The sequence below is a fragment of the Pelophylax lessonae genome (genome assembly GCF_965119305.1).
Source record: "Pelophylax lessonae genome assembly, contig: HAP1_SCAFFOLD_242, whole genome shotgun sequence".
In the NCBI taxonomy this organism is placed as follows: domain Eukaryota; kingdom Metazoa; phylum Chordata; class Amphibia; order Anura; family Ranidae; genus Pelophylax; species Pelophylax lessonae.
Genome location: NW_028120092.1, coordinates 135,364 through 207,452, shown reverse-complemented (window position 1 = coordinate 207,452; position 72,089 = coordinate 135,364). Strand labels below are relative to the sequence as shown.

Here is a 72,089-nt window from a genome sequence, read left to right as displayed (position 1 = left end):
TGTTTTCTCTCCTCCCTTCTAGTTGGAGGGAAGAGAAATCACTTTTTCACACTCAGGATCAGAGCTGCCATTAGAAATCACAGGGGCCCAGAACAGCCTCCTGACAGGGGCCCCAAACAGATTACCTGACAGGGCCCCCCCCCCCCCCCTCACAGTTCAAATCTTTTCCCAACTCACTTCCCACCCCAATTCCCCTCCTAGCAGAAATCTTGGCAGTGAAAGGTTTAATGGTTTTCTTTAACTTTTTAGGTTTATTAACCACTTAAGCCCCGGAAGATTTTACCCCCTTCCTGACCAGGGGGTATTTTGCGATTCGGCACTGCGTGACTTTAACGGACAATTGCGCGGTCGTGCGACGCTGTACCTAAACAAATTTGATGTCCTTTTTTTCCCACAAACAGAGCTTTCTTTTGGTGGTATTTGATCACCTGTGCGATTTTTTTGATCATGCGCTATAAACAAAAAAAGAGCGACAATTTTGCAAAAATAATATTTTTCACATTTTTTTATATGAAATTCCCCCCAAAAAAATGTAAAAATCTAAATTTTTTAACATTTTCGGCCAATTTGTTTTATGCTACATATGTGTGGTAAAGAAAATCGCAAAAAGCGTATTTTGATTGGTTTGCGCAAAAGTTATCGCGTTTACTAACAAAGGGAAAGATTTTTGTCATTTTTGGTGTTTTTTTTTTTAACGCATAATGGCGGTGATCTGCGATTTTTTTTTTGCGGGACTGCGACATTGCGGCGGACAGATCGGACCCTTGACTGACATTTTTGACACTTTTGGGGTTACCAGTGACATTTCTATAGTAATCAGTGCTATAAATATGCACTGTTACTGTAAAAATGACACTGGCAGGGAAGGGGTTAACTGTATTGGAGAGAGAGGGGTTAAGTGTGTCCTAGGGGCGTGCTTCTAACTGTGCAGGGACATGGCTACTACTGTAAAAACAGAGATCAACGGTCCTACATAGTAGAACCGTCTGATCTCCATTTTTACACAGGGGAGAATGACAGGCGGCTTGTTTACATAAGCCGCCTGCCTTTCTCCCTCTCTACCGACCATTGCAGTGTGACCTGCGGACATCGGGTCCGCCGGTCACACGCACGGACTCCTCAGTGAACGAGCCGGGGGGGGGGGGGGGCGCGTGCTCGCCCGATATTGGCTCACAAGCCGGTCACAGGCTAATGACGTATATATACGTCACTTTGCCTGGCCAGGGCTGACTGCTGCAGTATATTTACTTGCGGCGGCCGGCAAGCGGTTAAGCACAAACAGTTACTGTGATTTTTAATCTTGCACAGTATTATTTCTGAGGGGAGCGCAGCCCCTGGTGGAGTCTTTTTTCTTTAGTACATAACTGTTAGAGCCGTAATTTGGGGAAACAATTGTGCTAGTAGCAGCTTCCAAGGTCAGCTATACCAGTAATAAGAGCCTAAACACAGGATTCTCATTGTATGGAAAAAGAAGAGCACAGGTAATACTGGTAAATGCTCCTTTCACCTCTGCCTGGCCGATTTTGGGAAGACCTTTCAGAGTTCAGTTCCTCCTTAAATGATGGCGTTACTGTTTCACTGTTCAGGGTTTGTATATAAAGTACGTTTCTGCTCTAGTATGATGGGGAATCGCTCACATATATAAATAGGGAAAGGGGAGTTGTAAGTTTCAGGACAAGGTGTCACATGCTTGTGATGAATACAACCTACTCAGGAAAAGCCATTTCTCTTTTTGGTAACTGAGGATCAACTATGTAATTCATGACATAACTATCATATACTTAAAGGGATCAATCCACTAAAAAGTCAAATTTACCTTCTAGGTGTATCCTGGTGGGTTGGGTCATTTTGCCTTCTTATATGGCTACTCCAAGATCTTCTTATAATAAATTTCAAATGACATTCCACTAGAAAGGTGAGAATCAATGGGTCAGATGAGGAGCACTGATTTTCTAAGCCAAGCCTTACACAGAGCGAACTTCTTTCCTGAGACCATGGGTTGCAATAAAGAAAATCAATTGATTTCCCCATCAACACCGACTTTCACAGAGCCATTGTGTTCTCCTGGCGGGGGAAGCTGTCCGCACTGAGAGAACACAGTGATTTTTGCTAGCAGCTATAACAGCCACTAGCAATAATCGCCTATAAACTCGGACAGGCTGGTTGTACCCAGGTTGATCGATCAACTAGGATACATTCAGCCTGCCCATACATGGTTCCGATCTCGGCCGGTTCCTGCTAGTTACTTAGCTGTCCAGTTGGTTCTCTGACTTCTATACAATGGGAGTCACAGCCTTAGAGCAACAAGTGACATCAGAAAATCTTTGCATGTGTTTCTGGGTCAGTGGCTCAGAAAGTGCTAAAGCCCAAAAAATGAATTTCTGTACACAGGCTCCAAACAACTCTGTTTTGAGGTGGGGGAGGGGGGGGGTAAAAAAAAATGCATACTTCCAGATCGGTGGTCTTTAGGAGTTATGAATGCCATTATGTCAGTGGAAGGAATGGGGTCCTTGTGTTAATAGGAAAAGGTGGCCCAGCATTGGTGTTCTATGAGACTCAACTTGCAGACTTCATCCCCTGTGCTTTCCCTCATAGGGAGGTCACAACCAGGCCTATAAGCACCATTGGAAAGGAGTTCATGCCACCTGAGGGTGTCTGATATAATGCCAGGTGCTGGAACGATCTGCCTTCCACCCTCAGACTTTCTGAATACAGTAGCTTGCAATGAGAAAGCTCTGCATGTAGGGCCTTCTCACAGGGGCTGGTCTATGGCAACCACCTTGCCATAGTTTGGGGACCTTTGGCTTAAGCCTTGTTCCCACAGGCATTAGCTTGAGTAAGATCAGTATATGCTGCAAACTTCTTCCCAACTTCTAGCAAAGCACTCCAGTTTAGAGAGGTGATACACACATCACAGAGAGCTGACTGTCACATTAACCTCCCTGGGGGTATTCCCGAGTGTGGCTCGGGGTTAACTTTCAGTACCAAAAGCAGTAACCCAGAGCCACACTTGGGATTACCACAGAATGTTATTCACCTTCCCTGCGATCCCCCGCCGTCCCCCCTGCCATCCTCCCCGTCGTCCTCATACTCTCTCCCCGCTCTGTGCTCGGCCGATTGCTGGCACTTGCCTTCCGGTTCTCTTCCCTGCGAGCGTTGCGATGCAGGGGGGTGGAACCCGCGGCAAATTCAAGTGTAAATACACCAAATGACATGATACAAAGCTGTGATCCTAACGGATTACACTGTATCATCCCATTTAACCACAGAATTTCACCGGGTGACTTTTCCAGTGCCCTGCCTGTGCTTTTCCAGTGCTTTGTGCCCAGAAAATAGAGAACGACCATGGCGTCCAAAAAGCGTTCTTTTTGCGCAAAAGCACTTTTAGACGAACTGGAAAACAGCGACAGCGAAACGGAGTTACTTGAAGAACTGAGCGATAGCGATTTGTGGGAAAATTCGTCATCGGGTACGGAAAGTGACGATAGCGACGATTCTGATGTCTCTTTCTAGCACATAGCTTGTGGAATTTGGGAAGTATATCAAATGATTCTTCAGAATTTTCAACAGAGTTTTGTGCCAGAAAGAGACATCGGAATCATCGCCGTCGTCACTTTCCGTACCTGATGACGAATTTTCCCACGAATCGCTATCGCTCAGTTCTTCAAGTAACTCCGTTTCGCTGTTGCTGTTTTCCAGTTCGTCTAAAAGTGCTTTTGCGCAAAAAGAAAACTTTTTGGACGCCATGGTCGTTCTCCATTTTCCAGGCACAAAGAACTGGAAAAGCACAGGCAGGGCACTGGAAAAGTCACCAGGTGAAATCCTGTGGTGAAATGGCATGATACAGTGTAATCCGTTAGGATCACAACTTTGTATCATTTCATTTGGTGTATTTAAATTTTTGAATTTGCCGCCGGTTCCACCCCCCTGCGTCGCAACGCTCGCAGGGAAGGGAACCGAAAGACAGGTGTCAGCATCGGCCGAGCACACAGCGGGAGGACAGCGGGGGGAGGACGGCAGGGGAGGACAGCAGGGGATGGCAGGGGAAGGTGAGTTTTAAAATATAAAAGAACAGATTTGCATGCAAAACAATGTAGCGCTTTTAGCACAGTAATCTGTACATAATTAGACCGCCAGAGAGGTTAAACATGCTTCTAGTAGAATTGGGGGAGCTTCAGCACTTATTGCTGTGTAGGAAAATGGTGGTTGCTTGCTGAAGCTTGCTAGCAGCTTGTTTAAATGACATTTTCATTAGGATTTAGGTTTGCCCTGCCCAAAGCTTAACCACTTGCCCACCGCCCATCGCATATATACTGCGGCAGGCTGGCTCAGCTGCGCCAATCGCCGTACCTGTACAGCGGTTTGCGGGAGCACTCCTGGGGGGAGAGCCCATGCCGCCGCTGGCACGCACCCACCCCCACTAGGCAGCAGGGATGCCGATCCACAGGGCCGGTGGCCGTGATTGCCGCTGTGCACCCGTGATGGCTCCCCGCTGATAGAGAACACCAGTCAGCTGTTGTAAAGACAGTAGACCGTTCTTCTCTCTGAAATTTTCACAGAGTGCCTGTGATTCTCCCATATAGGATCAAATGTCTCTGAGTTCATTTAACAAGCCCATCCCCCATACAGTTAGAAAACACTCCCCTAGGCTCACACTTAACCCTTTGATTACCCCTGGGTTAACCCCTTCCCTGCTCGTGTCATTATTAAAGTAACAGTGCATATTTTTAGCACTGATTACTGTAGTAATGTCACTGGTCCCCTCAAAAGTGTCAAAAATGTCAGTTAGGGGTCCAATCTGTCCACCGCAATGTTGCAGTCCCGCTAAAAATCGCAGATCACCGCCATTGCTAGTAGAAAAAAAAAATGACATAAATCTTTCCCCTAGTTTGTAGACGCAATAACTTTTGCGCAAAGCAATCAAAATGCACTTATTGGGATTTTTTTTTTACCAAGAATATGTAACAGAATACAAATTGATGCTAAAATGATGAAAACAATTGATATTTTATTCTTTTTTTGGAAATGTTATATAGAAGAAAATGAAAAATATTGTTTTTTTTTTTTTTAAGTGCCGGTGTTCCGTGAGAATTACCTACCCGTGAGAAAAACCTACCCCCGTCACTTCTGGTTCACGGCAGTCTGTGTAACGCGAGCAGTTACATTAAAACAGCTGTGCTGCACTATGAGTCATCTCCGCTCCTGTCCCGGTCACTTCCCTGCTCGCGGCTACTAAATATAAAAGCGGCGGCGGCTGTATGAAAAGATAAATCACGGAGCCGCCAGCCGCTTTTATATTTACTAGCCAAGATCAGGGAAGTGACCGGGACAGGAGCGGAGATGACTCATAGTGCAGCACAGCTATTTTATGTCATCGCCGCGTCGGTAGGTTTTTTTAACGGACACCGAGATCGTTTCAGACTAGTGCGCATGCGCACTAGTCTGATCCTCAGCTCTTCCATTAGGTATCCGGGGCTGTGAGCATGCGCACTGCTGCGCTGCTCAGCTGTTCCTGGCCGGAAGTGACGAGGGGTAGGTTTTTCTCACGGGGTAGGTAATTCTCATGTTACACCGGTTCACATTTGTGTGATCACAGAGATCACATGTAATTCGGAGCGCACTGCTCCTAAAATTACATGCGATCTCTGTGCGGTACAGTTTGTATGGCTGAATTTGCACCGCAATCGCACCTAACCCGCACAGGACCCTTTTTTTGGTCTGCAGCAGAATCGGATCGCATGGTGGTTCACACTAGTGCGATCCGATTCTGTGCGAACTTTCAGATCGCACTGCGATATGCAATCTGATCTGGGGGTGTTGTTAACGGTTAATTGACACCCCAGCGTGTCGCATATGGCAGTGTGAACTGCCAGGGGTGCGGATGCGATGCGGGATCACGCTGTATATTCGCAGCGTTCCCACATCGCAGAAATGTGAACCGGCACTTAAAGGCTTTTAAAGCATTGCCTATGGACAATTGTAGGTAGCGCAGTTTGTCACCATTTCACAAGCATGCACATGACAAGTTTGGTATCTATTTACCTGATGCAACATTATCTATTATATTTTAGCAAACAAAAAAAAAAAATGTGTATTAAAAAAAAAAATCAGACCTCTGTCTGATCAGCTGTCTTGTAGGGCAGAGGAGGGATCGACGATCTAACAGACCCTTGATTTCTCCACGAGGAGTGCCTGTCACCGGCCAAAGCTATCACAGGGGGTCTTGTCCACCCCTTGTAATAGCAATAAAGTTCAATGAAAAAATATATTTTAACCACTTCCATACCAGGCCATTTCTGGCACTCCGCTCCTACATGTAAAATTCATCATTTTTTTGCTAGAAAATTACTCGTAACCCGCAAACTTTATATATATATTTTTTTTAGCAGAGACCCTAGGGAATAAAATGGTGGTCATTGCAACTTTTTTATGTCACACGGTATTCGCGCAGAAATTTTTCAGATGCGCTTTTATGGGAAAAAAAAACTTTCATAAATAAAAAAAAAAAAAAACACTACAGTTAGCCCAATTTTGTTGTATAATGTGAAAGATTATGTTATGTCGAGTAAATAAATACCTAACATGTCAGGCTTTAACCACCTCAATACTGGGCACTTAAACCCCCTTCCTTCCCAGACCAATTTTCAGCTTTTAGCGCTGTTGCATTTTGAATGACAATTGCTCGGTCATGCAACACTGTACCTAAACCAAATTTATGTCATTTTTTCCCCACAAATAGAGCTTTCTTTTGGTGGTATTTGATCACCGCCAGGTTTTTTCTTTTTTGGTGCACAAATAAAAAAAGACCCAAAAGTTTGAAAAAAAAAAAAGTTTTTTTGTTTAGGTTATAAAATTTTGTAAATAGATACGTTTTTTCCTGCACTGATGAGCACTGATGACGCCGCACTGACAGGCACTGATGAGGAGACACTGATGGGGTGGCACTGATGGGATGGCACTGATATGCAGCACTGATGGGCACTGATAGGTAGCACTGATATGCAGCACTGATGGGCACTGATATGTGGCACTGATAGATAGCACTGATATGCAGCATTGGTGGGTACTGATAGGCATCCCTGATGGGCACTGATAGGCAGCACTGATGGGGACTGATCGGCGGCACTGATGGGCACTGATAGGCGGCACTGATGGGTGGCACTGATCGGCACTGATGGGGGGCACTGATGGGCACTGATAGGCAGCACTGGTGGGCAATAATGGGCACTGGTGGGCAGCACTGATAGATGGCAATAACGGGCACTGGTGGGCAGCACTGATAGATGGCATTGGTGGGCAGCACTGATAGGGGGGCACCACTGGCAGGCTCTCTGAGCCCTGTTTGCCATCCCTGGTGGCCATGGTGGGCATCCCTGGTGGTCATGGGTGGGCATCCCTGGTGGCTCTAGTGGCACCCCCTCCCCCCAGGGCTGCACTGGTAATCAATCATCTGATTACCAGCACAGACCCCCCCTGTGATCAGTGAGTAATTAGAAATACTCACTGATCACCCCGGCTGCAGAATCGATCCTCTTCTCCTCACTGACAGGATCTGTCAGGAGGAGAAGAGATCGAAGCCGTTACAACGGCTGTATTGACATTACATGACGGCTGTGATTGGAAACAGCCGTCATGTGATCAGGAGGGCCAATCACAGGGCCCTCCTGCCGAGTCTTGTTGCTCTGTGTCCTAGGGACACAGGCACATCGAGATCGCGCCGCTGCGTGTGCCCACGGCGGCGCGATCTCTCTCCTTCAAAAGGACGTTCCGGAACGTCCGATCAGAAGGACGAGACTCCCACCCGGCCATATATGTACAATGGCCCGGGTGGGAGGTGGTTAAAATTGCGCACACTCGTGGAATGACGCCAAACCTTGGTACCTAAAAATCTCTATAGGCAATGCTTTAAAAAAGTTTACAGGTTACCAGTTTAGAGTTACAGGGGAGGTCTTGTGCTATAATTGTTGCTCTCACTCTAACGTTTGCGGCGATACCTCACATGTATGGATTGAACGCCATTTACATATTACATATGTGGCCATGACGAACGCATACGTTCTCTTCTGCATGTAAGCAGGCGGGGATAAGGGCACTTTAATTTTTTTATTTTATTTTTTATATTTTATTTTTTTTATCACTTTTATTCCTATTACAAGGACTGTAAACATCCCTTGTAATAGGAATAGTGCATGACAGGTCCTCTTTATGGAGAGATCTGGCGTCAATAAGACCTCAGATCTCTCCTACAGGCTGGAAAGCCTGAAATAAAAAAAAAAATAAATAAAAAAAAAACGATCTTGGCTATCCAGCCGAGCTCACAGTGGTATTAACAACTGCCAGGCCAGGCATGACGTCATCACCTCATGCCCTGACCTTCAAGAGTCAAACAGACTGCAGGGGACCATCTGGTCCTCAGCAGTCTATATGGTGTACTTCCGCCGGTGGCCGATTCCTTCCCCAGCATGCCGATCGCACGGGAGAGTCAATAGAAGCACCGGAGGGCGGCGGGAGGGGGAGATGTCCTCTCCCGCCACCTATAAGAACAATGAAACGGCTGAACAGCCACTATGATTGTTCTCATGGTGAAGGGAATCGCAGGCTGAAAAAAATATTATCTGAATGATGCCTGCATCTGCACCCATCATTCAATATTCAGATATCCCCACCTAAACCCCTGGATGTCATATGACGCCCAGCGGTAAGGAAGTGGTTAAAAGAGTGTAACAAAAAAAATGCAAATAAAAAAAAATATTATTCAAAATGAACAATTTAAATGACTCCCGCCTGCCCCCATGATCATGCCAAATGCAATTGTGTGCTTAGGTCTGGCATGCATATGTAAAGAATGATTGCATCACACATGTAAGGTATCGCTATGAACCTCATAGTGAGAGAAAACATTCTAGTGCCAGAGCCCACGGATAACCTATAAAGGCTTTTAAAGTGTTGCCAATGGACAATCTCAGGTACCGTAGTTGTTGCCATTTCACAGGAGTGCGCAATTTTCAGTCTTGGTGTTGGTGACGTATTACCGGACACAGCGTCATCTTTTATATTTTACCAGAAAAACTGGGTCTAATTTTGTGCACTAAAATTAGTTTGAGTGTAGTTTTCAAGAAAATATACAGTATGATGTATTATAGCATAACCCAATGGTCAAGAATTATATGGAGCTGCGTCTGTCAATGGATGATAGAGAAATATATATAAAATGTTTGGGGGTTCTAGGTAATTTTCTAGCAAAAGATATTGGCTTTAACTTGTAAGCAACAAGTGTCAGAAAAAGGCTTAGGAATGAAGAGGTTAAGATGCCCAGAGGGGGGGCATAGCTTAAGATCACATGACCACCGTAGTTGGCTGTCATGTCATCCAAAAATCCGTTGTCTACAAAGCGCTAATGACTGCAATTCACGCAAATATGCGGCCTCTCTGCGCTAAGGCCCAGGGGCCGAGAGGCCGCTAAATTTTACACAAGAAAAAAAAACAACCAATAGAGAAACTGCATATCACAAAGAATGCACTTTTCACCACAGGTACATTACAGGAGATACAAAGAGAATGCTGGTGCATTTAGTAAAAAAAGAAAAAGGACATAAGCACTCTTTAGACCGTAGCAACTTGGTTTCCAGGCCTGTGGCCTGATGTGGGTCTGCCATTAGTACCGGAATCCTCTCCAGCCCATGTGAGCTGAGTCCCTGGGTGTGACAACTGAAGCAGCGACAACTCCAGCCTCTTTGTTTTTGGGTTTTTATTATAAATTAAAGGGGATGGGAGAAGGGAATGAGTGGCATACTTCTTTAGGCTCAAACTAATTACAATTGGGACTTTGATCCTGAAAATGCCCGTTGGCGCTTCCTTGACGCCAGCCGGCGCCAGCCAACACTCACTGACTCTGAGAACACTCTGTATAGCAGAAGAAGTGTTGAATCCCTGACTTATAGTCCAGTAGATCCAAGACTGAGAACCATAGAACTCCTGACACTGTTGTGCAGTAAAAGTCACTGAATACTTTCCCCCGCCTGGCACAGCTTGAGGTAGTATATTGTAGAACTCTGTATAACTGTCACTGTAACTGGCACGCACTGTACAATTCAGGGCCCAGACTGCAGGTGCCCCCTTTGACCTTGAACTCTTCAGGGTCCACTGACTATGTACCCCCTTTGCAACTTCAGGGTCCTCTACCTAGGTACCCCCTTTACAGCTAGCTGACACTGGATCCCAGAACCTCTCCTGGAGTGGTCCCCTCTGACTCTAGGCAGACCCCCAGGGGCAATCCGCAGTACTCACAACCTGTGTAGGCTTTCCTGGGACTGGACCCCCCTCTCTCTCTCTCCGTAGGTTCTCGGCACACCGGATCCCCTCAGCTCAACTCAGCACTCTCTGGATACTCGGGCGACATCCTCCTTCCTCAGACAGGAGGAGAGACAGCCGCACTCTCCTTCCTGGGACTCTGCTCCCGCCAAAGACACCCTGTCATGCACTTCCCCCAAACTTATACCCACTCAGAGAATCATTTGCAGCCTAATCTGCCTTCTGGGGTAGTTACAAGCTGGGATTTGTCCCCTGATTGGGCTTCCCACACTGCCCTATGAGAAGCCTCTCACAGAAGCCAGTGGGGATACTTCCCCTTCAGCAGGCACATCTGAAAGCCCTGACACCCTACCTAACAAATCACAGCCCTGCTGTTAGGCAGACAAGGCCCACTATATACTTACCTAGCACCTACCTGTAGGGTGCTACAAGACAAATAGAGGGTGTGTACCAAGTTAATGTAATCACCCGTAAAGGCGGGCACATAGGCGTAAACACAATACTTTAATTGCTCTAAAAAATACAATATAGAAACATAATCAAGTATATAAAGAGCCTCTGCCAATATCTTGAATGGCACGAGTATCAATTCTGCCATCTATGTAGTCATAACTATGTAGTAATTTATAAAGTCGCAGGTGCAAATATATAAAATCAGCATTTTTTGCTAGAAAATTACTTAGAACCCCAAAACATTTTTTTTAAAGCAGGGGCATGAGAGGATTAAATTGTGGGTGTTGCATTTTTTTTTATATCACACGGTATTTGCGCAGCTGTTTTTCATTTGCTAATCTATTTGGAGGGCAATAATATGTTTTAATGCACAAAAACACAGTAGAATACCTAATTCTTTGGTCAAATATATATGATGTTAAGCCACGTAAATAGACACCTAACATGTCAAGCTTTAAAATTGAGCAAACAAATGGAATGACACAATAAATTATCCATAGACGAGGCTTTAAAAGCCTTTACAGTTTACCAGTTTAGTGTTACACAGGACACTTAGCGCTATAATCATTGCATATAATATTCTTGCCACAACGTTTGAGGCAATAACTCATGTGTCATGTGCGGTGGGAACGCCATTGATATATGTGTGTGTGTGACCTACGTATGCATTTGCCTTTGCGCATGACCATGGGGGGACAGGGGGGATATCCATTTTTTTTATTTTAATAATTTTTTTTACAATTTTTTTTGTTTACTTTTATGGCTACTCAGAAGGGATGAACAATATCCCTTGTGATAGCTGGAGCAGTGCCAGGTCCTCTTTATAGAGATCTTGGGAAGTTCCAATCTTCAATCATCCCTATGGTTAGCTGGCGGAACTGCTGGATTCAGTCCCGGACTCCTCAGTGGAACAGGAGAATCCACATTGCCCCTTCCGCTGCCAGTAAACGCGATCCAGCGGCTAATTAGCTATCACTAAATTAGCCACTAGGATCACTTTTACATTAAAGAGCATTGCTGGTTAAAAAAATAGATACTGGAATGTTGCCGTTAGCTGCAGGTCCTATCCCGGTATAACCACTTCAATCTGGCTACGTACGGGTACATCACGGTGGCTGAAGTAGTTAAATTATCTCCTATTTTCAGGTTTACCTATGAGACAGCCACCTATCACACTTGAAATCTGTTAAAAATGAGACACTTGCACAAGTCATTTAAGGTTTAAAATTCTAATAGAAAAGGTTATATGACAGAAATACTAAAATCTATCCATTATTATTACAGGCATGGATTCACCAATTGCCCATCGCACACGGTCAAGAACTGCTCTACGACAGCAACGGGAGAACGCCAGGTCCAACAGGAGTCGATCTCCAAGGGAGCGCATCATTGCTGAGGACCAGCCAGCACCAGCCAGACCACCGGCCAGGGAGTATCAGGAGCTGCCCACATGTGCAATCTGCTTGAGTGAAATGGAAGCAGGAGAGGACACTACAACCCTACCATGCTCCCATGTATTTCATTCAAGCTGCATTGGAACATGGAGGGAGCAACGCAATTCATGTCCCCTTTGCAGAGCAGTGATTGATGTTGTTCCTTCACAGGATGGACCCAGAAGGGTGTACCGGAGGGTCGATTTCTTGGACATGCCCCATGGAGAAGACATCGACAACTTTCTTTTTCACTTTGAATATGATGAATTTGGAAATCCAGGTTTTATTTTTTACTTTGACACTCGAAATCCAAATGTTGTCTTCTATCTCTAACATCTTTTCTGTTTATTTAGATCCCTGAAATCAGAGGACATCTGGTGAGTTATTAATAAACAGGAAGACAGGACCGCCTACTTCCCTTCCTTTACAGGTCTGTGGTGTGGTATTGTAACAATCCTACAGGCTCACCTGAGTCAGAGGACTGCTGGCCGGAGGTAGGAGTGGAGCCCAGTTGCAAGGACCGCAGGCTGGTAGTAGGTGCAGAAATCTGGCAGAGGCGTGGTCAGACAATCCGGGTTGGCTACGGTGGTAGCTGTACTGGATACCGGATGGACACCAGGTAGTACTTTGATGAGATAAATATATAGTGTTGCGCAAATAAAACATTATTAAATTAATTAATTTTGTGCTTAAATAAATAAAAATCCAAAATATTCATATGTGACATAATATTAACCACTTAAGCCCCGGAAGATTTTACCCCCTTCCTGACCAGGGTTTTTTTTTGCGATTTTTTTGCTGCGTGACTTTAACGGACAAACTGAGCTTTCTTTTGGTGGTATTTAATCACCTGTGCGATTTTTTGATCATGCGCTATAAACAAAAAAAGAGCGTAAATTTTGCAAAAATAACAATATTTTTCACATTTTTTTTATATGAAATTCCCAAAAAAAGATGTAAAAATCAAAATTTTTTAACATTTTCGGCCAATTTGTTTTATGCTACATATGTTTGGTAAAAAAAATCGCAAAAAGCGTATTTTGATTGGTTTGCGCAAAAGTTATCGCGTTTACTAACAAAGGGAAAGATTTTTGTCATTTTTGGTGGGTTTTTTTTTAACGAGAAATGGCGGTGATCTGCGATTTTTTTTGCGGGACTGTGACATTGCGGCGGACAGATCGGACCCTTGACTGACATTTTTGACACTTTTGGGGTTACCAGTGACATTACTGCAGTAATCAGTGCTATACATATGCACTGTTACTGTAAAAATGACACTGGCAGGGAAGGGGTTAACTGTATTGGAGGGGGAGGGGTTAAGTGTGTCCTAGGGGCGTGCTTCTAACTGTGATGGGACATGGCTACTACTGTAAAAACAGAGATCAACGGTCCTACATAGTAGAACTGTCTGATCTCCATTTTTACACAGGGGAGAATGACAGACGGCTTGTTTACATAAGCCGCCTGCCTTTCTCCCTCTCTACCGACCATTGCAGTGTGACCGGCAGACATCGGGTCCGCCGGTCACACGCACGGACTCCTCAGTGAACAAGCCGGGGTGGGCGCGCACCTCAGTGGGTGCGCGCTCGCCCACTATTGGCTCACAAGCCGGTCACAGGCTAGTGACGTATATATACGTCACTTTGCCTGGCCGGGGCTGACCGCCGCAGTATATCTACTTGCGGCAAGTCGGCAAGTGGTTAAAGTGCCAATAGTGCTAATAAAGTAGTAAAATATAATATATAATATAATATTCATAGAAAAGAGAAAATATATAGATATAAAAGTCCAGTGTGCAAAGTGCAAAAAAGCCAATAAATAAAGTCCAAATATGGACACATATGTCACATATGAATATTTTGGATTTTTAATTATTTAAGCACAAAATTAATTAATTTAATACACAAATATATAGGAGAATAAACCTATGCGCTACCACTAGAAAAAAGAGCGGGGATAAGGAGGGGGCTGATAGCAAAATGGAGCACCCGGACTCCGCAGCTAATTCCTTAGTGTCACCACATACAAAGTAAGTCAAAGAGAAAAGGAAGAATCAGCGCAAGATGTCCCTACTGGACGAACCATAAATATAAGAGTAAAACTAATAGAAAGATACATACTTTTTAAAATCTTCTATGATCCTAAAAATGTAAATGATGTGCAGCCGTAAATAATCAAGTGCTTATTTGTGAAATAAAAGTTGATGATAAAAATACTTTTAAAATGATATACAAAAGTGCTCCTATAGATAAACAATTAAGATAAAAAAGAAAACGTCTTAATGAGATAATAGATGAAGTGATGTGAAAAACTCAAGTGAGTGCCCTCTGAAGAGTGAACCCCTACAACCAAAAGGTTGCACAATGGGTATGTGAAAGTGAAAAATCTTATTCAGATAATAGATGAAGTGATAAATGAAAATCGGGTAAGTGCCCTCTGAAGTGTGAACCCCTACAACCAAGCAGGCTGTACAACAGGTATATAAAATAAAGTTGATAATGTGCCAGTGAAAATAGCAAATGAATAACAATAAATGTGCCAGTGAAATAGCAAGTAAATAACAATATCTTTTTAAAAGTATTTTTATCATCAACTTTTATTTCACAAATAAGCACTTGATTTTTTACGGCTGCACATCATTTACATTTTTATGATTATAGAAGATTTTAAGAAGTATTTATCTTTCTATTAGTTTTAATCTTATATTTATGGTTCATCCAGTAGGGACATCTTGCGCTGATTCTTCCTTTTCTCTTTGTTTTAATTAATTTAATAATTTTTTATTTGCGCAACACTATATATTTATTTCAAATAAGCACACTATTATGAGAAGTGGAGCGTCTGATTTAGAGCCTCAGGGTCGCTCGCAGGATTTATTCCTAGTACTTTGATGAGGACACAGGTTCACCTGAAGTGCGGAAACTAAGTGCTAGCTGGTTTTCACTAGAGCCCCTGATGGTGGGGATAGACTGCGCTGCAAGCTAACACCAGCTCGCGGTCCCCAGGATCACCCAGCCAGGCAGAGTGCAGGTTCGGTCCGGAGGCGGAGGAGCAGACAAGGGATAACCAGAGAGAAGTCAGATGGGCCAAAGGTTGGGGTGGGCAGCAGTAAGCGTGGTCAGACAATAGGGATCGGCAACGGAGGTAGCAGTTCAGTAGGTAGGGATATGTAGCAGTGGATATGTGGTAATAGGCAAGAGCAGCAGGTGAGGAGAACTTGATCAAGGCTCAGGAGCTCAATAATCAGCAAGCTGGAGTGAAAGGGGCTGGACTTATATGGGAAGTACCAGCTGTGGGGAAACAAGGGTGATGAGCAAGGCTTGGCAAGACTAGGGTTGAATAATAGGCTTCAGGGAGGAATGCGTAGAGAGGACAGTAGCCTTGTAAGCAGGGCTACTGCATGGGATGTGGCTGGTCACGAGTTCGAATCCCGACAGGTATACTGAAGCTTACAATAAATATCTACATTCCTGCAAATATCAGGGCCGATGAGAGAGAACTGTGAGCCTGCTACGGCCACAGAGAGAGAGAGAGAGATGTAAGCCCAGCGGGGCTGCAGACAGAAAGAGAGAGCTGTGAGCCTGGCGAGGCAAAAGAGACAGAGAGAGAGCCATGAGCCTGGCGAGGCCAAAGAGACAGAGAGAGAGCCGTGAGCCCGGTGAGGCCAAAGAGACGGAGAGAGAGCTGTGAGCCCGGTGAGGCCAAAGAGACAGAGAGAGAGCCGTGAGCCCGGTGAGGCCAGAGACAGAGAGAGAGAGAGCCGTGAGCCTGGTGAGGCCAAAGAGACAGAGAGAGAGAGAGCTGTAAGCCCGGCTGGGCTGCAGACAGAAAGAGAGACAGAAAAGAGACAGAGAGAGAGCCATGAGCCTGGCGAGGCCAAAGAGACAGAGAGAGAGCCGTGAGCCCGGTGAGGCCAAAGAGACGGAGAGAGAGCTGTGAGCCCGGTGAGGCCAAAGAGACAGAGAGAGAGCCGTGAGCCCGGTGAGGCCAGAGACAGAGAGAGAGAGAGCCGTGAGCCTGGTGAGGCAAAAGAGACAGAGAGAGAGAGAGCTGTGAGCCCGGTGAGGCCAAAGAGACGGAGAGAGAGCTGTGAGCCCGGTGAGGCCAAAGAGACAGAGAGAGAGCCGTGAGCCCGGTGAGGCCAGAGACAGAGAGAGAGAGAGCCGTGAGCCTGGCGAGGCAAAAGAGACAGAGAGAGAGAGAGCTGTGAGCCCGGTGAGGCCAAAGAGACAGAGAGAGAGCTGTAAGCCCGGCTGGGCTGCAGACAGAAAGAGAGAGCTGTGAGCCTGGCGAGGCATAAGAGACAGAGAGAGAGCCGTGAGGCCAGAGACAGAGAGAGAGAGAGCCGTGAGCCTGGTGAGGCCAAAGAGACAGAGAGAGAGAGCTGTAAGCCCGGCTGGGCTGCAGACAGAAAGAGAGAGCTGTGAGCCTGGCGAGGCAAAAGAGACAGAGAGAGAGAGAGAGAGAGCGAGCTGTGAGCCCGGTGAGGCCAAAGAGACAGAGAGAGAGCCGTGAGCCCGGTGAGGCCAAAGAGACGGAGAGAGAGCTGTGAGCCTGGTGAGGCCAAAGAGACGGAGAGAGAGCAGTGGGCCCGGTGAGGCCAGAGACAGAGAGAGAGAGAGCCGTGAGCCTGGTGAGGCCAAAGAGACAGAGAAAGAGAGCTGTAAGCCCGGCTGGGCTGCAGACAGAAAGAGAGAGCTGTGAGCCTGGCGAGGCAAAAGAGACAGAGAGAGAGCCGTGAGCCCGGTGAGGCCAGAGACAGAGAGAGAGAGAGCCGTGAGCCCGGTGAGGCCAAAGAGACAGAGAGAGAGAGCTGTAAGCCCGGCTGGGCTGCAGACAGAAAGAGAGAGCCGTGAGCCTGGCGAGGCAAAAGAGACAGAGAGAGAGAGAGAGAGCTGTGAGCCCGGTGAGGCCAAAGAGACAGAGAGAGAGAGCCGTGGGCCCTGTGAGGCCAAAGAGACAGTGAGAGAGAGAGCCGTGAGCCTGGTGAGGCCGAAGAGACAGAGAGAGAGTTGCAAGCCCGTCGGGGCCGCACAGAGAGAGGGATTATGGCAGGGTGGAGGGGATTAGCTTATTGTAAAGTAGTGTAGTGTAGAGTAGTATAGTGTAGTGTAGGTCTGGCCAGAGAGGGATTACTTTGACGCAGTTGGCCAGCTTAAACATGTATTGCAATGCATTACAATTCATGTGAACTAAAAATCCCTGTTTTTATGTAAAGTTTTCTAGAAGGGTGTATAGCAGTGTGGAGAGGGTTCATTCAGTATTTTAAGCACCTTTAGCGAGAACTTGCTTTCACCTTAGAAAAGTAAAAAAAGGGAGACCTTTACCAATGCCGCATCCTAGTAGAGTGTATACTAACAAAATTAACAAGACATAATCCTGCTATGATGGACTTTATTGGCACTAACAGGAGACAGACAATGTATAAAGAATTGTCTTTATTTAAACATGTCAAAAATCACAATACACACCCAAAAGGGGCAACTATTAAAATTCATGTCAGACTTGATTTATATAGGAAATATCACCATGAACACCTATACACCTATAATTGCTGGTCAACCAGCTGGGATGTGGCTGGTCACTGGTTCGAATCCCGACATGTATACTGAAGATTACAATAAATATCTACATTCCCGCAAATATCAGGACCGATGAGAGAGAACTGCGAGCCTGGTGCCGCCACCGAGAGAGAGAGAGCTGTAAGCCTGACGGGGCCGCAGACAGAAAGAGAGAGCTGTGATCCTGGCGGGGCCACAGAATGAGAGAGGGAGAGCTGTGAGTCCGGCGAGGCAAAAGAGACAGAGAGAGAGCTGTGAGCCCCGGCGAGGCCAAAGAGACAGAGAGAGAGAGAGAGAGAGAGAGAGAGAGAGCTGTGAGCCCCGTGAGGCCAAAGAGACAGAGAGAGAGTTGCAAGCCCGTCGGGGCCGCACAGAGAGAGGGATTATGGCAGGGTGGAGGGGAGTAGGTAGGTGTAAAGTAGTGTAGTGTAGAGTAGTATAGTGTAGTGTAGGTCTGGCCAGAGAGGGATTACTTTGACGCAGTTGGCCAGCTTAAACATGTATTGCAATGCATTACAATCCATGTGAACTAAAAATCCCTGTTTTTATGTAAAGTTTTCTAGAAGGGTGTATAGCAGTGTGGAGAGGGTTCATTCAGTATTTTAAGCACCTTTAGCGAGAACTTGCTTTCACCTTAGAAAAGTAAAAAAGGGAGACCTTTACCAATGCTGCATCCTAGTAGAGTGTATACTAACAAAATTAACAAGACATAATCCTGCTATGATGGACTTTATTGGCACTAACATGAGACCGACAATATATAAAGAATTGTCTTTATTTAAACATGTCAAAAATCACAATACACACCCAAAAGGGGCAACTATTAAAATACATGTCAGACTTGATTTATTTAGGAAATATCACCATGAACACCTATACACCTATAATTGCTGGTCAACCAGCTGGTGACCAGCAATTAGGATAATATCTTTGTCAATTGCTACAAATGTATAAGTGTTCATAGTGATATTTTCTATAATATCACTCATGTGTGACATGTATTTTAATAGTTGCCCCTTTTGGGCGTGTATTGTGATTTTTTTTTACATGTTTAACCCCTTGCCTACAGTGCACTTTCACCCCCTTCCTGCCCAGACCGATTTTCAGCTTTCAGCGCTCTCACACTTTGAATGACAATTACTCAGTCATGCAACACTGTACCCATAAAAAATTTCACACAAATAGAGCTTTCTTTTGATGGTATTTAATCACTACTGGGTTTTTTATTTTTTGTGCTATAAATAAAAAAAGGCTGAAAATATTGTGAAAAAATGAATTTTTCTTTGTTTCTGTCATAAAATTTTGCAAATTAGTAATTTTTCTTCACAAATTTTGGCCAAAATTTATACTGCTACTTATCTTTGGTAAAAATAACCCAAATAAGTATATATTATTTGGTCTTTGTGAAAGTTATAGAGTCCACAAACTATGGTGCTATTCATTGAAAATTGATCACACTTGATCACACCTGATGTACTGAAGGCCTATCTCATTTCTTGAGACACTAAAAAGTCAGGAAAGTACAAATACCCCCAAAAGACCCCTTTTTGGAAAGTAGACATTCCAAGGTATTTAATAAGGGGCATGGTGAGTTTTTTGAAGTTGTAATTTTTTCCCACAATTCTTTGCAAAATTAAGATTTTTATTTTTACAAATTGACGTATTAACAGGTTATTTCTCTCACACAGCATATGTATACTTGGAACTACACCCCAAAACACATTCTACTACTCCTCCTGAGTATGGCGATACCACATGTGTGAGACTTTTTCACAGCCTGGCCACATACAGAGGTCTAACATCCAAGTAGCAACGTCGTGCATTCTAGGAGCATAAATTACACATATAATTTCCTGACAACCTATCGCACTTTTGAAGGCCCTGGAGCACCAGGACAATGGAAACCCCCATAAAATGACCCCATTTTGGAAAGCAAACACCCCAACGTATAATTTTTGAGGCATAATGAGTCTTTTGAACGTGTCATTTTTTTCCACAAGTTTTTGGAAACTGTGGAAAGAAAATGAAAATGCATTTTTTTTTTTACACAAAGTTGTCCATTTATTAAATATTTCCAACACATAGCATGTACATATCAAAAATTGCACCCCAAAATACATTCTGCTATTTCTCCTGAGTATGGCGATACCACATGTGTAACACTTTTACACAGCCTAACCACATACAGAGGCCTAACATCCAAGTAGCACTTTACACAAAGTTGTCCATTTATTCACTTTTAAGACTGGGCCTATTTTTTACACTTGGTGTTTAAAAGCTAAAATCATTTTTTTTGCTAGAAAACTACTTAAAACCCCCAAACGTTATATATTTTTTTTTAGCAGAGACACTAGTGAATAAAATGGAGATTGTTGCAATATTTTTTATCACACCATATTTGGTCTGACATCATAGTCTTCCAAATGCAATTTTTTTGAGAAATATTCACTTTTTTTAATTAAAATATAAGAAAACAGTAAATTTAGCCCAATTGTTTACCATAATGTGAAAGATAATGTTATGCCGAGTAATTAGATACCCAACATGTCATGCTTCAAAATTGCGCACGCTCACCGAATGGCGCCAAACATTGGTACTTAAAAATCCCCATAGGCAACATTTTAAAAATTTCTACAGGTTACTAGCTAAGAGTTACAGAGGAGGTCTAGGGCTCAAACTATTGCTCTCGCTCTAATGATCGCGGCGATACCTCACATGTGTGGTTTGAACACCGTTTACATATGTGGGCGGGACTTGGGTATGCATTCGCTTCTGCGGGCGAGCTAACGGGACAGGGCGCTTTCATTTTTTTTTCCTATTTATTTTATTTATTATTTTTTTATTTTTACACAGTTTTAAAAAAAAAATGTTTTGATCATTTTTATTCCTATTACAAGGAATGTAAACATCCCTTGTAATAGAAATAGGCATGACAGGTCCTCTTTATTGTGAGATCTGGGGTCAAAAAGACCTCACAACTACACTAAAAAAGAAAAAAAAAATTGTTGAAAAAAAAAAGGGCCTTTAAACCGGTTGCTAGGCAACGACTTTTGACGTAGCTCCGGTCCTCCAAGACCATAGAGTCGAGTGAGGGCCATCTTGCCCTCTCTCGACTTCCTGTTTCTGAGGATCCGGGTGCGGTAAGCTGGGAAAACCTCTGGGACGCGGCTGGAGGGGGGGGGGGCACCTCTTCCCCTGCACCGTAAGGGTAATTCCGCGGCGAATCTGCCATTGGGACCACCCTTATCTGAAAGCCAACCGCCCGCCGTTTAAAAAAATACCGGGGTTATGACAGCTATCTGCTGCCATAACCCCAGTATTTAGCTTTTAATGACCGATGTATATAGTCATTAGGCGGTCGGTAAGTGGTTGCATGTATATAGCAAAAATTGCACCCCAAAATACATTCTATAAAGGAAACTGTACAGGAATAGTCCGAGTCCATCTCCGCCCTGCTACTATTAGCGATTTCTAATTCTGAATCAGATTTGGATATGGATTCGGATAATGATGAGAGCTCCCCGGTGCTCTCATCAGTCATGGAGAGGACCTGAAGGGCCTCCTCGCTGCTGTACATCCTTTTTGACATGCTGGCTGTGATGGGCTGTTTGACGGGTGACGGTTGACTGCGGATGATCACTGATGGGTGGCAGGTGACTGATAGGTGGCAAGTGACGGTCACTGATGGGTTGACAGATGACGATGACTGATGGGTTGACAGGTGACAATGACTGATGGGGTGACATGTGACAATGACTGATGGGGTGACAGGTGACGATGACCGATGGGGTGACAGATGACGATGACTGATGGGGTGACAGGCAACGATGATTGATGGGTTGACAGATGACGATCACTGATGGGGTGACAGGTGACAATGATTGATGGGGTGAGAGATGACGATCACTGATGGGGTGACATATGACGATCACTGATGGGGTGACAAGTGACGATGATTGATGGGGTGACAGATGACGATCACTGATGGGGTGACAAGTGACGATGATTACGATGATTGATGGGGTGACAGGTGACGATGACTGATGGGGTGACAGGTGACGATGACTGATGGGGTGACAGGTGACGATGACTGATGGGGTGACAGGTGACGGTGATTGATGGGGTGACAGGTGACGGGCGATGGTCACCGATGGGTGACAGGTGACGGGCGATGGTGCACGGCGGTACTGATGGCAGTCTCTGGTGACAGGGGAAATTTAGGCTACGTTCACATGTGAGCGTAGCAATCACGGGCAGAATCACCGCGATCCGGAAATCATTGCAAATCGCGGGGCGCCAGTGCGTTGCCCATGATTTGCAATAGCACCCCAAACGCTGTGCGATGTTCCCGCGATTTCCGCCTGCTGAATCGCGTTAACATTGTGCAAACAACGCATGACGCCCCAAAGAAACTCTTGTACCTTTTTTGGGTGTCATGCGATGTTTGCGTGATGTTACCGCGACTCGGCAGGCGGAAATTGGACTGTGTGGGGACCTTTATTTTTGTGCTTTTACTTTTACAGGTGTACAGAGCAGTAACTCACTGTTTCTGGCTCCGCTCTCCACACACTGGAAACTGTGTGAGGGGAGAAGAGCTAGTAACAGTAAGTTACTGCTCTGTGTTTACATTTTGTGATCGGCTGTGAATGGATGGACTGCCGGTGACTAGCTGTGTTTCTAGGGAACACAGAGCCACCGACATGACCGCGCTGCGCGCTCTCGATCACGCGGTCATCTTCTGGGCTCCTCTATTGTGATCGACTGTGTGATTAGATGCTCATTGGCTGTTTCCCCCCTGCCGGTGACGGGCTGTGTCCCGGTGACACGCCGCCACCGACAGTGCAGGGCGGCGCGCATACGATCGCGCGCCTGCCCTGCCTGAATGGGCCGCCGTCATATGACGGCGGCCCAGAACAATGGTCGCACCGCTCCGCCGTGATATGACGGCGGCAGGCGGCAAGTGGTTAAAGTTATTTCAAATGAATACATAACAGGGTTAATGGGGGTACTTTACATATGATTACATTTTGCGTTCAACATTATAGCTATACTGTTGTAGAAGATTTTCACTAGGGATGGGTTCTGTGTTTCGACTCGAACATTAGCTGTTCGTGTGTTCGCAGAACGCATGAACAAACGGGGCGTTCGGCGGGAAGTTCGCCCGCCAATGAGCGCCCCATAATGCACTGCGATGTTGCAGTGCATTGATTGCTGATGATTGGCCAAAGCATGCACCTGACCTGTATGCTTTGGCCAATCACAGCACAATGTCCTGAGGGTGCCTTTGGCCAATCATGGCTGAGGGCCTAAGTCCACGTCCCACACTACATAAGGCTGCTGCTTACATGGCAGCCATGTATAGTGTGTGATAATGGAGATTAGGCAGGTAGTTAGTGGATAGTGAGTTGAGTTAGATTAGTGCAGTCAGCGTAGTGTACAGGCATACTCCACTTTAAAATGTATGAATATGTTGTAGTCCTGAGTCCCCTCTCGGTGCTCCCCAAGTTTTGTGTCCCTGTCACTTATGGTTTGGGAGCAGTGCAATGCCAGGCTGACCAATATTTCCCATAGATGCCAATGTTAAATACGGAGAGCAGTGCCACGTCATGCTGACCAAGATTTCCCATAAATGCCAATGAGCACTGAAAGCTGAAAATTGGTCAGGGCAGGAGGAGGGTGAAAAGTGCCCTGTATTTAAGTGGGGAACCCTATGACAGAATCTAAAAAAAAAAAAAATGGTGTGGGCTCCCCCCCAAAATCTATACCAAGCCCTTTGGGTCTGGTATAGATTTTAAGAGGAACTCCACATCAAAATAATTTTTTAAAAAAGGGCGTAGGGTCCCCCCCCCCATAATCCATACCAAGCCCTTTCGGTCTGGTACTGATTTTAAGATAAACTCCATACCAAAATTTAAAAAAAAAATGGCATGGGGCCCCCCTAAAATCCATACCAGATTCTTATCTGAGCATGCAGCCAGACAGGCCAGGAAAGGTGGGGGATGAGCGAGTGACCCCCCCCCCCCACCCACCTGAACCATACCAGGCCGTTTGCCCTCAACATGGGAAGGGTGCCCCCCAAAGCACCTTGTCCCCATATGGGGACAAGGTCCTCTTCCCAAGAACCCTGGGCTGTGGTTGTGGGGGTATGCGAGTGGGGGGCTTATCGCAATCTGAAAACCCCCTTTTAAAATAGGTGGCCCCAGTTCCCGCCCCATTTACCAAAAAAGTGTAAAAAAGTAAAAACCACAGAACACAGTTTTTGACAAGTCCTTTATTAAAAAGAAAAATAAATTCAAAAACGCTTTGTCTCTTCAGAGGCTACCAGCCGTCTGCCCGGTGAATGGGTAGGGGTACGATGTACCCTATACCCATTAACATAGGGGGGCAGGATCTTGTGGTCCCCTAGTTAAAGGGGGCTTCCAGATTCCGATAAGTCCCCCACCCACAGACCCCGACAACCACAGCCCAGGGTTGCTGGGAAGAGGGACCCACCCCCCCCATGTCGAGGGCATGTGGCCTGCTATGGTTCAGGAGGGGTGGGGGCATGCTCAGATACGAGTTTGATATGGATTTTGGGGGGGGGACCCCACGCCGTTTTTTTTTTTTAAATTGTGGCCTACGCCGTTTATTTCATTTTTTATATCTGTATTGCCAGGAGCCGACAATACATTACAGCCGTGAGCAAGTTTAAATTACATTTCTCTTACGTACTCCGACAGTCGCCGCCTCTTCATATTCGTCACTAATGGGGTTATTGACCTTTGCTCCGTAGGAGTGCTAGGCAACAGAATATATTAATATCAAAGCTTTTAGCATATCCCACCCCCAGGGGGTGGTCCCCTCAGTCAATACCTCCTTGCTTCCTGCATACCAACTCAGTTTCATATGCCTAGCTCAGGAGTGCAGGCTGTTCCTGTGCTGGGGCTCTTAGTCTCAGCCACTTTTCTCTCTTTTTGATTTTATTTGAAGTTTTTTTCTCTTTCTTTTCCTTAGCTGTTTATTTCCAGCATTAGTTAGTTCTTCTGATGAAGATAATCGTGCGGAGCTGGGTCTCAGTCTGGCCACCCTGGATCCCAGGGCTCAGGGCCAGGGGCTTCCCAGCCTGCAATCGAGCGTTCAGCTTAGGTTTTGCCCTGGCACATTGAACGACCCATCCCTGTTCGCTGCAGGGATGCTATCGGTGAGGTGGCTACCTCACTGGACGCCATTGCGGTTTCGCACCGCAACTCCACTGCGTCATGCTTGCGACACTCCCTGTCCTCAGTACTGCGGTTTGGTCACTGGAGTAGGCTCCCCACGCCATCCGGACTGGTAAGTGTATCTCTATGTGGGGACCTGTCTTTTTTGGGTGTCAGTCTGGGACTGTGTGACCCTGCATGTCTGTGTGACTGCTGTGCTCCCTGTCAGCTCCTGTGTGCACTTGCTGCCTGTGTGTGGGCTGTGAGGGGGGGCTCTCCCGCTCTGCTGGGTGTCATGTGAAGCAGTAAGATTTTTAGACATGCTGTGCGGCGATCGCTGCGGCGATCCGCCATTTTTCTTGGGAAAATAATTATGGTGGAAGGTCCTGTGTGGTACCGCACACGTTTTTGGCGCCAAACGCCGCCATTTTGAGCGGCGATCGATCCCACATGTCAGTGCCATGTTCTCTTTGCCCAGGGTTTTGTCCTCAGCCGAGCGGCCATGTTTGTGTAGCCTTGCAGAGGCTTCATGGGGGCGGTCAGTCTTGCATCACTTCCTTTTCCTCTGGCACAGCGATCGGTGCAGCAGCCTGTGTGAGCTCTCCAGGTTTTATATCTCTTTTTTTTCCTGTATTCCTTGCCCAGTTTATTATCCCTGTGGGGGTCAGTGTGTTCGGTGGGTGCGGTGGGCAGCGCTCACCGCGATCTTAAAGGGGCAGTACCCTTTATTAATTTTTTGCTGGGGCATGGATTCTCAGGATTGCAAGTTTCCTCCCACCCTGGTGGGGGGCCAAGGGGCTGCTGCTTCCCCCGAGGGTGCTGATCTGGCCACTATTGTGGCAAACTTGGCTGCTCAGGTGCAGATGCTGGTGGCTGATCGATCCACAAAACGGCCCAGGGTGTCTATTTCCTCTGATTCAGAGGGCGATGGGGCTGCTATGGCTGGAGTGCCCTTCTCAGGGTCTCACTCATCCCTAGACCTCGTGGGGTCTGACGGGGAGGCTGAGGTGGAAGGGGTTGATAATTCTCCCCCTGTCTCGTCTGAAGAGCTTGCACTCATGGATGAGTTGGTTGCTTCTATCAAGGAAACACTGCATTTGCAGGATGACCCATGACCTCCTGCTTTGATGTCCTCTTATGGGACGCAGAGAAAACGCAAAACATCGCAGGTTTTTCCTTGCTCTACGGAATTTCAGCGCGCGGTTGATGAGCAATGGCGCAATTTAAAAAAGCCTTTTGCTGTGCCGAGTAGATTCAAGCTGCGTTATCCCTTTACACCGGCTACTGATGAGCGTTGGTGTGTACCGCCTCAGGTGGATCACGCGGTGGCGATTTTGAATAAATCAACTGCGATCCCTGCTGAGGATACCCCGGTGTTCCGGGACCCGACGGACAGGAGATTGGAATCTCTGGCCCGTCATGCTTATACGGTTGCTGGCTCTATGCTGAAGCCTATTTTTGCTTCCATTATGGCAGCCCAGGCTATTGCGGATTGGACGCAGGTGCTCCGGCGCACTCTGGTGGCTGACTCTGCCCCGCCGACAACTTTGGCTATGGTGGATCAAATTCATCAGGATGTCATGTATTTGTGTGATGCGGACTTGGATTTAGTCACTTTGGCTGCGCGTCTTTCTAGTGTGGCGGTCTTGAACCGTCGCCTGATATGGTTGAAATGTTGGTCTGTTGACCAATCTTCTCGCAAGACTCTGGCAAATTTGCCCTACGCGGGATCCCGCCTTTTTGGCGAATCTTTGGATACCCTGATAAAGGGTATTTCTTGGGGTAAGAGCACTCTCTTGCCCCAATCTAACAAGACTAAGTTTGTTCGCGGTAAGAAGAATGCTTCGTTTAGGCCCTCTCAGGGGTCCTTTCGTGCCTTTCGGTCGCACTATAAGGGCAAGCCCTTCAAAGGCCAAGGCTCCCAGAAGAAGCCGTGGGCGGGTAAGCAGAAGTCCGGCCAGTCCGGATCCGCTGCCCACAACAATGCGGCCTGAAGGGGCGCCCTCACCCGTTTCTGGGGTGGGGGGACGTTTGTTCGGTTTTCTTCAACCCTGGCTGGACCGCATTCGGGACAGGTGGGTTCAGGAAATCGTTCGATCTGGATACAAGATCGAGTTTCTCTCTCGGCCGACGGGCAGATTTTTCCCCTCAAACCTTCAGCTGACTCCGGAGCGCTTGCAGGATCTGCACCTGGCGGTGCGGGACCTGCGGGCCCAGGGAGTGGTGGTTCCGGTGCCTCATCGGGACAGATTTCGGGGGTTCTACTCCAATCTGTTCACTGTGCCCAGAAAGGAGGGCAAAGTATGTCCGATTCTGGACTTAAAAGCTCTGAACCGCTTTGTGCGGGTTCGCACGTTTCGCATGGAATCCCTGCGCTCGGTGGTGGCTGCCCTGGTTCCGGGGGAATTCATGGCCTCCATCGACTTGAAGGATGCGTACCTACACATCCCCATTTTCGAGGGTCACCAGAGGTACCTTCGATTTGCCATTGCGGAGGGTCATTATCAATTTTTGGCGTTACCCTTCGGTCTCGCTTCGGCTCCGCGGGTTTTCACCAAGGTGCTTGCGCCGGTTCTGGCTTTACTGAGGGCCCAGGGCATTTCGTCGGTTGGACGATAAATTTTCCAAAATCGACGTTGTGTCCGTCGGTTCGTCTTCCCTACCTGGGGATGATTCTGGACTCTGTTCAAGCGAAGGTCTTCCTGCCGGAAGACAAGCATTGGACACTTCAGTGCGAAGTCAGGTCCCTCAGGGACAATCAGTGCTCGTCCCTCCGGACGTGTATGAGGTGTCTGGGATTGATGGTTTCGGCCTTCGAGGCGATTCCCTTCGCCCAGTTTCACACACGGGAGCTTCAGGCGGAAGTCCTGGCCAAGTGGGACGGGCGTCCGCAATCTCTGGATCTGCGGCTGTCGTTATGCCATCTCACCCGAAGGGGTCTTTTGTGGTGGCTCCAGTCCCCGGCGGTGTCGGGGGGCAAGTCCTTTCGTCCTTTGTCATGGACGGTGATTACCACGGATGCCAGCCTGTCCGGCTGGGGTGGTGTTCTGGGCGTTTTGTCCGCCCAGGGAACTTGGTCGGAGGAGGAATCCTCCCTTCCGATCAACATTCTGGAATTGCGGGCGATATCTCTCTGTCTTCTGCGTTGGACGGACAGGCTTCAGGGCCGTCCAGTTCGGGTGCAGACGGACAATGCCACAGCGGTGGCCTACATCAACCACCAAGGAGGCACCAGGAGTGCCCGGGCGGCTCGGGAAGTAGCCGACATTCTGTCTTAGGCCGAGACGCACATCCCGGCGATCTCTGCAGTTCACATTCCGGGGGTGGAAAACTGGCAGGCGGATTATCTGAGCCGCCAGACTCTGGACCAGGGAGAATGGTCCCTTCACCCGGATGTCTTCCAGATGTTATGCGCGAAGTGGGAGTCCCCAGATGTGGACCTGTTCGCGTCTTGTCTAAATCACAAGGTGGAAAGGTTCGTGGCAAGGATGCGCGATCCTCGGGCAGGCGCCTCGGACACGTTAGTGACGCCCTGGCATCAGTATCGTCTGATGTATGCCTTTCCACCGATTCAGCTGCTGTCCAGGTTCCTTCGCAGGTTGGCCTCGGAACCGAAAACGGTGATTCAGGTGGCACCGGACTGGCCTCGCCGGTCTTGGTACGCAGACCTCGTGAATCTGGCGGTCGACACTCCGTGGCGTCTGTCTCTTCGAGCGGACCTTCTGTCTCAAGGGCCGATATTCCATCCTGCTTTACAGTCGCTGGCTCTAACGGCCTGGCTGTTGAAAGCCAGGTCCTGAAGGATAGGGGTCTCTCCCCTGAGGTCATTCCCACTTTGATCAAGGCCAGGAAGGCCTCTTCGGGGAAGATTTACTACCGTACTTGGAAGGCGTATTTTGCCTGGTGTGAGTCCAGGGGGTATTCCCCTCGCTCATACTCGGTATCGAGAGTGTTGGCTTTCCTCCAAACTGGAGTGGACCAGCGTTTGGCGCTGGCCACGATTAAGGGTCAGATTTCTGTGCTGGCCATTCTTTTTCAACGTCCTGTGGCGTCTAACTCTTTGGTTAGCACCTTTGTTCAAGGGGTGCGACATTTGGTCCCTCCTAGGAGGGAGCCTTTGCCTCCGTGGGATTTGAACCTTGTTCTGTCCGTGTTACAACATGCTCCTTTTGAGAATATCAGGGAGATCTCGTTGTCTTTGTTGTCCAAGAAGGTTGCCTTCTTAGTAGCGATTACTTCGGCTAGCAGGGTGTCGGAGCTGGCGGCCTTGTCCTGCAAGTCTCCGTATTTGGTGATTCACTTGGATAAGGTGGTCTTGCGACCTAACCCATCTTTTCTTCCGAAGAGAATTTCTGAATTTCACCTCAATGAGGACATTGTCTTGCCTTCGCTTTGTGCGAAGCCTAAACATCAGAAGGAGGTGGCTTTTCATTCCTTGGATGTTGTTCGGGCGATCAGGATGAGGGACCTCGGAAGGGTATGGCGGCACTTCTACCATCGCCAAATGGATCAGACAGACCATTGAGCAGGCCTATGCTTTGAGGGGGAAGGTTCCTCCCATGCCTGTGAAAGCGCACTCTACCAGATCTCTGAGTACGTCTTGGGCCTGTGATCATCGGGCTTCTGTGGCCCAGGTGTGTAAGGCGGCGACTTGGTCGTCCGTTCACACCTTCTCCAAATTTTGCAAGGTGGATGTTGAGGCATCGGCAGATGCTTCTTTTGGCCGTAAAGTCCTTAGTGCGGCAGTGCCTTAGGGTCCCTTATTTGGGCTCTTGACTGCTGCTGAGTTACTTGTTTTTCCTGGGTTGTTGCTCCTGTTGAGCACGTTTTCCTGTTGCCCGGTTGGTTCTCTTACTTTGGTAAGGTTCCTTTCGCTGATGTGGGTATTGCGTTGCTTTAGGCGCGGCTGCTGTTTTTCCCACCCCTCATGTCTACACTGCTTTGGGACGTCCCCATTAGTGACGAATATGAAGAGGTGGTGTCTGTCGGAGGACGTAAGAGAAAATGGAATTTTTGTAAAATCTTACCTGTAAAATTCCTTTCTCTGAGTCCTCCGACAGTCGCCGCCCCCGCCCCTCTTTTGGGGTTTGTTTGTATACTCTACTGCTATTCTACTGAAACTGAGTTGGTATGCAGGAAGCAAGGAGGTATTGACTGAGGGGACCACCCCCTGGGGGTGGGATATGCTAAAAGCTTTGATATTAATATATTCTGTTGCCTAGCACTCCTACGGAGAAAAGGTCAATAACCCCATTAGTGACGAATATGAAGAGGCGGCGACTGTCGGAGGACTCAGAGAAAGGAATTTTACAGGTAAGATTTTACAAAAATTCATTTTCTTTCCTTTTGAAATGTCAGTATTGCTGCAGCAGACTCCAAACATCGTACAGATGCGCCACTTTACAGGCACATTAAGGGAACCCCCCCAGGCACAATATTTAAAATAATTTTTTCATTTTTATTGTTTCACTTTAAGCATCATTAAAATCACTGCTCCTGTAAAAATGTTAACTTAAAATTTTTATTTTGCATTGATACATGTCCCCTAGGGCAGTATCCGGGTCCCCATATACTTTTTATGGCAATAACTTGCATATAAGCCTTTAAAATTAGGACTTTTGATTTTTCATGTTCGTGTCCCATAGACTTTAATAGAGTTTGTATTTTCGCTAGAACTTTTTCCCTGTTCGAGATGTTCTGGTGCGAAATGAACAGGGGGGTGTTTGGCCCATCACTAATTTACACTAAACATATTTTATGTACAAATGAAGCAGAGTAGGAAAGGTTTTCCACTTTCTAATACAGTGACAAACCTCTGAGTACCTCCCTTGTGGACCACAGGGAGGTCTCTCTGCTCAAATCCTCCCCAGTCAGCTTGAATATCGTCAATGGGCTCTTTCAAGTCTACAACCACTCAGGCTCGGTTCACACTACTGTGATGCAATTTTGACTCGATTTGCAGTGTCATTATGTAGAGTAACTTTGATGCAAATTTGCTTGCATTTTGGATGTAGTTTACATATTCGATGGGGCCAAATTACACTGTAAATTGCACCAAAGAAGCACAGGACCCTTTTCTAATGATACCTTACAGCTGAGCTGCATTGATGTGAATAGGCACCATTGGAAGCAAAGTTATTTCCATTGTGATGTGATTCAATGTGACCCAAGTCGCATCTGAAATCGCATCAGTGTGAACCAGGCCTCAAAGTTTATTCAGATCTCTCCAGTGTGGAGCAAATTAGTCTCACAATACTATTAAACAGCAGATCTAAAGCCCCGTACACAAGCATAGAAAATTGGCTTGTTAGTATGATGCTTCCTACAACCGACTCTGAAAAAAATCTGGTGTGCAGACTATAACATTTTTGTTGGCCGTCAAAACACGGCCGATTTTCGTGCAGTCAGTACTGATTTCGACAGGGAAAAATCTTATGAGCAAGACTGGGCATGCTCAGATAAGAAAGAACACAAAGAAAGCAAACCAACACTTGACATCACTTCAGAAGCAGATTTTTGTTGGGCGAGAAAATTTGTGTGCAGTCTAGGCACATTTCAACCAACAAAACACAACTCTGGACAAAAGACGGACGATTGGTCGGCCGATAATCGTTGCGTGTGTACGGGGCTTAATTGCTAAACAAGAAGCTCTTTTGTTAACCTTCTGTTAGCAGCAGGATAAATATCTTCAGGTTTTCATCATTCTGCTTGTAAATGGAAAAGATGTTCAGAAATTGAATTGATAGACGCAACATGACTTATGCTGAGTTATTTGATACTCTATGGTTATGCTATTCTTTTATTTACACAGGATTCTATCCAAAGATAATATGGTGCTAGTTATGTGTTTTCTGATGATGCTGCCAGCAGTGATAATCATCCTATGGAGAAGAAGTCACATGCCTGTACTTTCCCTGGATGGGACTGTGTAATCAATATAATGAAACAATTAATCAGCTGCACAAAGTGTGAAGGGTGTTGGTGTCATTTCCTGAACACACCCATATACAACACATAGCTGTGGAAGTAAAGACATTGCTTTATGAAATCATGTAGTGAGAAAATGTTAGGGTGCCATTGCTGACCTCTGAAAATCTAGCTTTCTGGCTGCCATGCTGATCCAGCAGATCAGCTGTTCTGACTTCACTCTGACATTCTAATCTGCATGCTTGTTTCAAGTCAGTGACTGAAAAAGTATGCATACCAGAGACATCCAGACAATTAGTATTCTTAAGAGGGGGTCACCGATGGCAGACCATTTACAGTATTTACTAGAAAAGTGAAGTTACGATGTGCCGAGTATTATAATTTGGTGGGACCGTTTTCTTCAAGGTACCTCTCATGGGCACGAAGCACATTACCATAGCTCTCCGGGTAGAAGTCTCAAGATTTAAGAAAAAAAAACCATGCCAGGCTATTAACAACAGCTTAAAAAGCTTGTTATAATAATTGTTGAAAAAAAAAATCAACATGTTTTGGGGTTTCTTTAAGTCCCCCTTCATCTGGCTGCTATTCCAGCATTTGCAGCAAAGTTTAAACATGCTAATGAAATCCAAACCTAGCATATGCAATTTTTTGTAAATTTGTGGAACTGAAAGCATTGGGACTTTATATATGCCAAATGAGAACAAACACATAAGTAAAAAATGTAAAGTTTTTCCTTTACAAAGCTTTTATACAAAAGGACCTTCCAGTAATTCCAAGCTACATTGGTATTATGTATACATGCATTTGTACGTGGTCTACGCGTTTCCTGGGATCCCCGGCTTCTTCAGGACTATACATGTTTCTTGTTTATGCATAAGGCTCTTACTGTGATTAAAAAGAAAACAGGAAAAAAAAAGAATTACAAAACAGTCAATATGAACAAAAACAAATGCATATAATCCATATTTACAGCATAATTACAAACTCAAATTACCTTGTGATTGCAGAGAGGGGGGAAAGGGAAGGAGGAGAGGGAGAGAAAAAAAAAAAAAGAAAACCCTATATAACCCCAAATAATCTCTATATTTCAACAACATATTAGAATTGTAACAGATTATATATATACCCAATTGTATAGCAAAGAATTACCTATAATCCAAGGAGGTTTGTTGCGAGAGATTTGCGTCACTAAAACAGAGGAAAGATATCGGGGAACTTTCTCCTGATTTTTTGTAAATCCTATGCAATTCTTCATTTAGATTCCCCCAGCACAATATTTCTAAACCCTGATGAAGAGGAACTTCAACCCCCCGAAATGTGTTGGATGTTTTTTAATGATTGCTACAATGAATAAACTTTATCTAAGAGGTCAATAATAGGCCAGTTGCTCTCTTTTCTCTACCAATCTTGAGCCCCAACAGGATTACTTAAAAAAAAACTGCAGAATGCATTGAGAACATATGATTTACCAACAGCTGGGGTGTCATACTAGGTTTATTATAATGCTTAGGACAATGTATTGCAAAACTGGGCAAACCACATGCTCAGGAATGGATCACACAACCATTGCTACAAGAACTATCAGTGGTGTTACCAGAAGACTATTTTGCTGGCATGTTAAGCAATGAAGGACATTGATTACAATGGTTTATCTGCTGAAAGTTCGTTAAACAGATGTTTGAACGGAAATTTAAGGAAAGGACATTATCATCTGCGGAAAAAGAGAATAGAAGATTCATTGACAAAATCATTTCCGAGAAGCTTTGTAGCTGTTTCTGTGGCCTTTGTCTTATGAACACATATGAATATTTATTATTCTTTTGTTTTAGTGTTTACCTTTTTTATGTTTTGTACTCATGTCGTATTATAAAAAGGAAAAAAACAGATAACCTATTGTGCCCCTTGTGTGAGATCGTGACCGGTCACATTTTGTTTTCCCAACATTAATGAGCCAGACTGTTTAGTAAAAAACACTGAAATGTTAAGTAGAATAGTACAAATTCCAACTGTTGAAGAGTACAACAGAAACAAAAAACAACCGTGCTAGAAAATGAACATATAACCTGTTGCAGCTGCTGCCACAGGAAACTAATATAGTGCCCTAAACTTCCGTATTATAAAGCCCCAAAAGAACTGAAAAGGGCTATAGCACTATACACCCAAACAAAGAAACTCATTGAAATAAAGTCCAGAAACATAATGGGGTTTATTTCCTATAAGGGCTCTTTCACACAGGCGGACCGTTCAGATCCGCCTGTGTTTTTTTGGCGGATCTGAACAACCCTCCATGCATCCCTATGGGGCATCGGATGTCAGTGAAGACATGTCCGCTGATATCCGATCCGTCAAATCTGGACGGATGGAAACCCGATTTTCTATCCATCCAGCGGATCGGATGAGAGCGGACCGACGGTCCGTTCCCATCCGATTTCCCCCATAGAGATGCATGGGGAACTGACAGCTGTGTCTCTACACACAGAGCGGAGACACAGCTGTCATCCTCCTGCTCAGTGGGGGATTGGTGGATCAATCCCCCGCTGAGAAAAACGGACTCCGTCCGACGGACGGAGTGTGTGAAAGGGGCCTTACTGAAGAATGCAAAATCTGGTGCAGCTGTGCATGGTAGCCAATTAGCTTCTAATTGCAGCTTGTTCAATTAAGTTTTGATTAAAAAAAAAAAGAGCTACACCAAATTTTGCACTCTCCAGTTTTAGAAAAACAACCCCAAAGAGTCAGTCCAATGTTATGTGCATAGAATGATAATAAATGTAATCTCGTAGCTGTGCTCTGGGATTTTGTCCAATAACAATGGTGCAACTTCAGATTATATATCAGTGTGCCATGTTCCAACTCAGTGGCTCCACACCATCCCAGTAGGTGATCCTCCAATATGAATAAATAAATTACCATGGTGGAACCAACTATTTCAATAATTAGAAAGAAAAAATAGAAATGTAGCAATTTGCAGAATATATGTATTTATTTATTTATTTACATGTTTTTGGAACCCTCCTTTTGACATTTTTTTTTAAATACTATTTTTAACAATGTATTTTTGTATGGTTTTATCAATATTTGCATATTTTATATTTGTTGTATTTAATGTGATTTACATATTATTATACCTGTATTCCTTTGCAATATTTTTTTTTTATACTTTAAAGTGTAACTCCACTTTTGTTGAGAAAAAAAAAAACATTCCCCTCTGGGTGATCTACAGTATGTACATTGCAAGGATTTTAACAAACTTGGTTGCAGATTCTTACCTTTTGTTATTCTGAAGAAATCATGGTTTGCTCCTCTGTGCCCCTGGGCTGGGTGGGTCTCATGGGAGTGGTTTCATAGTATCTGTCAGCTGTGGCAGTTGCAGGGCTCTAATGAGGAAATCTGCTTGGCCTGTATTACTTTAGATGTGTTCCTATTAGGAGTATCTCACCAGAAATGACATTTTTGTGGCAGGGGATACCAGAAATCTGACTTGTATCTTAGTACAGACTTCTGGGAAAAATGGTGAGCCAATCACACAAGCAGGAAATGATGTTACTGGGATGTAGTCAGTACACATTCTGTGTACAGAAGAGCTCCAGGTAGATAATATTGCATTGCATTTTCAGAAAATAACAGCAGCTGAAGATTGAAAAGGAAAGGTCATTTTTAATAACATTCAATTACAACATGATTTGTGTCGCAATTGTACACGCTTTATTGTTTTTTCTTTATTTGCTGATATTTTTTCCCCACGAAAGTGGAGTTACCCTTTAAATGGGGAAGTCAAAATAGGTTTTTGCTGTGTTTGCCCTACATCCACACAAGATGGCGCTGTATATGGGGCATAAGGCATAGGTATATTGGTATTGTTAAATAGATGTAAGAATGTATAATAACATACTGAGACATTAAGATCATATGCTGTTGTGCTATCTTGTGAGAAGATAAGGGAATTATATGTTCAATAGCTATGTTTGGTAAGAAGGCAGCAACTCTTAGTATGGTTATATAGGTGGGGGTTTATATATATATATATAGTGAAGAACAGAGTGAAGCCAGTTTTTGTCTGCTCCTGAGGAGGTTGCATAGTAATAATGAAACGCGTAGGCAAAGACTTCTGTGACAGCACTTTTTATTTTTGTTTTTTATTGTTTGAGCCAGATGGACTTGTGTCTTTTTTCAACCTGACTAACCATGTAACATCCACTCGGTGGAGCGCACGCTGATTGCACACAGCAGTTCTTCCTATTTTGTGTACACACTCCTATTAATACATGCATTGGATTATTTTTTTTCCTAATAAAAAAAGGTGTTTTCACCATAAATGGCTTTTTCTCCCTTAACTTCATTTGTTTATTAACCAAACTTGGCAAGTGACCGCTAGTGATGCATAAGGGTCCGGATATCCTGGAAGATTGGGTGCATACCTTCCAGTGGATACCTTGTGCACTTTTTTGACTCCCTTGCTAACACATGGGGTCAGATTTCTCTGGTGAGTGTGGTGTGTATTGGGGAACCACCTACAGGTATGGTGTGGAGGGACTGGAACATGACATGCTGATATATCATTTGAAGTTGCACTATTGTAATCCACAGAGCACGACTATAAGTTTGAATTTATAATCATTATATGCACATAATATTGAACTGACATTTTATGTTTCTGGACTTTATTTCACAGAGTTTGCTTATTTGTTTGGATGTATAGTGATGTGTGCCATTTTAGTTCTTTTGGGGCTTTATAATACTGAATTTCAGGGCACTATATTGGTATCCTGTGGCAGCAGCTGGCATAGGTTATATATTCATTTTCCAGCACGACTGGTTTTTGTTTGGTTTTCAACAATTGAAGAATGGCTGGAAAAATAGCAAACTAGGTGCTGCCTCAAAGATATTCATGTTGGCCCTAACATGGACTTGGTTCTAGGTCGAAAAGTGAACTCACAACACACATGTGTTGGCGTAACACACAATAAAACATGCATTTTTCAATGTATTTCCAAAAAGCAAGGTAAAACAGGGTATATGTGCTCTGCTGTGCCAATCTTATAGTATATGTTGGTCTTGTAAAGATCGGAGTGATTAGACTGAATAGGTGCATGCCTTTTCAAGAAGTTGTGCCAGTCCAGAACTGCATTTTTAAGGGCATGGCAGCCCATTTTTTTTTAATGGAACGGTAAAATTCACAAAAGACTGCAATTTGCGACACAGGAGTCCCACGCTTACTGTAACTTGTTACATCACTTCAGCCTCCTGGTTTGCTAACCTGCCACACGGCTGCTTCGGGCCTCATGCCTAGGCCTTAGGTCTGCTCCTCAGACCAACACAAAGGTTTCCCTCCAGTCAAGCGCTCTCATAGCTTACTCACAATCAGCTTGTTACTGCTCTGTGGCAGACTACATCTGCCTCCTGCAGACATGCATGCTTTGACTGCTCCCTGCAATCCCTCTGACTCCTAGAGAGGATGGGAGTCCTCCTGACTCCCATGCACTGACCTCCTATCTGTTGGGTTGAGCCCCCAGCTTTAACCCTGGGTCTAATATGAACTCAGCCCACACCTATGCAATCAGTACATCTGCCTCTCCAAAACTCTGACCTAAACTGCTAAAATGAACAGTGATACGGGCTGGCATCTCCACAGTCTACCGTTCATCAATGGAAAAAATGTGAGGGCTTTTTCTACTATGGATTGCTTCAAATGACGCTGTACCATTTTAAACTAAGACCCGCCTTAGAACAGACGCCATACAATATCTTCTTTTAATGCCCCATACACACGTGCCGATTATCTGCAGACTTACCTTTTCTATGTAGTGCAAGGGCCTGCCGGATTGCATACAAATTGAAAGTGTTTAGGTTTGACCTCATATTATATGGTTTTGGTAAGTCTGCAGACAAAAGTCTGCAGATAATCTGCACGTGTGTATGGGGCATAACTCTACTCATGTATTTTTCCTTTTTCACTGGGGCCTGATGTTTGCTAGTTTCTATGCTAAGCTCCACCAGCATCCCTCCCTTTGTCAAAGGAAACGGTTTCAGTGGCCAATAAGAGCACTAATAGGGCGTGTGTCAAATGGCTTTTGTTTGCTTTAGGTAAACGTTGCATTCTCATACAAATCTATAGGAATGCAACAGTTGCTTGAAGCAGGTCAAATGCATGTTAGAAGGAGGTCTAATGCAGATCAATTGCACCTGTTAATGAACCCTGAATTACCTTGGGAGCCCCTCAAACTAACGGCATCAACACAAGCCCAAAGCCCATCGACAAAGGCCCTTAAAGTGGTAGTAAAGGTGTTTTTGTTGATTTATACTGTACCTACAAGTAAGCCTACAGTATACAAGGCTCACCTGTAGATACAGTAAATACCTCCTCAACATGTATTGTTTAGGAGATATTTACTTAACCACTTTAGCCCCGCTTACATTGAGGCTACTGCGGCAAAGTGCCGCGATCCCGTCCAGCGACGTAGACCTACGTCGCTGGACTCCGCCCCTTGTGGGCGGCGCTCGCGCGCCGCCGGAGGCTCGCTCCCACTGTGTTCATTCACAGCGGGAGTCGGGCCAGCGGAGGAGCAGCGGCGATTGCCGCTGCTCTGCCCCGATCGTCGGGGATCGAGTCTGGAGATCCGCCCGCTGTGTGTAAACACAGCGGGCGGATCTCCATAGTGACAGGGACTGACAGATGACTTTATCATAAAGCAAAGTGTCAAGCCCCAGTACCAAAATTAAAAATATAATAATTAATACTATGAATTTTTGTTATATTGTAGGGCCACACAATGGGACTATGCGCTGTTTACCTTAGTCCATAAGTTTGCCTAATGTCGTATTACCATTGCATTGTGTATTAGTTGAAGTGTGTGTATAGCCAAATCATTTTTTCCTGTTGTGGATAGAGTGGAGAGCTAGTAAAAACATGTGTCAGGTTGTGATTGCTATCTGTGACAGATTTGCTCTCTCTTTTTATCCTGGTGACCACAATAATCAGAACAGAAAATGATGGAAATCAAAAATTTTACAGTTGTCACTAAAACAGGAGTTAAGCCCCATACACACACGCAGATCGTCGTCATACAAATGTTCGTCTTTTCTCCCCGGGATGTCGGTGTCTGTTGAAAAGTGCAAAGACAGCACAAGGACAGCACAAGAATTTTGTCCGCAGACTTCAGCTGACTGCAGAAGTGATGTCATGTAATGGTTAACTTTCCCTGTGTTTTTTTTCTGAGCATGCCCAGTCTTGCAAATCTGCGGTCTGTCGGCTGATTTCTGTACTGACAGGCAAACAATTGTCCGTTCTGGTGTCTGCAGACAAAAATTTTCATGTTTGCAAGAAAGACTCTTGTCTGCAGATTGTGTGCAGACATCTGTCGGAGGCACCATACTAACACGCATACAATCGGCAGATCTTTCGTCCGCCGACGTTTGTATGACGACGATCTGCGTGTGTGTACGGGCCTTAAGGGGGAAATCTTCCAATGGGAGTAACTTTATTGGTGGCAACTGTGTAAAATGGGAATTTCTGCACTTTGAATAGATCACCTCTCACTTCTTGTTGCATTTCCAAAAACAATTTAAACAGCAAAAATGAACTGAGCAGTTTTACCCTTTCCATACTTCCAAAGAGGGCTTTTTATCAGAGCCGCTATTATACTGTTCTCATGTGTCAGCCTACGGTTAAGTGTATGTAACCCAAAATAATAATGTTGTGTAAATAGCTCTATTTTTGACTTGTAAATGTAGTTGTGCAAGTTTTTTTTTTTTTTATATTATTGTAAGTACAGTAAATGCTTAATAAATACTTGTTGTTCCTGCTCTTCATTTAGTCCTTTCCATAATAGGGTGACAACGCTATCCCACCAGCTCCCAATGTTGCAGAAGTATTTGTCACCCTCCTGTGTAAGCTACAAACAGCCGTGCTTTCATCTAGTGCTGTGGGAAACACTCCCTGCTAGTTTACTGACAGCTGCTCTGACCATTTAGCAACCAAGACTTGGAATTTATGCCTTAGTGATGCTACTAACAACCTTAAAAGGGACCCCCTCCCCTTTAAAACTGCCAATGCTATTTAAAGGCAACCAGGTAAACAAGTGACTTACATCTATCAATCAATGCCCCTTTTTAAAATTTTCCCACATTGCCACTGGATGTCATTTGTATGCATCCTGCTCCCACACTACCAGCTTTAAAAACACCATAATTAGTGGCCAGATTCTTCCTATGTGTTATCTGTGTTGGCCCACTGATAAAGGCAGGCCCAAAGCAAAAAAAAATAAAAAATAGGCGCAGGGCCTCATGATGGGGTTTACAGAATACAGGACATCAAGGGTCAATTGGCTGGGGTGTAGCAAGAGGTAAATTATTGGGATTGGTCCAGGAGTGATAGGTGGAGTTTTGGATAGGGGGCATGCTAGGGACAGAGAGTTTGTTTTACAGACCCTGCTGGTGAAGTCGGAAGAACAGGAGTCAAGAACAGGAATCCTCGCCCTCCTGCCCTGTTTTGGGTTGTTTGGTTGTTTTATTTGTAAAAAAATAAAAACAAAGGAAAGGGTTTGGTGGTTAGGGTCTTGGAAGGCATTAATATTCTTGGAAAAGTTCATAGGGTGACCCATCTAAGGTAAGGAGCCCTCTAGGGGATCCCAGGTAATGCGCAGCTGGGGACCATTAAGTATTAACCCTGATACACAATGCTAATTTGATTTTTGGTGCCTCCCAAGATCGGCAACCTTTATGTTACGGGTACTGGATTTGGTATTGTTTCTGTTTTAAGAAATGTTTATTTTGTTAATTTGTTAAATGAAATGTAAATTTTTCTCAATATTGGTGTTATGCATTATTTGTTCAGAGCTAGTGGCATGGGTTTCAGTTGGGAAGAAATACGATGGGTTGAATTTATCTGTAATACACGAATCCTATCTTTGACATATCTTGCGCATGTGCAATGTGAGATCTGGCACAGAAATGAAAATGCCTTTGCCAGAAGTTCTCGCAGGATTTTGTGAAATCTGGAGAGATCTTGTAGTGTATAGACAAGGTGATGTAGCCTTCCCAGGGTGCATCGCTGATGGCCTGGCTACATCACCAGTGATTTGAAAAAGGTCCCACAGTTAACAGTGCATGTCAGAGCACAAACCAAGCCATGAACTCCTAGGAATTGTCTGAAGACCTCCGGGACAGGATTGTATCGAGGCACAGATCTAGGGAAGGGTACAGAAAAATCTCTGCAGCATTGAGGGTCCCAATGAGCACAGTGGCCTCCTTCTTTCATAAATGGAAGATGTTTGAAACCACCAAGACTCTTCCTAGAGTGGGCTACCTGGACATACTAAACGTTCGGGGGAGAAGGGCCTTAGTCAGGGAGGTGACCAAGAATCTGATGGTCACTCTGATAGAGCTCCAGCAGTTGTGGACAGAGAGGAACCTTCCAGAAGAACAACCATCTCTGCAGCACTCCACTAATCAGGCCTGTATGGTATAGTGGCCAGACAAAATCCACTCAGTAAAAGGCACATGACATCCCACCTGGAGTTTGCCAAAAGACACCTGAAAGACGCCCAGACCATGGAAAACAAAATTCTCTGGTCTGATGAAAGAAAGATTGAAGTCATGTTTGGAGGAAACCAGGCACCGCTTATCACCTGGCCAATACCATCCCTACAGTGGATCATGGAGGTGGCAGCATAATGCTGTCGGGATGTTTTTCAGTGGCAGGAACTGGGAGACTAGTCAGGATTGAGGGAAAGATGAATGCAGTAATGTACAGAGAGATCCTTGATGAAAACCTGCTCCACTGTGCTCTGGACATCAGACTGGGGCAAAGGTTCATCTTCCAACAGAACAACAACCCTAAGCATACAGCCAAGATAACAAAGGATTGTCTATGGGACAGCTCTGTGAATGTCCTTGAGTGGGCCAGCCAAAGCCCAGACTTGAACATCTCTGGAGAGATCTGAAAATGACTGTGCATTGATGCTCCCCATCCAACCTGATGGAGTTTGAGAGGTCCTGCAAAAAAGAATGGGGAAAACTGCCCAAAAATACGTGTGCCAAGCTTGTAGCATCATACTCAAAAAGACTTGAAGCTGTAATTGGTGCACAAAGCTGCTTCAAAGTATTGAGCAAAGGCTGTGTTTACTTATGTACATGGGATTTGTTTCCTTTTTTATTAAATTTGTAAAGATTTAGGGTCCATTCACACTAGCGCGACTTGTCAGGCGACTTGGTTGCCTGACAAGTCGCGGTCGGTCGCTCGCCATTGAATAGTACAGGACCCGTTCTAATAGGAGCGACACAAGTCGCTCCGACTTAGAAAAAGGGTCCTGTACTACTTTGGGACGACCTGGAGGTGACTTGCATTGACTTCAATTATATGAAGTCCCTGCAAGTCACGCCGATGTGCACCGCGACTTCACAGTTCGCCCCTGCAAGTCACGCCGATGTGCACCGCGACTTCACAGTTCGCCCCAGCAAGTCATGCTGCGCCAGTGTGAATGGACCCTTAAAAACAAACTTCTTTCACATTGTCATTATGGGGTATTGTTTAGAGAATTTTGAGGAAAATAATGAAGGCTGTAACATAACAAAATGTGTAAAAAGTGAAGCGATGTGAATACTTTCCGGATGCACTGTATACATGTACACTTGATTAGACTGTTTTATGGTTGACCTCTATGCTTGCACTGTTAATGCCTGAATTTTACTTTTTTTTTATGACTGTCTTCCATTAATTCTATGCCTATGTATGTGGAATTGGACTCTTTGTTTGATATTTGTTTTCTCGTTTTGTAAGTTTCTTTACATTACAATAAAAATTCAATTAAACAAGAAAATATCTAAAGCAGCCCCCCCCCAAAAAAAAAATAAATAAAAGAAAACAAAGATAAAAATTTAACTTTTCTTATAATCTAAGCTGGTTTCAGTAAGAGTGGATGAGTCGTGGGTAATAAATCACAGCACTATACAAAGAAATAAAAACCTGAATCTGACTGAACAACCACCCTCTATATATAAAGAAAAGCAAAAACACAAACTGACAATAAACACCACTAAAGTTGCAAAATTCCTTACAAAATTTATTTACATATACATATCTTAAATTCAACACATATTTAAAAAGCTTGGCCAAGTAAATGTGCAAATTAAAAATTGTATTTAAAAAATTGAACAACACCCCCTTCTTCATATACATTCATTGAAAAAAAAAAAAATGAGACCTGTGGGTGTGTTACAGTGGCAGGGAGGGAAAAACTCCCCATTGGGTTCACCTGACAGTAACGTAATCTCTTTCCACGCTATAATAAATAGTTAGCCTTAGGATTTAATATATACTATTATATATTTGATTTACTGTAAGTGATGTTTGCAGAGTTAATGACATTCAAAATGAATAACAACAAATGTCAGTAAGTACGGCATTGTTAGCAATCAGACATTAATTTGAAATTCAAGCAGGGGGCTGCCAAAAATCAGAAAATTAAAAAGGCATTCCAAAATCACATTTTATTTAATCTGTTGAGCATTTTCCACAAGCGACAAAATCCAGATTTCTGTTGTGATTTTTTTTCTGTCTCTTTCTTTCAGTGCGCTTATGAACTCATCTATACGTTCCTGTTTTCTTTTCTTGTCCGAAACAACTTCTAGACACGTTGTCTTGTTGAAATAGGCCGATGGTTGTCCACTCACCAGGATATCTGAAGCTGGAACAAAATAAATGTGTTTTACCAATGTGCGCCATTGTCTCTAATGGAATATGTTTCCGCTATGAACGCTGAGCAGAGAAGCTGCAATCCCTTCCCTTTGACTAGGAGACTGACCTGTCAGATATTGTCATAAAAGGAAGCACAGCAATACGAGCTTCAAATCTGTTCATTCACAATTAAAAGAAAAACACTGCCTGCTGTCCTTCTGCATTGTTATTCCATTCTGGGCACAGAGCTAAGAATACTGCCTGCTTCCGAGTCATGTACAGTGGCAAAGCAAAAATGCCATAAAGTGACCAAGCTACAGGGAATCCGGAAAGTATTCACAGCGCTTCACTTTTTCCACATTTTTTTTAGGTTACAGCTCTATTCCAAAATTGATTAAATTCATTATTTTCCTCAAAATTCTACAAACAATTGACAACATGAAAGTTTGTTTGAAATCTTTACAAATTTATTAAAAATAAAAAACTAAAAAAAAAAAAAAAAAAATATCACATGTACATAAGTATTCACATCCTTTGGCCAATACTTTGTTGAAGCACCTTTGGCACCAATTACAGCGTCAAGTCTTTTTGAGTATGATTCTACAAGCATGGCACACCTATTTTTGGGCAGTTTCTCCCATTCTTCTTTGCAGGACCTCTCAAGCTCCATCAGGTTGGATGGGGAGCGTCGGTGCAGAGCCATTTTCAGATCCCTCTAGAGATTGCTAAATGGGTTCAAGTCTGGGCTCTGGCTGGACCCCTCAATGACATTCAAAGAGTTGTCCTATAGCTACTCCTTTGTTATCTTGGCTGTGTGCTTAGGGTCGTTGTCCTGTTAGAACAGTGGTTCTCAATTCCGGTCCTCGGGACCCACTAACAGGCCAGATTTTAAGTATTACCTTGGGGGATGCAGACTAGAATACTGCAATCACTGAGCAGCAAATGAGATCACCTGTGATGTAATTTAGTTATCTTGCAAACCTGGCCTGTTGGTGGGTCCCGAGGACCGGAATTGAGAACCACTGTGTTAGAAGATGAACCTCAGCCCTAGTCTGAGGTCCAGAGGGCTCTGGAGCCGGTTCTCGTCAAGGATGTCTCTGTACATTGCTGCATTCTTCTTTCCCAAAATCCTGACTAGTATCCCAGTTCCTGCCACTGAAAAATCCCAACAGCATGATGCTGCCACCACCATGCTTCACTGTAGGGATGGTATTTGCCAGGTGATGAGCGGTGCCTGGTTTCCTCCGAACATGATACTTGCCATTTAGGCCAAAAAGTTCAATCTTTGTTTCATCAGACCAGAGAATTTTTTTTCGCATGGTCTAAGAGTCCTTCAGGTGCCTTTTGGCAAACTCCAGGCGGGCTGCCATGTGCCTTTTACTGAGGAGTAGCTTCCGTCTGGCAACTCTACTATACAGGCCTGATTGATGGAGTGCTGCAGAGGTGGTTGTTCTTCTGGAAGGTTATCCTCTCCCCACAGAGAAACTTTGGAGCTCTGTCAGAATGACCATTGGGTTCTTGGTCATCTCCCTGACTAAGGCCATTCTCCCCCGATAGCTCGGTTTGACCAGGCGGCCCACATTAGCAAGAGTCCTGGTGGTTCCAAACTTCTCCCATTTACGGGTAATGGAGGCCACTGTGCTCATTAGGACTTTCAATGCTGCAGAACATTTTCTGTACCCTTTCCCAGATCTGTGCCTCCATACAATCCTGTCTCAAGGGTCTACAGGACTTCATGGCTTGATTTTAGCTCTGAAAAAGCCCTGTTAACTGTGGGACCTTATATAGACAGGTGTGTGCCTTTACAAATCATCTCCAATCAACTGAGTTTACCACAGGGGGACTCCAAGCAAGTTGTAGAAACATCTCAAAGATCAGTGGAATCAGGATGCACCTGAGCACAATTTTGAGTATCTTGGCAAACGCTGTGAATACTTATGTACATGTGACTTATTTTGTTTTTTATTTTTAATAAATTTGCAAAGATTTTGAACAAACTTCTTTCACATTGTCATTATGGGGTTTTGTTTGTAGAATGTTGAGAAAATAACTAATGTAATCAATTTTGGAAAAAGGCTGTAACATAACAAAATATGGAAAAGTGAAGCACTGTGAATACTTTCTGGATTCACTGTATGTTCATTCAAATATTTACATATTCTTAGGAAGCACAACATGGTTTGATGCAGGCACGTGGAGCAATTCGTCCTTAAATTTCACTACAGAAGTGGTCTAGGAATATTTTGCTGTGATCTTTGATGTTGAATGAGTCCACAGTTCCTGTAGCTACTGGGGTCAATGAGGGCTTCTATTAAAACTCTTTTACGGCAAGTTAAGGATTGTTGCACCAATCACCCATAATATTATGACCACCCATAGTGTAGAAGTTTGAATCAATATGTTTATTTAAAAAAACGGAATTTTTGTAAAATCTTACCTGTAAAATTCCTTTCTCTGAGTCCTCCGACAGTCGCCGCCCCCTCTAAGTCATCACTGTTGGGTATTGTCATCTGCTCCGCAGGAGTAGCTAGGCATATAGACTTAGTTAAAAACAAAAGGCATTTGCATGTATACACCCCTGGGGGCTGTCCCATCTGGTCAATACCCCCCTGCAGTGTCCACTCCCAACTCAGTTTGGTAACATAGCAGTAAGAAAACAAGAACCCCGTATAAAGGGGCGGGGGCGGCGACTGTCGGAGGACTCAGAGAAAGGAATTTTACAGGTAAGATTTTACAAAAATTCCGTTTTCTCTTACGTCCTCCGACAGTCGCCACCCCCTCTAAGTCATCACTGTTGGGATGTCCCAAAGCAGTATAGACATGAGGGGTGGGAGACGCAACCGTATAAGAGGCAACGCAGTACCCATAGCAGAGAAAGGAACCTTACATGCACTGTAAGAGAACCCACTGGGCAACAGAAAAAACAATGCTCAACAGGAGCAACCGCCCAGGAAAGCAAATACCAACAGACAGGGACCCATAAAAAAACAAGGGTCCTTCATGGCACTGCCGCACTGAGAACTTTGCGGCCAAAGGAAGCATCAGCCGATGCCAGAACGTCGACTTTGTAGAATTTCGAGAAAGTGTGCACCGACGACCAAGTCGCAGCTTTGCACACCTGGGCCACCGAGGCCCTATGCCAACAAGCCCAGGACGTACTCACAGATCTAGTAGAGTGCGCCTTAACAGGGAAGGGTGGAACCCGTTCCTTCAAAGCATAAGCCTGCTCAATGGTCTGTCTGATCCATTTGGCAATAGTTGCTGCGGACGCAGCCATGCCCTTCCGAGACCCCTCAGGAAGAACAAACAGGGAATCCGTTTTACGAAAGGATTCTGTAGACAGGTAAACCCTGATCGCCCGGACAACATCCAAAGAATAAGAAGAGGTGTATAATGAGAATCAGAGGAGGCTCACATACACTAGCAGCGCTAATATGTGAGCCTCCTCTGATTCTCATTATACACCTCTTCTTATTATTTGATTTTTTATAGCGGCTGCTTTACATTTAGATTTTCTATTTTATTAGCGCTGGGTTGAGTGGGTTTTATTCTTACTCCTATTATCAACATCCAAAGAATGCAAAGCAATCTCCTTCGGATGCTTAGGCTTCGTGCAAAGTGAAGGCAGAACAATTTCCTCATTAAGGTGAAATTCAGTGACCACCTTGGGAAGAAAGGACGGAAGTGTTCTCAACACCACCTTATCCTTATGAATTACCAAGTAAGGGGAGCGGCAAGACAACGCCGCCAGCTCCGATACTCTGCGAGCCGAAGTGATCGCCACCAAAAAGGCGACCGTCTTTGACAACAGAGGCAAAGAGATCTCCCTGATATTTTCAAAGGGAGCACGCTGTAACACGGACAGAACCAAGTTCAAGTCCCATGGAGGTAAAGGCTCCTTTCTGGGAGGAACCAAGTGTGGCACACCTTGAATGAAGGTACGGACCAAGGAATTAGACGCCACAGGGCGTTGGAAAAGGATGGCCTGACCCTTTATCGTGACCAGCGCCAAACGCTGATCCACGCCAGACTGGAGGAAAGCCAACACTCTTGATACCGAGTACGAGCGAGGGGAAAACCCCCTGGACTCACACCAGGCGAAATAAGCTTTCCAGGTACGGTAATAGATTTTACCAGAAGAGGATTTCCTAGCCTTGATCAGCGTAGGGATAACCTCAGGGGAGAGACCCTTGTCCCTCAGGACCTGGGTCTCAGCAGCCAGGCCGTTAAAGCCAGCGACTGTAAAGCAGGATGGAAGATTGGATCTTGAGACAGAAGACCTTCCCGCAGGGGCAGTCGCCCCGGAGGCGCCACTGCCAGGTGAACAACGTCGGCGTACCAGGACCGGCGAGGCTAGTCCGGCGCGACCAGAATCACCAGGTGCGGCTCCGAGGCTAGCCTGCAGAGGAACCTGGACAGCAACTGAATTGGAGGAAAGGCATACATCAGACGATACTGATGCCAAGGGGCCACCAACGCATCCGAGGCGTCCGCCAACGGATCGCGCGTTCTTGCCACGAACCTTCCCACCTTTTGATTTAGCCGAGATGCAAACAGATCCACGTCCGGGATCCCCACTTCGCACACAGCATTTGGAAGACCTCCGGGTGTAAGGACCATTCCCCCTGGTCCAGGGTCTGGCGACTCAGTCTGCTTGCCAATTCTCTACACCCGGAATGTGAACCGCTGAGATTGCCGGGACGTGAAGCTCGGCCCAAGACAGAATGTCTGTCACCTCCCGGGCCGCCCGAGCACTCCTGGTGCCCCCTTGGTGGTTGATGTAAGCCACCGCGGTAGCATTGTCCGCCCGGACAGGACGACCCTGTAGACGATCCGACCACTGGAGGAGGCAGAGCTTGATCGCTCGCAATTCCAGGACGTTGATCGGAAGGGAGGACTCCTCCTCCGACCAAGTGCCCTGGGCAGACAGGGTGCCCAGGACCCCACCCCAGCCTAACAGGCTGGCATCCATGGTGATCACCATCCAAACCAACGGACGGAAAGACTTGCCCTGCGTCACCGGAGACTGGAGCCACCACCGAAGAGCCAATTTTGTCTGACGACTCAAGGAGACATGCAGATCCAGGGACCGAGCCAGTCCGTCCCATTTCGCCAGGATCTCCGCTTGGAGACCTCGCGTGTGGAACTGAGCAAAAGGTATCGCCTCGAAGGTCGACACCATCAACCCCAGGACCCGCATACAGGTCCTGAGTGATGATGCTGGCACATCCCTGAGGGACCCGATCTCGTCCCGCAATGTTCGGAGCTTGTCCTCCGGCAGGAACACCTTCTGAGTCCAGAATCATCCCCAGGTAGGGAAGACGAACCGAAGGGGACAACGATGATTTCTGAATGTTGATGGTCCATCCGAACTCCCTGAAGCGTTCGGACCGTGATGGACAGATCGCGCACCAGGTCCTGACTGACACTTGATCTTATGAGGAGATCGTCTAGATACCCCAAGACCGCAATGCCCTGAGCCCTCAGTAGGCCCAGAACCGGCGCCAGTACCTTGGTAAAGACCCTGGGAGCCGAAGCAAGACCGAAAGGTAACACCACAAACTGGTAATGGTCTTCCGCGACAGCAAACCGAAGGTACCGCTGATGACCCTCGAAGATGGGGGACATGCAGGTACGCATCCTTGAGGTCTATTGAAGCCAGGAACTCCCCTGGGCTCAGAGAAGCCACCACCGATCGGAGAGACTCCATACGGAATTTCCAAACTCGCACAAAGCGGTTCAGAGCTTTCAGGTCCAGGATAGGACGCACTTTGCCCTCCTTTCTGGGCACAGTGAACAGATTGGAATAAAAGCCCCGAAACCTGTCCTGGTGAGGCACCGGGACGACCACTCCCTGAGCAAGGAGGTCCTGAACCGCACGGTGCAAGTCCTGCAGACGCCCCAGAGGCAAATGAATATTTGAGGGGAAGAATCTGTCCGCTGGCCGGGAAAGAAACTCGATCTTGTATCCCGACCGAACGATTTCCTGAACCCACCTGTCCGAAATCCGGAGCAGCCAAAGTTGGAGGAAACCGCGCAAACGTCCACCCACCCCAGAAACGGGTGAGGGCGTGCCTTCAGGCAGAAGTGGATTGGCCCGTCGAAGCGGTATTGCCTGACTTCTGCTTACCCGCCCAGGGCTTCTTCTGTCCGCCCTGGGACTTGAAGGGCTTGCCCTTGGATTGGTTCCGAAAGGCACGAAAGGAACCCTGACTGGATCTAGGCGCAGAACTCCGCTTGCCCCGGAAGGACTTGTGCTTCGGGTTCTGGGGCAGCATAGTGCTCTTGCCCCCCGTGATGCCTTTTACCAGGGTATCCAACGCCTCGCCAAAAAGGCGAGAGCCAGCATAGGGAAAATCAGCAACCGTTTTCCACGAGGACTGGTCGGCCGACCAGCTCTTCAGCCATATCAGGCGTCGGTTAAGCACCGCGACACTGGAGAGGCGAGCCACCAAGGGGGCCTCATTTAAGGCTGCATCACACAGATACATAATTCCTTGGTGGATTTGATCCACCATTTCCAGCCGGGCAGGCGGAACATCATCAGACACAAGGTTGTTCTTAAGCACCATAGTCCAATCAGCAACCGCCTGCGCCACTAACATGGACGCGAAAATGGGTTTGAGCAGAGAGCCCGCCACCGTATAGGAATGGCGGGCCAAAGACTCCAAACACCGGTCCGTTGGATCCCGGAAAACCGGGGAATCCTCCATAGGAACCAAGGTAGCCTTGTTCAACACTGCAACCGTGTGATCCACCTGTGGAGGTACACACCAGCGCGATTCCGTAGCCGGCGTGAAGCAATTTGAACCGACTGGGCACCACGAACGGACGTTTTAACGTGCGCCACACTTCATTAACAGTGTAATGAAACTCAGCGGGACAGGGAAAAACCTGCGCCGACTTGCGGGTCCTGTGCGTCCCAAAAGAGGACGCAACGCCCAGGGGACTGGGCTCATCCTCCAAGTGCAAAGTTTCCTTCACAGAAATAATTAATTCATCCATGGTCGCCCGTTCTTCGGACGACCCCGGAGAGGAGGTATCAACCCCCTCCACCTCCGCCTCAGACCCCTGCAGGTCCAAGGATGAGCGGGACCCTGAAAAGGGCACACTCGCAGCAGCCATATCACCCTCTGAATCAGGGGAGAGGGACAATCTGGGCCTCTTACGAGCAGCACGTTCAGCCATCAGCATTTCCATATTAGACACTAAAGTCGCCACTACAGCGGCCAAATCAGGTCTCAGAGGGGCCACAGGAGAACTGGGCTGGTGGAAATTTGCTATCCGGAGAATCCATGCGCAGGTGAGAAAAAAAGGACAGTGCAAGATTTAGGTGCTGTCCCTTTAAAAGCGCTGCGAGTGCGCAGCCCACCGCTCCAGCTATAAAGATAGAAAAAGACCCCCAAACAGGAAGGAGACAAAACTGAGCCAGAAGCGACAGTACAGAAAAAATATTCCTGCTTCAGAGGAAAGAGGAAGTGCTGTAAAAGTAGGCTGAACCATCTGCTGCATGACCCAGGGAAAATGACTGCCCCATAGGAACGTATGGGAGACTCCACCAAAATGGCCGCCGACATGCGGCCGAACCGAGCGATCGGTCACCTCAAAAATGGCGGCGATTGGCGCCAAATCAGCATGTAGTTGTGCCCATAGAGAAGCTCACATGCCTGCCCAGTGTATAAAACAATGGCGGACTGCTCGGTTTCCCCCCGCCGCGGCCCATACACAGTCTGCACCCCCAAACACACACAGCGCCGCAGCGCATGTACAAGTGATCCCCGCAGGGATCGCAGCAGGGAGTCACACAAGGCACAGACATGGGGAACACACAGCAACCAGGACTGCTACCCCACACAGAGGCCCCACACAGAAGTACTTACCTGTACCCGATGGCGTGGGGAGCCTCACAGAACGGAAAGCCGCTGTCCTCATCTGACAGGGAATGCCGTTTGCCAGGGACATTGCACTGCTGAGTCGCAGATGCGTCCAGTGAGGTAGCCACCTCACAGCTGCATCCCTGCTGCGAACAGAGATGGGTCGTTCATAATGCCAGGGCGAACATTAGCTGAACGCTCAATGGCGGGCTGGGGGTCCATCTGACCCTCTGTGCCCTGGGGAACCAGGGCGGCCAGTCCGAATCCCAGCACCGCATGTCCATCTTCGTCTGAAGAGTCTACTAAAAACTAAAGCTGACAAAATAAACAGCTAGTAAAGAAAGAAAAACTGACATTTTTCAAGAAAATCAAATAAAAAGAAGATAGGCTGAGACCGAAGCCCCAGCACAGGGAAAGCCTAACTACTCCTGATGCTAGGCAAATTAAAACTGAGTTGGGAGTGGACACTACAGGAGGGTATTGACCAGATGGGACAGCCCCCAGGGGTGTATACATGCAAATGCCTTTTGTTTTTAACTAAGTCTATATGCCTAGCTACTCCTGCGGAGCAGATGACAATACCCAACAGTGATGACTTAGAGGGGGCGGCGACTGTCGGAGGACGTAAGAGAAATAATAGTAACTCTTACATTCAGATTGAAAAAAATGCTTGGGTATGTAAAAACACAAAGCAGCATACATATCTCCAACATCTCTTCTGGTCCAGGATGCCCTACACGTTGTGTCACAACACAGGACTTCATCGGGAGAACTGGATTGGTTATGTTAGATGCCATTTATCTGGTGGAGCCCGAAAATTGTGTGGTGACCCATTCTGTTGTGGTTTCCATTAAAAATCATATGGTGGCCATTTTCCTAGACCGGAAGTGATGTCGGAGATCTGTATGCTGCTTTGTGTTTTTGCATAACCAATCGTTTTTTATTGATCTGAATGTAAGTGTTACTATTTTTTTTTATCGATTTTGACTACTACACTATAGGAGGCCATCTTGCATTACCCTAACATATGGATTATGCATGGTGAACGGAGCCTTAAAGGGACCACTACCAAGGAAAATCCAAATACATCTGATAGATCTGCAACCAAGCCAGGATCGGGGAAACATCGCCCTGAGCACTGTAATCAAAAAGCAAATTTGGTTACTCACTAAGGTGAGAGTTCTGGGAGCACAAGAAGGTGAAAGTACACAACTTTGTTTATACTATATATATTCACACGAGAGGCACTTTATTTGGAAGCAAGTGGTTATAATTGTTACATCACAGCTGGAGAATGAACTGTTATACACTTTCATATATACCATGGGTGTCCAACCTTTTGGCTTCTCTGGGCCACATTGAGCGTAGAGAAATTTTCTCGGGCCGCATATAAAATATATACTATAGTTAAAGTATATAAGTAATAAAATGCCGCTGCGCCCTTCCTGTGCCACCGCCCCCCCCCCCGCACTAATTTAACACAACTAGAAGATGATCAAATGAAATTGAATCAGTATATAGAGGTTTACTCCTTCTGAGAAATATTAAAGGAACACTCTAACCAACATGACCACTTCAGTGATTTGAAGTGGTCATGGTGGTAGAAGTCAGAAACACTGCACATGCGCGCCTCCCCCCTCCCCTCCGAGGCAGCCTCTGCCTACAATTAGTTGGAGGCCCCTGTGGCCATGCCGACGACCCGACGTCCTTCCTCACCCGGAAAAAAAAATTGTCACGGGGCAGTGGGCCGCATTGCCTGGGGTTCCGGGCCGCATGTGGCCCCCGGGCCGCAGGTTGGACATGCCTGATATATACAGTAGATGCACTTTTGAAATGGACTGCACTAATGTTATGCACTTTATATGCCATGATATATACAGTATGTTACAAAAGTGAGTACACCCCTCACATTTTTGTAAATATTTTATTATATCTTTTCATGTGACAACACTGAAGAAATGACACTTTGCTACAATGTAAAGTAGTGAGTGTACAGCTTGTATAACGGTGTAAATTTGCTGTCCCCTCAAAATAACTCAACATATAGCCATTAATGTCCAAACCTCTGGCAACAAAAGTGAGTACACCCCTAAGTGAAAATGTCCAAATTGGGCCCAGTTAGCCATTTTCCCTCCCCGGTTTCATGTGATGCGTTAGTGTTAAAAGGTCTTCGGTGTGAATGGGGAGCAGGTTTGTCAAATCTGGTGTTATCGCTCTCCCTCTCTCACACTGGTCACTGGAAGTTCAACATGGCACGTCATGGCAAAGAACCCTCTGAGGATATGAAAAAAAATTGTTGCTCTACATAAAGATGGCCTAGGCAATAAGAAGATTGCCAAGACCCTAAAACTGAGCTGCAGCATGGATGCCAAGACCATACAGCAGTTCAAAAGGACAGGTTCCACTTAGAGCAGGCCTTACCATGGTCGACTAAAGAAGTTGAGTGCACGTGCTGAGCGTAATATCCAGAGGTTTTCTTTGGGAAATAGACGTATGAGTGCTGCCAGCATTGCTGCAGAGGTTGAAGGGGTAGGGGGGTAAGCCTGTCAGTGCTTAGACCATATACGCTGCACACTGCATCAAATTGTTCTGCATGGCTGTCATCCCAGAAGGAAGCCCCTTCTAAAAATGATGCACAAATAAGCACAAAAACAGTTTGCTGAAGACAAGCAGACTAAGGACATGGATTACAGGAACCATGTCCTGTGGTCTGATGAGACCAAGATAAACTTGGTTCAGATTGTGTCAAGCGTGTGTGGCAACAAGGTGAGGAGTACAAAGACAAGTGTGTCTTGCTTACAGTCAAGCATGGTGGTAGGAGTGTCATGGTCTGGGGCTGCATGAGTGCTGCTGGCACTGGGGAGCTACAGTTCATTGAGGGAACCATGAAAGCCAACATGTACTGTGACATACTGAAGCAGAGCATGATCTCCTCCCTTCAAGGACTGGGATGCAGGGCAGTATTCAAACACGATAACTACTCCAAACACACCTCCAAGACGACCACTGCCTTGCTAAAGAAGCTGAGGGTAAAGGTAATGGATTGGCCAACCATGTATCCAGCCCTAAACCCTATTGAGCATCTGTGGGGGCATCCTCAAACAGAAGGCGGAGGAGCGCAAGGTCTCTTACATCCACCAGCTTCTTGATGTCATCATGGAGGAGTGGGTGGAAGAGGCATCCAGTGGCAACCTATGAAGCTCTCGTGAACTCCATGCTCAAGGGGGTTAAGGCAGTGCTGGAAAATAATTGTGGCCACACAAAATTGTGAAACTTTGGGCCCACTTTGGACATTTTCACTTAGGGGTGTACTCACTTTTGTTGCCAGCGGTTTAGACCAGCGTTCCCCAATGGGTGTTCTGCTGAACCCTAGGGTTCCTCGAGAACAAAATTGAGGTTTTGCGGCATTTTGCCACATCAAAGATAGCCGCCGCTGCCTGCCATTTCCGGAAGGTCGGAAACAGCAGAGCAGGGCCAGTACAAGGGGGGGCGGAACCTTCACTTCCCTGTTAGCGGAGATACAAACGTGATAGGGATTTGTAGCGACGTCAGCCACCGGCTGGAGCCGAAATTTCAAAGGACCAAGATGAGAGGAGCAGAGGGTTTGCTTGCCGAAGCTGTGACCTGGAGGAGCCGCCGTGCCAAGGAAGAACCAAGCACTGTTAATCCCAGTAAGCTGAATGCCATCATTACCTCTTTGGATTGGGGGGGGGGGGGGACTGAGGCTGAGGGGAGGTTAATTACCAATGGTATTTGTATTATGCAGAATGAGGGGGTTAATGTATTGCTACTGGTCACTGATGCATTAGTGACCGACCAGTGACAGTTAATTAACCTGTTTGAGCTGCATTAGTGCAACCAGCGTCAGTGTTAATTAAACCCTTTTTGCTGCATTAGTGCAACCAGTGCCACTGTTTATTAGTGCACTGATTTTGTGAGTGCATTTTAATTTGTTTTAATAAAATACTATTGCTAATTTAAGCGGTAAAACAATATGTATAATTTCTATTCCTTTTGTGAGTTATTGGTGGTGAAAATATCTTGCTGTGTTTCCCTCACATCATTTGATATACTGGAGGAGTCAAGAGTTGGTGTCTGGATACCTGAAGCAGCCAATTAAGACCCTTTAAAGGGGAAAGCACACTGTGAGCTATATTGCCAAATAGGTTCATGTGTTAAGGTGAGCGTCGATAGTGAATGGTGCTGGTATTTACAGAAGAGTGCTCACAGCAAGAAATGTAGGCTTCTTTTTAGTAGATAGCAATTGAGTTGGTTTGGAACAATTTGGTGATGGAAATCTCACACTCATACACTTATGGACTTTAAATTTTTATATTTAATTATTTTCCTTTTCACATCTCTGAATATTGTACACATTGGATTTATTGTATATATGCATATATAGTGTATTGGTAGAGTAATATTTATTGGTCAAAACATTGGAGTATTTGCACTATTTTTTACACATTTCTTGTAACAGATATTGGTTTCTTGATGATGGAATAATGTTGCACAGTACAATTTAAGATATATTTATGGTTTTATGTGAGGAGTTCAGTGATTTTCAGGAACATTTAATAGATTTGGAGAATGGACACATTTTTATTTGTAGCGGTTTAACACATTTGGTGTTGCACAGAGAATTGTATTTACTAACACTCCTTAATGTGCTGCTTCCTGGGGTGTGTAACGTGTAGCATGTAACATGGCTACCCCAAGAGGCAGTGTGTCTATGTATGGGGGGGTATATCATTTTAACCTAAGCTGGAAAGAAGGAAGTGCTGTATCATACAGAAAAAGATAAGATTTTCCTAAGTTCTATAAGAGCGAGAGGGTAGAACCAGATGAGCATATATTGTTTTAATGGGTTAAGTTCTACTAAATCATTCTACAACCTCTTTAACCACTTTGCCACTGAGTACCGGAGTACTACTGCGGCAAAGTGGCACGATCCCGTCTGACGACGTAGACCTACGTCGCCAGACTCCTCCCCTGTAGGCGGCGCTCGCGAGCCGCCGGAGGCGCGGTCCCGCTGTTTTCATTCACAGCGGGAGTCGGGCCAGGGGAGTCGGGCCAGGGGAGGAGCAGCGGCGATCGCCGCTGCTCTGCCCCGATCGTCGGGGATCTAGTGTGGAGATCCGCCCGCCTGTGTAAACACGAGGGGTCGGATCTCCTCAGTGACAGGGAGTGACAGATCGGAGTGTTCAGCATAGCTGGACATCCGATCTGTCCCTGTCTCACACAGTCACCTCCCCCCCGCCACACGTCAGTAAGCACCAGGCATACATTAACCCCTCCCTCTCCAATAAAAATAACCCCTTCCCTGCCAGTGTCATTTTTACAGTAACAGTGCATATTTATAGCACTGATTACTGCAGTAATGTCACTGGTACCCCCAAAAGTGTCAAAAATGTCAAAGGGTCCGATCTGTCTGCCGCAATGTCGCAGTCCCGCAAAAAAAAAAAAAAAAATCGCAGATCGCCGCCATTACTCGTTAAAAAAAAAACACCAAAAATGACATAAATCTTTCCCTTTGTTAGTCAACGCAATAACTTTTGCACAAACCAATCAAAATACGCTTATTGCGATTTTTTTTACCAAACATGGGTAGCAGAAAAAAAAATGGCCAAAAATTAAAAAAAAAATTGGTTTTTACATCTTTTTTGGGGGGAATTTCATTTAAAAAATGTTAAAAATATTGTTATTTTTTCAAAATAAACGCTCTTTGTTTATAGCGCAAAAAGTAAAAATCGCACAGGTGATCAAATACCACCAAAAGAAAGCTCTGTTTGTGGGAAAAAAAAGGACGTAAATTTTGTTTGGGTACGGCATCGCACGACCGCGCAATTGTCAGTTAAAGTCGCACAGCGCCGAATCGCAAAAAGTGGCCCAGACGTAAGACAGCAAAATGCTCTAGTGGTAAAGTGGTTAATGTGTTTGCATATGGCTGCACATGCACAATGGGTTGATTTAGAGGCTGTTCATTTAGCAAATTAAATGGAAGCTTTTTTTTTTCTTGCACATGATTGGGTATTGAAACATCACCTAATTCAGTATGTTCAGTGGACGTTCACTTTGGAAAACCGCACATTTTTGAACTGCAAAAGTGATAAAACCCAACATAGTTTCATAGTTAGTAAGGTTGGAAAAAGACACCAGTCCATCCAGATCAATGTGTGCCTGTGTGTGTGTGTGTGTGTGTGTGCGCGCATGCGCATTTGTGTCTCTACCACTTCCTATATCCTTGTATAATGTGTTCGATAAAATACCAATCTAAGAGTATTTTTAAATTAGTGACACTTCCCTCTGAAACCACCGATTGTGGAAGCGTCTTCCACATCCTTACCACTCTAACAGTAAAGAACCCCTTACACTGTTTAATGTTAAGCCACTTCTCATCCGACTTTATTGAGTGGTCTTGTGTCTTTTTGAGTGACCTGAGACTGAAAAGATTCCTCCTGATGTTGGAATCATCATTAAGATATTTGTATAATAATATCATATCCCCTCTTAAGCATCTTTTCTTCAGGGAGAATAAAGTTAATGTTTCTCCTAGCTGGGATCCTCCAGCCCCCTTATTCGTTTCATTGCCCTTCCCTTGACTCTGTCCAGTTCCAGAGCATCCTTTCTGTGGACTGTGGACAAGAGCTGGATGGCATACTCAAGATGCGGCCAAACTAGAGTTTTATAAAGTGGTATAATTAACATTTTATCTCTTGAGTAAATACCCTTTTTTTTGCATACTAATATTCTGCTGGCCTTGCTTGCTTCAGCTTGTAATTGCATGCTATTGCTCAGTCTGTCATCAATTAGGACCCCCAGGGTCTTTTTCCATCCTTGATTCTAGCATGTAGCTTGCATTCATATTTTTAGCCCCCAAGTGCATTACTTTACATTTCCCAACATTGAACCTCATTTGCCATGTGTTTGCCCACCCTTCAATTTTATAGAGGTCTTCCTGTAAACGTGTTTTCTTCTGTTGTGAAAGGATTGCCCTGCTTAGCTTTGTATCATCAGCAAATGCTGAGATTGAACAATTTATCCCAACCTCTATATAATCTATGAACAAGTTTAACAGGATTGGTCCCAGACCATTAAAAAGGTACACTATTTATTATTACCCTCTGGACACACCCCTGTATCCATTTACATATACACCAACAGACCTCAATTTGTGGGCTAAGCATTTATAGGGTACCGTGTCAAATGCTTTTTACTTTGTTTTTTTTTCTTTTCATATTTCACATGCGGAACAACAATTAATTCCACCAACTTACCAATGCATTCTGCTAACCGAGAACCTCCGATATACTGAGTTGTCCAAGTGTAGGCAGTTTTTTTCCACATTCCTCATATAGCCTGCTCCTTCTCAAAAAAGCGAAGTCATAACCCTTGAGTAAAGTTTTAAAAACTCATACATTAGTACAGTGTAAACGGCAATGTTATGTAATTACTCATAGTACCTACAATTTCTTTTTCAGGAGTCATTTATCTAGGACTAATGAATGGTTATTTCGGATTGCCTGCAATGGTTTGCCACATTGGGTCTGTAAAATCTCTTAACCTGGCCATAGATGATTTTTTTTTTAATTACCCAGCTAGCTGATCAAAAAAAAAAAAAAAAAAAAAAGGATTTCCCCATCCACACATTTGAAGGAACCCTCCCTGCTGCACCACTGTATTCTGACAGCAGGGACTCTGCCACTGTCAGAATACATTGATCAGTGCCGCAGCCGATTAGCTGTATGTGCTGACTGATTAAAATAGTTCCAACATTTCCGTTTGAGAGAAGATCCATAATTTGACTTCTCTCTAGCGGGAATGGCCACATTTCTGCTGAACTAATAGAATACCGACCCCTCTATGGCCAGCTTAAGTGTTGCTCTAGATTTTATCTTTGTAAATTACACAAAGACAAAACTTCTCCACTATTTTGGGGTTTATACACTAAATATTAAAAGAAAAAAGATGTTTTTAATGTGTCAAAAATGTATTAGCGAATATTATTGGAGCTCTAGGGAAAAAAAAAAGCCTAACAAACAGTTGAAACACATATATGGAAGCTGGTTTACCTGTCAAATTATTTTTATTTCTCTCTATCTGATCCTGAGATTTATATAGCCCCACCCCACATCACAGCTACAGAAAGTTTGTTAGCTAAATTAAAAATGTAAAGATGGCTCTGACATGCATAAATAAAATGAGAAAAACAGCACCTTACAATAAACAAAATAATAGTGGATGATGCTTACATACAGTATCTCACAAAAGAGTACACCCCTAACATTTTTGTAAATATTTTATCATATCTTTTCATGTGACAACACTGAAGAAATGACGCTTTGCTACAATGTAAAGTAGTGAGTGCACAGCTTGTATAACAGTGTAAATTTGCTGTCCCCTCAAAATAACAACACACAGCCATTGATGTCGAAACCGTTGGCAACAAAAGTGAGTAAATTCCTAAGTGAACATGTCCAAATTGGGACCAAAGTGTCAATATTTTGTTTGGCCACCATTATTTTCCAGCACTGCCTTCACCCTCTTGGGCATAGAGTTCAACAAAGCATCACAGGTCACTACTGGAGTCCTCTTCCACTCCTCCATGACGATATCACTGAAGCTGGTGGATGTTAGAGACCTTGCGCTCCTCCGCCTTCTGTTTGAGGATGCCACACAGATGCTCAATAGGGTTTAGGTCTGGAGACATGCTTGGCCATTCTATCACCTTTACCCTCGGCTTCTTTAGCAAAGCAGGGATTGTCTTGGAGGTGTTTTTGGGGTTGTTATGTTGGAATACTGCCCTGCGGCCCAGTCTCTGAAGGGAGGGGATCATGCTCTGCTTTAGTATGTCACTGTACATGTTGGCATTCATGGTTCCTGCAATGAACTGTAGCTCCCCAGTTCTGGCAGCACTCATGCAGCCCCAGATAATGACACTTACACCACCATGCTTGACTGTAGGCAAGACACACTTGTCTTTGTACTCCTCACCTGGTTGCCACCACACACACTTGACACCATCTGAACCAAATACATTTATTATGGTCTCATCAGACCACAGGACATGGTTCCAGTTATCCATATCCTTACTCTGCTTGCCTTCAGCAAACTCTTTGCGGGCTTTTTTGTGCATTATCTTTAGAAGAGGCTTCCTTCTGAGACGACAGCAATGCTGACCAATTTGATGCAGTGTGCGGCGTATGGTCTGAGCACTGACAGGCTGACACCCCCACCCCCTTAACCTCTTCAGCAATGTTGGCAGCACTCATAAGTCTAATTCCCAAAGACACTCTCTGGATATGACCCTGAGCACATGCATTAAACTTCGTTGATCGACCATGGTGAGGCCTGTTCTGCGTGGAACCTGTCCTGTAAAACCGTTGTATGGTCTTGGCCGCCGTGCTGCAGCTCAGTTTCAGGGTCATTACAATCTTCTTATAGCCTAGGCTATCTTTATGTAGAGAAACAATTCATTTTTTTTGGATCCTCAGAGAGTTCTTTGCCATGAGGTGCCATGTTGAACTTCCTATGCCCAGTATGAGAGAGTTAGAACGATAACATCAAATATAACACACCTGCTCCCCATTCACACCTGAGGCCTTGTAACTCTAACAAGTCACATGACACCGGGGAGGAAAAATGGCTAATTGGGCCCAATTTAGACATTTTCACTTAGTACTCACTTTTGTTGCAAGGGGTTTAGACATTCATGGTTGTGTGTTGAGTTATTTTGAGGGGACAGCAAATTTACACTGTTATAGATGGCTTATCCTGTTATTTTAATCTCAAAACTATCAGCAACACACCATCTAAAATACAGATAGCCACTAGAAGACGAACCTGCGGAACGAATGATGTCTTGTATAAGAAATATTCAAAAACAGAATTTTTACCTGTAAAATTCCTTTCTCTGAGTCCTCCGACAGTCGCCGCCACTTCATATTCATCACTAATGGGGGTTATTGACCTTTTCTCCGCAGGAGTAGCTAGGCAACAAAACAGTGAATATCAAAGCTTTTAGCATATCCCACCCCTAGGGGGTGGTCCCCTCAGTCAATACCTCCCTGCTTCCTGCATTCCCAACTCAGTTTCAGTAGCATAGCAGTAGAGTACATAAACAAACCCCAAAAGAGGGGCGGGGGCGGCGACTGTCGGAGAACTCAGAGGAAGGAATTTTACAGGTAAGATCTTACAAAATTTCCGTTTTCTCTTACGTCCTCCGACAGTCGCCGCCACTTCATATTCATCACTAATGGGGACGTCCCATAGCAGTGTAGACATTAGGGGTGGGAAAAAAAGCAGCCGCGCCTAAAGCAACGCAGTACCCACATCAGAGAAAGGAACCTTATCAAGGTAAGAGAACCAACTGGGCAACAGGAAAAAAAAACGTGCTCAACAGGAGCAACGACCCAGGAAAACAAGTAACCTAGGGATAAAGACATCCCAACAGCCAAGGACCCAAAAACAAGGGGCCCTAAGGCACTGCCGCACTAAGAACTTTGCGGCCAAAGGAAGCATCCGCCGATGCCTGAACATCCACCTTGTAGAATTTTGAGAAGGTGTGAACGGACGACCAAGTCGCCGCCTTACACACCTGGGCCACAGAGGCCTGATGATGATAGGCCCAAGACGTACTCAGAGACCTGGTAGAGTGCGCCTTCACAGGGAAAGGAGGAACCTTCCCCTTCAAAGCATAGGCTTGCACAATGGTCTGTCTAAACCATTTGGCGATGGTCGCAGCTGACGCTGCCATGCCCTTCCAAGGACCCTCTGGAAGGACAAATAGAGAATCCGACTTGCGAAAGGATTTCGTCGATGACTGGTAAACCCTGATCGCCCGAACAACATCCAAGGAATGCAACGCCACCTCCTTTGGATGCTTAGGCTTCGCGCAAAGCGAAGGCAAGACAATGTCCTCATTGAGGTGAAATTTCGAGATCCTCTTCGGAAGAAAAGAAGGGTTAGGTCGTAAGACCACCTTATCCAGGTGAATCACCAAGTAGGGAGAGCTGCAGGACAAGGCCGCCAGCTCCGATACCCTGCGAGCCGAAGTGATTGCCACCAAAAAGGCAACCTTCTTAGACAAGAGAGACAACGAGATCTCCCTGATCTTCTCAAAGGGAGCATGTTGCAATACGGACAGAACAAGTCCCATGGAGGTAAAGGATTCCTCCGAGGAGGAGCCAAGTGACGCACCCCTTGAACAAAGGTGCTAACCAAAGAATTAGACGCCACAGGGCGTTGAAAAAGAACGGCCAGCGCAGAAATCTGACCCTTAATCGTGGCCAACGCCAAACGCTGGTCCACTCCAGTTTGGAGGAAAGCCAACACTCTCGATACCGAGTACGAGCGAGGGGAATACCCCCTGGACTCACACCAGGCAAAATACGCCTTCCAAGTACGGTAGTAAATCTTCCCCGAAGAGGCTTTTCTAGCCTTGATCAAAGTGGGAATGACCGCAGGGGAGAGACCCCTATCCTTCAGGACCTGGCTTTCAACAGCCAGGCCGTTAAAGCCAGCGACTAAAGCAGGATGGAAGATCGGTCCTTGAGACAGGAGATCTTTTTGAAGAGGCAGACGCCACAGAGCGTCGACCGCCAGATTCACGAGGTCTGCGTACCAAGACAGGCGAGGCCAGTCCGGTGCCACCAGAATCACCGTGCGCGGTTCCAAGGCCAACCTGCGAAGGAACCTGGACAGCAGCTGAATCGGTGGGAAGGCATACATCAGACGATACTGACTCCAGGACGTCACTAACGCGTCTGAGGCGTCTGCCCGAGGATCGCGCGTCCTTGCTACGAACCTTTCCACCTTGTTGTTTAGACGAGACATGAACAGGTCCACATCTGGGGACCCCCACTTCGCGCACAGCATCTGAAAGACATCCGGGTGAAGGGACCATTCTCCCTGGTCCAGGGTCTGGCGACTCAGATAATCCGCCTGCCAGTTCTCCACTCCCGGAATGTGAACTGCCGTTATCGCCGGGACGTGCGTCTCGGCCCAAGACAGAATGTCGGCTACTTTCCGAGCCGCTCGGGCACTCCTGGTGCCCCCTTGGTGGTTGATGTAGGCCACCGCTGTGGCATTGTCCGTCTGCACCCGAACCGGACAGCCTTGAAGCCTGTCCGTCCAACGCAGAAGGCAGAGATGTATTGCTCGCAATTCCAGAATGTTGATCGGAAGAGAGGATTCCTCCCCCGACCAAGTTCCCTGGGCGGACAGAACGCCCAGGACACCACCCCAGCCCGACAGGCTGGCATCCGTGGTGATCACCGTCCACGACAAAGGACGAAAAGACCTGCCCCCCGACACCGCCGGGGACTGGAGCCACCACAAAAGACCCCTTCGGGTGAGGCGGCTCAACGAAATCCGCAGATCCAGAGATTGCGGACGCCCGTCCCACTTGGCCAGGACCTCCGCCTGAAGATCCCGTGTGTGAAACTGGGCGAAGGGAATCGCCTCGAAAGCCGAGACCATCAATCCCAGACACCTCATACACGTCCGGAGTGACGAGCACTGATTGTCCCTGAGGGACCTGACCTCGTCCTGAAGTGTCCGGAGCTTGTCTTCCGGCAGGAAGACCTTCGCTTGAACAGAGTCCAGTATCATCCCCAGGTAGGGAAGACGAACGGACGGACACAACGTTGACTTTGGGAAATTTATCGTCCAACCGAACTCCTGCAGAGTCTGCATCGTGATGAACAGGTCGTTCACCAGGCCCTGACTGGTCGCAGACCGAATCAAGATATCGTCCAGATACCTCAAGACAGAGATGCCCTGGGCTCTCAGTAAAGCCAGGACCGGCGCAAGCACCTTGGTGAAAACCCGCGGAGCCGAAGCAAGACCGAAGGGTAACGCCACAAATTAGTAGTGATCCTCCGCAATGGCGAATCGAAGGTACCTCTGGTGACCCTCGAAAATTGGAATGTGAAGATACGCATCCTTCAAATCGATGGAGGCCATGAATTCCCCCGGAACCAGGGCAGCCACCACCGAGCGCAGGGATTCCATGCAAAATTTTCGAACCCGCACAAAGTGGTTCAGAGCTTTCAAGTCCAGAATCGGACGTACCTTGCCCTCCTTTCTGGGCACAGTGAACAGATTGGAATAGAACCCCCGAAATCTGTCCCGAAGAGGCACCGGAACCACCACTCCCTGGGCCCGCACCGCCAGGTGCAGATCCCGCAAGCGCTCCGGAGTCAGCTGAAGGTTTGAGGGGAAAAATCTGCCCGCCGGCCGAGAGAGAAACTCGATCTTGTAACCAGATCGAACGATTTCCTGAACCCACCTGTCCCGAATGCGGTCCAGCCAGGGTTGAAGAAAACCGAGCAAACGTCCCCCCGCCCCAGAACTGGGTGAGGGCGTCCCTTCAGGCCGTATTGTTATGGGCAGCGGACCCGGACTGGCCGGACATCTGCTTACCCGTCCACGGCTTCTTCTGGGAACCTTGGCCCTTGAAGGGCTTGCCCTTATAGTGCGACCGAAAGGCACGAAAGGACCCCTAAGAGGGTCTAAACGAGGTATTCTTCTTACCACAAACAAACTTATTCTTGTGAGTTTGGGGCAAGAGAGTGCTCTTACCCCCAGAAATACCCTTTATCAGAGTATCCAAAGATTCGCCAAAAAGGCGAGATCCCGCGTAGGGCAAGTTAGCTAAAGTCTTGCGAGAAGATTGGTCAACAGACCAACATTTCAGCCATATCAGGCGACGGTTCAATACCGCCACACTTGAAAGACGCGCAGCCAAAGGGACCAAATCCAAGTCCGCATCACACAAATACATGACACCCTGATGAATCTGATCCACCATAGCCAAAGTTGTCGGCGGGGCAGAGTCAGCCACCAGGGTGCGCCTGAGCACCTGCGTCCAATCCGCAATAGCCTGGGCTGCCATAATGGAAGCAAAAATAGGCTTCAGCATAGAGCCAGCAACCGTATAAGAATGACGGGCCAGAGACTCCAATCTCCTGTCCGTCGGGTCCCTTTCACACAGACTGACCGTTCAGATCCGCCTGTCCGTTTTTGTGGCAGATTTGAACGGTCCCCCCCATGTATTCCTATGGGGCATCGGATGTCAGCGGAGACATGTCCGCTGACATCCGATCCGTCAAATCTGGATGGATGGAAACCCTATTTTGCATCCGTCCAGAGGATCGGATGAGAACGGACAGACGGTCCGTTCCCATCCGATTCCCCTATAGGGATGTATGGGAAACTGACAGCTGTGTCTCCACGCACAGCACGGAGACACAGCTGTCACCCGCCTGCTCAGCAGGGGATCGGCGGCTCGATCCCCCGCTGAGATAAACGCACGGACGGACTGTTTGAAAGGGGCCTAAAGAAGAATGTATATTAACACATAGTATACATAATAAACACATATTGCTGATTATCCTGAAGCAGAAATTAGTTGCATAATACACACATATTGTAGAGAATACAATATGAGTGTTAGCAAACGTCTGATTTTCACAAGAATCTTTACAGATTTGATCAGTGTTTGCATTATATAGGTAGCAATAGATGGGTGAACTTGTTGCTCATTTTAAAAGGACCAGTCTGCCACATTTTGTGTGATACTTATCTAACACTGTCAGTAAAACATCCTGGGTTTTCATTATTCTTCATAGGGGTGTAAAGAGCTAGATACACAAACAATTTTCTCTGTACAATAATAAGAACCTGTGACTGCTTGGGAGAGCTGGTTTCTGACCACTAAAGTCATGAAATTGTCTCATAGGAAGTGAAGCTCTAAAATTGGAGCAGTATTTGTCTTTTTGTCAACAGACCAACATTTCAGCCATATCAGGCGACGGTTCAATACCGCCACACTTGAAAGACGCGCAGCCAAAAGGGACCAAATCCAAGTCCGCATCACACAAATACATGACACCCTGATGAATCTGATCCACCATAGCCAAAGTTGTCGGCGGGGCAGAGTCAGCCACCAGGGTGCGCCTGAGCACCTGCGTCCAATCCGCAATAGCCTGGGCTGCCATAATGGAAGCAAAAATAGGCTTCAGCATAGAGCCAGCAACCGTATAAGAATGACGGGCCAGAGACTCCAATCTCCTGTCCGTCGGCTCCCGGAACACCGGAGTATCCTCAGCAGGGATCGCAGTGGATTTATTTAAATTCGCCACTGCATGATCCATCTGAGGCGGCACACACCAGCGCTCATCAGTGGAGGGTGTAAATGGATAACGAAGCTTGAACCTACTCGGCACAGCAAAAGGCTTCTTTAAATTGCGCCATTGCTCATCAACCGCGCGCTGAAATTCCGTAGAGCAAGGAAAAACCTGCGATGTTTTGCGTTTCCTTTGCGTCCCATAAGAGGACATCAAAACAGGAGGACATGGTTCATCCTGCAAATGCAGCGTTTGCTTGATAAAAGCAACCAACTCATCCATGAGTGCAAGCTCTTCAGACGAGCCAGGGGGAGAATTATCAACCCCTTCCACCTCAGCCTCCCCCTCAGACCCCACAAGGTCTAGAGATGAGTGAGACCCTGAGAAGGGCACTCCAGCCATAGCAGCCCCATCGCCCTCTGAATCAGAGGAAATAGACACTCTGGGCCGTTTTGTGGATCGATCACCCACCAGCATCTGCACCTGAGCAGCCAAATTTGCCACAATAGCAGCCAGATCCGCCCCCTCGGGGGAAGCAGCAGCCCCTTGGCCCCCCACCAAGGCGGGAGGAAACTTGAAATCCTGAGAATCCATGCCCCAGTAGTATTAGGAAAAAAGGAGTACTGCCCCTTTAAGATCGCGGCGAGCGTAGCCCACCGCACCCACTGAATACACCGACCCCCACAGGGATAAGAACACTGGGCAAGGAATACAGGAAAATGGAAAGGTAAAAACCTGGAGAGATCACACAGGCTGCTGCCACCGATCGCTGTCCCAGAGCAAAAGGAAGTGATGCAATGACTGACCGCCCCTGTAAAGCCTATGTAAGGCTACACAAACATGGCCGCTCGGCTGAGGACTTGATAGGCAAATAGAAAATGGCGCCGACATGTGGCCTGATCGATCGCCGCCAAAATGGCGGCGGTTGGCGCCAAAACGCTGCGCCTTACCACACAGGACCGGCCACCACATTTCTGCCGCAAAAAAATGGCGGGTCGCCGCAGCGATCGCCGCACAGCATGTCCAAACTCAGACTGCTTCATGTATGCACTCAGCAGAGCAGGAGAGCCCCCCCCCCCCTCGCAGCCCACACACAGGCAGTAATTCCACACAGGAACTGACAGGGAGCTCAGCAGCCACACAGACATGCAGGGTCCCACAGTCCCAGACTGACACCCAATAGACAGGTCCCCACATAGAGATACACTTACCAGTCCGGATGGCGTGGGGAGCCTGCTCCAGCGACCAAACCGCTGTACTGAGGACAGGGAGTGTCGCAGCCGTGACGCAGTGGAACTGCGGTGCGAAACCGCAATGGCGTCCAGTGAGGTAGCCACCTCACAGATAGCATCCCTGCAGCGAACAGGGATGGGTCGTTCAATGTGCCAGGGAAACCTGTGCTGAACGCTCAATGGCAGGCTGGGAAGCCCCTGGCCCTGAGCCCTGGGATCCAGGGTGGCCAGTCCAAGACCCAGCTCCGCACGATCATCGTCATCAGAAGAAGCTAACTAATGCTGAAAATAAACAGCTAAGTAAAAGAAAGAGAAAAAAACTCCAAATAAAATCAAAAAGAGAAAAGAAGCTGAGACTGAGAGCCCCAGCACAGGAACAGCCAGCCTACTCCTAAGCTAGGCATTAGAAACTGAGTTGGGAATGCAGGAAGCAGGGAGGTATTGACTGAGGGGACCACCCCCTAGGGGTGGGATATGCTAAAAGCTTTGATATTGACTATTTTGTTGCCTAGCTACTCCTGCGGAGCAAAGGTCAATAACCCCCATTAGTGATGAATATGAAGTGGCGGCAACTGTCGGAGGACGTAAGAGAAATAACCATTTTTGACAGCACTAAAGATAATATTAATAAAGTAAAATACCTGATTACACATTGGTTTGCAGTAATAGTTGTCAAAATAAACACACACCAATCCTCCATTGTTTGGTACCCGAGGTACTGAGCAGTTGGTTAATTTCACAATCTGTTTAAAATCTATAAACATCAAGAAAATAAAATTATAGGTAATGTCAAGAAATTTAGATAGATCAAAAAATGAAGTTAAAAACACAGGCAGGATTTTGATGACCCTAATGTCTTCCTGACAAGGAGCACCAACTCACCTAAAACAAAAATAGAGGTGCCCCCCACTATTAAACAAATCAATGTGCCAAACACACACTCACTGTACCCTGAAGAAGCCCATGTGGCTTGTGGGCGAAACATGTCGGTGCTACTGCCTGCACACGCATGTGATCCTAAGCATGCCATGGCACTGTTAACATCCAGCTATGCAGCATTACCCCGCTGACCGGAAGGAAGTGACCAGATGGGAATCCAGAGAGCCCCACATGACAACCCACACACAAACTCCACTTTTCGGTGGGAGCCTGGTGTGATGGAGAGCCCAGCACAGTATTTTGGAGGAACAGGCATAGCACATCCAGCGGTACCCCACAGCAACAGTTGTTATCAGCGCTCAGTTCAGAAGCCTACATCTCTGATGGTATGGGGTTGCATGAGTGTGTGTGGCATGGCCAGCTTACACATCTGGAAAGGCACCATCAATGCTGAAAAGTATATCCAAGTTCTAGAACAACATATGCTCCCATCCGGATGTCCTCTCTTTCAGGGAAGACCTTGCATTTTCCAACATGGCAATGCCAGACCACATACTGCATCAATTACAACATCATGGCTGCGTAGAAGAAGGATCCGGGTACGGAAATGGCCAGCTTGCAGTCCAGATCTTTCACCTATAGAAAACATTTGGCGCATCATAAAGAGGAAGATGCGACAAAGAAGACCTAAGACAGTTGAGCAACTAGAAGCCTGTATTAAACAAGAATGGGAGAATATTCTTATTCATAAACTTGAGCAACTTGTCTCCTCGGTCCCCAGACGTTTGCAGACTGTTATAAAAAGAAGAGGGGATGCCACACAGTGGTAAACATGGCCTTGTCCCAACATTTTTGAGATGTGTTGATGCCATAAAATTTAAAATCAACTTATTTTTCCCTTAAAATAAAACATTTTCTCAGTTTAAACATTTGATATGTCATCTATGTTGTATTCTGAATAAAATATTGAAATTTGAAACTTCCACATCATTGCATTCTGTTTTTATTCACATTCATTCACATTTTATAGTGCCCCAACTTTTTTGGAATCGGGTTTGTATATTGGTTTACCTGTAACATGATTGTTAGACAGTTCTCTAACATTTTCTAAAATAAAAAAAAAAACTACTATCTTGAAAAAACACTTTAAGGTCCCTTTCACACAGACAGACCGTTCAGATCCGCCTGTCCGTTTTTGTGGCAGATTTGAACGGTCCCCCCCATGTATCCCTATGGGGCATCGGATGTCAGCGGAGACATGTCCGCTGACATCCGATCCGTCAAATCTGGATGGATGGAAACCCTATTTTGCATCCGTCCAGAGGATCGGATCGGATGAGAACGGACAGACGGTCCGTTCCCATCCGATTCCCCTATAGGGATGTATGGGAAACTGACAGCTGTGTCTCCACGCACAGCACGGAGACACAGCTGTCACCCGCCTGCTCAGCAGGGGATCGGCGGCTCGATCCCCCTCTGAGATAAACGCACGGACGGACTGCGTGAAAGGGGCCTAAAGAAGAATGTATATTAACACATAGTATACATAATAAACACATATTGCTGATTATCCTGAAGCAGAAATTAGTTGCATAATACACACATATTGTAGAGAATACAATATGAGTGTTAGCAAACGTCTGATTTTCACAAGAATCTTTACAGATTTGATCAGTGTTTGCATTATATAGGTAGCAATAGACAGGTGAACTTGTTGCTCATTTTAAAAGGACCAGTCTGCCACATTTTGTGTGATACTTATCTAACACTGTCAGTAAAACATCCTGGGTTTTCATTATTCTTCATAGGGGTGTAAAGAGCTAGATACACAAACAATTTTCTCTGTACAATAATAAGAACCTGTGACTGCTTGGGAGAGCTGGTTTCTGACCACTAAAGTCATGAAATTGTCTCATAGGAAGTGAAGCTCTAAAATTGGAGCAGTATTTGTCTTTTTCATGTTGTTCTTAGGGTCTGGAACAAACTTAAGGGGGACCCTGGGCAACAAAAAAAATTGTGAGCACCCACCCCCCCCCCCCCACCCTATACATTTATGCCAGACCCTGAATCCGAGAATGCAGCCTGGTTTGCCGGGAGAGGGAGGATGCACAATAGGGAGTGTGAAGGGTGGAGTGGGGCAAGTCTGGTAGGAACCATGTACCATTGGGCGAGTAGCTTCATAGCAGATTCAGTAGATATCATACTGATAGAACAAGAGGTAAATGTGGACCAAAGTTGTGGCCAATCCTCCTTGGATTTGGAACTTCTAAGACCGTTCTTCCCCTTGAAGACATAAGAATGGGCTATATGGGCGGACAGGTAATTAAGTTAGTTATTTTACATTTGTTATAGCACTGTCTGCCTTGATTGTGGGCTATCCGAGTTGACACTTTTGAGACATGTTATGTCTTATGACAGCAGCTAAGTTTGAGTGGATTTTGAGTGTTTTAGTAGAGTAACAACTAAGCGCGGCTGGGTGGTTTTTGAGTATTGTATGCTTGGCGACAAGAGAAAGCCAGAGGGAATAAATAGAAGCGCAATTGATTCCCCCATAAGGAAGGGACCCTCAGAAGATAAGCATAACAACAGAGGTGCTTAATGCTCTTCTGCCTCTAGGAAAACTGGCACTCCACCATCACAGCATTTCTAAATTATACTGGATTACCTGCAGTTTCATTGATGGACAGTCTTGTAACATTTTCTAAAAAAAAAATTAGAAAAAAAAAAAAACCATTAACTTGAAAAAACACTTTAAAGAAGAATGTATATTAACATAAAGACAACTTTCCTTTCATTTTTTTTGTGTGGGTGCTCATTTGTAATGTAGCCACCATGATAGATTACTTCTGCTGTCTATCCTGAAGCAGAGACTAGTTGCATAATACACTCAAACTGTACAGAATACAATATGGGTGTCAGCAAAATGTCTGATTTTCACAAGAATCCCTACAGATGTGATCAGTGTTTGCATATATGGGTAGCTAGGTGATAGATAGGATAGATAGGTGAACTTCTTCTTGCTAATTGGAACAGTCTGCCACGACTTGTGTGATACTTAATTGGCACTGTCAGTAAAACATCCTGGGTTTTAATTATTCTTCAAAGGGATTTAAAGAACTAGACCCACAAACAATATTCTCTGTACAATAATGAGAAACTGTGACTGCTTGGAAGAGCTGGTTACTGACCACTAGAGTCCTGAAATTGTTTCATAGAAAGTGAAGCTCTTAAATAGGAGCAATATTTGTCTTTTTCAAGTTATCGTTAGGGTCTTAAGGGAACTCATAGTTACCTAGTTACATAGTAGGTGAGGTTGAATAAAGACAATAGTCCATCCAGTTCAACCTGTGTAGGTGTGTGTGGCCGTAATCATCTCACATACCCCTGAATGTTCTGATCCTTGAGATGTACGTCTAAGAGTCTCTGGGCAAAATAAAAA

General features: G+C 45.8%; 1 long non-coding RNA gene across 1 annotated transcript; it reads right to left on the bottom strand.

Annotated features, from left to right (window-relative positions):
• Positions 1–43,308: 43,308 nt before the first annotated feature.
• Positions 43,309–68,536, bottom strand: LOC309543581. Its single transcript, XR_014224798.1, has 3 exons — positions 68,413–68,536; positions 58,686–58,799; positions 43,309–43,544 (listed from the first exon to the last, which is right to left on the bottom strand). It is a non-coding gene; the product is annotated as an uncharacterized lncRNA (long non-coding RNA).
• Between the last annotated feature and the right edge of the window lie 3,553 nt (positions 68,537–72,089).